Genomic DNA, 72,089 nt, shown 5'->3' on the forward strand with positions numbered 1-72,089 from the left:
AGTTTTTCTTTAGGTTTTATAGGATTTTGGGTAAATTTGTACAGGCCCCTTTTCTAAACAACCCCTGTTATATCTTCCCAAAGGGTACATTTTCAACATCTTTTGATAATTATTGAGCAAAACATTAGCAAAAGTAGGTTAGGTTTTTTGTTTACATCTTTTCAATCATTTGACAAACAATTTGACTGACAGCAGTGGTCCTAGAGGTGAAGTTGATATGATATGAATATTGCATTTATGTGCAAAAACAAAATAAAAAAAATGCACAATGTACAATCTTTTACACCCTTGGGAAATGCGATATTGCCCATCAGTGGCTGATTTCTTTCAAATTTCGTTCTGCAGTGAGTTTCGTTCTGATCAGCCTCTGTTAACCTTGTCTAATAGGTGCTCAAAATTCATCAACCAATGGTGACCATGTTTTTTGGAGATATGCGAATGTACGTATAGACACTTGTGGCACTTTGGACCAAGACCGTGCACAACGATTTTCATGTTGATAGGACAAATGGTTGTGTAGGTATAGCCATTTTACTGTTTTTCCCTCTTATAGTGCCACCAAGTGATTGAGCTCTTACATACCTGTTATGAGGTCGGCGAAGATATATCATTCCATTCAGGAGTTACAGGAATTTTACTACAAAATAGCCCTGCCCCTTTCGAATGTTTTGGCGTTCTTTTGTGACGAAGTGTCAAAGTTAAACTTTTTTTTTTTTTTTTTTTTGATAATTATTGATATTGACTCTCCGGAGAATCGTTCTGGGTCCAATCTGGCAAAAAACCTAGGACTAGTTTTAAAGGTATGTTCTTAATCCTTTAGCAAATGATTTGATTGACAGCTGTGGTTCTATAGGCAAAGTTGTCCAGAATGAGAAGTCTAATAATAGGTGCTCAAACTTCATTCGATGCTTCTGTAACTCTATGTTTTTTTCTAGGACAAGGTAGTTAACCCTGTGCCGAACCCCAACCTGGAGGACCAGGGACCACTCTTTGTCTGGCCTCTACCCTTCGTCCTTTCTGGCATGGGAGGCTCTATACCAGGAGCATTGAAGCTCCAGCCAGCATAGCTCTTTGGGTCACCGAGACACACAAGCCCCCCAACCACAGCAAGGTGGTGATACACAGCTAGGACAGGGCTCGAGATAAACAGGAGGAAAACAGAACTCATGAAGATCAACACCACTGTCAATACACCAGTCACAGTAGGTGGAGAGCCAATTCAGGAGGTTGAGTCCTTTGTGTATCTGGGGAGCATTGTTGACACGCAGGGGGGAACAGATCGAGATGTCACAGCCAGAATTGGCAAAGCGCGAGCAGCCTTTGTCATGTTAAAAAACATCTGGGCTTCAAGAGAGATCACTACGGCCACGAAACTGCGCATCTTCAATTCCTATGTCAAATCGGTCTTACTCTATGGCTCAATATAAAGGATGCAATTCCATAGCGTAACATATTTTGTTTTTGTGTGAAACTGTATCTGAATTTTAAATCATGCCATTTTATGGCTTAATATTCTACTTTACATTGTCCAATCCCATTACTGTTTATCTTACTTTTGCAGATCTTAAAAATGGTTATGAATTGCTTTAAATTAATATTTAAAAATTCTGCAGATACACTAAATGAAATAAATATAATGAAATAAAATTACTTCCTTGATATTTGTTTATATTTGTGTATTAAAAACATTTTTGATTAGACTCGTATCTGATTTTCTATATTAAAAAAGAAAAGGTCTTTTTTTATTTGGGCTAGTTAAATTAATTTTCGGGCTACCAAAATCTGAAGAGTACTTGCCCAAAGGGCTACCAGAAATTTTGCGAGCCCTGTATGTATGTATATATATATATATATATATATATATATATATATATATATATATATATATATATATAAACACCTTATTTCAGTCTTTGTTTTCAAGGAGAGGTGTGTGGAAGCTTTCCAAACAGTTTGAAATTCAGGGTTTTGACTTCATATTAATCAGATCAGAAGTAACTAGTAACTAGCTACTTGAGTACTTTTTCCATCGGATACTTTTTTACTCTTACTCAAGTAACTATTAAGATTGTTACTTTTACTCTTACTTGAGTAAATATTTCCATAAGTACTTGTACTTTTGCTTGAGTACAGATTTTGGGTACTCTACCCACCTCTGGCTGGAGGCAGATGAGACCTTAAGCCACACCCATAAAATTTACACATGGCCGCGCCCACTCTTACAGCAAAAAAGCAGTGTTTGGTGTTTGATAAATACATCACGTGCAGTGGCCAAAAGTGCTGCTATTTTGTATCAAACAAATGATAAATGTGACCCTGGACCACAAAACCAGTCTTAAGTCGCTGGGGTATATTTGTAGCAATAGCCAAAAATACATTGTATGGGTCAAAATGATTGATTTTACTTTTATGTCAAAAATCATTAGGAAATTAAGTAAAGATCATGTTCAATGAAGATTTTTTGTCTAATTCCTACTGTAAACCTATCAAAATGTAATTTTTGATTAGTAATATGCATTGTTAAGAACTTAATTTGGACAACTTTAAAGGTGATTTTCTCAGTATTTTGATTTTTTTGCACCCTTAGATTCCAGATTTTCCAATATTGCCAAATATTGTCCTATCCTAACAAACCATATATCAATAGAAAGCTTATTTATTGAGCTTTCATATGATGTATATATCTCAGTTTTGTAAAATTTTACCTTATGACTGGTTTTGTGGTCCAGGGTCACAAATGATGCTCACACACATAAAAAGACCAAAATATCCAAAAATAACATGCGTAATAATATACTATAAACAACAAAATGCCTCATATTATAATAAAAACGCCCCAAATGTCTTGAGACGCAGCCTGTGTGTTTATGTGAGGGAGGAGCGAGAGGAGGAGACAGTTAAACATCCCGGAGACAGAGAGGATGACATGAATGAACAACACTGAGAGAGAACAAGAGAGAGAGAGAGAGAGAGAGAGAGAGAGAGAGAGAGGTTGATGCTAAAAGGAGCCGACGCGCTCGCAGCGAGTCATTCGTGTTGATCTCGCGCACGTTCCTTTATGACGTCACGGGCGTGCGCTCCTGCGTTCAGCGTTCGGACTTTTAACGGGATGCGAGCGACTCGAAACCTCGTCCTGCCTCTCGGATGCTAGATATGAGCCGGATTACGATGAGCTGGAAGCCCGTGGCGTTCGGATGAAGGAGTCCCTATGGTTTCGAGCAAATTGAGCTTTTCTGCTCAATGAGCGTCCACTGATCCGCACAGCAGCAGCAGCATCTCCTCTACCGGACACGACATGGATGATTCGGGAATAATCAGACGCAGACGGCTGCAGGTCAGAGATACATCCCTTTGACACCATTACCATGTTTTCAGGACACGTACCATGTTAATATTATGGTTTGGGCCATGTATAGGGTAGATACCATGGTATTGTTTGAAGTGCCTTGAAGTAACATTGTATTTTAATATGGTAAACAATACCAGAGATAAAAAAATACCATGGTATTACGATCTGATTGGGCCACATAAGGACAGTATATCCAGTGGGGAGTGGTAATCTATGGAATACCATGGTAAATTAATATAATATTAATTCAGTACTATGGTATTAATGTATTTTTTAAACATGTACTACAATAATACCATGTTTTCAGGGCATGAACCATGGTAATACTATGGTTTGGGCCCCACACAGTGGAGTGGTAAACATTCAGTAACATTCAGTAACATTCAGTACTATGGTAAACATTCAGTACTATGATATCAAGAATACTGTGGTATTACTATCTGATACTCCTATTACTACATAAGGACAGTGTAACCAATGGAAAGTGGTATTCTTTGGAATATCATGGTAAATTAATATAGTATTCATTCAGTACTGTGGTATTAATGTATTTTTAGACACGTACTACAGTAATACCACATTTTCGGGACATGTACCATGGTAAAACAATGGTTTTCCAAGATGTATAGTGGAGATACAGTACCATAATATTCTTTGAAGTACCTTGAAGTAATGGTATTTTAATAAGGTAAACATTTAGTACTATGGTAATACCATGGTATTATGATCTGATTGGACCACATAAGGACAGTGTAACCAATGGGAAGTGGTATTCAGTACTATGGTATCAATGTATTTTATATTATCATCTGCTACAGTAATACTACATTTTCTGAACATGTACCATGGTAGTACTACGGTTTTAGGCCACAAATATATTGGAGATACCATAGTATTCTTTTAAGTACCTTGAAGTAATGGTATTTTAATATGGTAAGCATTCAGTACATATATTAAAAATACCATGGTATTACGATCTGATTGAGCCACATAAGGACAGTATATCCAGTGGGGAGTAGTATTCTTTCGAATATCATGGTAAATTAATATAGTATTCATTCAGTATTATGGTATTAATGTATTTTTTTAAACATGTACTACAATAATACCATGTTTTCAGGACATGTACCATGGTAATACTATTGTTTGGGCCACGTATAGTGGATATACCATAGTATTCTTCACAGTACCTTGAAGTAACATTGCATTTGGTAAACATTCAGTACTATGATATCAAGAATACCATGGTATTACTATCTGATACTCCTATTACTACATAAGGACAGTGTAACCACTGGGGATACTATGGTAAATTAATATGGTAAGCATTCAGTACTATGGTATATATCAAGAATACCATGGTATTTCTATCCGGTACTCCCATTACTACATAAAGTCAATCTAACCAATGGGGAGTGGTATTACTTGGAATAGCATGGTAAAAGAATATAATATTCATTTAGTACTATGTATTTTTAAGCATGCACTACAGTAATACCACATTTTCTAGACATGAACCATGGTAATACTATGGCTTCCTGCCACGAATAGTGGAAATACCATAGTATTCTTCACAGTACCATGAAGTAACATGGTTTTTCTGTGTTTTTGGAGATGTATAGAGGTAGTACAATGGTATTCTTTTAAGTGTCTTGAAGTAACATGGTATAAGGGATATGGTAAACATTTAGCACTATCAAGAATACCATGGTATTACTATCTGATACTCTCATTAGTACATAATGATAGAAAATTGGTATTCTTTGGTATACCAAGGTAAATTCATTCAGTACTATGGTATTAATGTGTTTTTCAAAGCATGTACTACAGTAATGCCACATTTTCTAGACATGTGCCATGGTAATATAATTGTTTTCTTTGAAGTAGCAAGTAGTAGCATTTTTACATTATATATTCAATCTGAGGTTATTTGTAAGGTGAAAATAATTCAGCATCTCTGAGCTGTGATGATGAGATATTTGCTTGTGTGTGTGTTCCCTGGGGTTTATCTGAATCCACTGCTTTGTCGGGACGAGTGTGTGTGTGTGTGTGTGTGTGTGTGTGTGTGTGTGTGTGTGTGTGTGTGTGGACATCAGAAACTCCTGCTGTATCTAGAGTTTCACAAGGAGTAACGGTCTGATATGATATCACACACACAGTCATCAGTGGAGAGTCATTCATTAAGTCTCAGACATAATCAGAGAGACAGAGACGGACAGTCAGTGTGTTATCAGAGAGTATCAGTGAATCCTCAAACCGGGCAGTAATGTGTTTTTAGCATCATTAAGAAAGAAACCCACATTTCTTTCTTGAGAAAGCCAACTCACTGAAATGTTATTTAAAGGTGCCATAGAATGCATTTATACAATATTTTTTTTAAATTGTTCTCTGATATCTACATAGAAGGTATATGGCATAGGAAAGGGCAAAAAATCTCCAGAAATGGTTTTACAGGTCCATTTACAACCCTAGGATTTGTCCCTAGAATGAAATGCTCTGTTATTGCCTTATTTGGAAGCTTCATGAATATTAATGAGCTCTGCCCTGATTGGATGTTTCACAGAGCTGTTCAACACTATAGCTCGCACATGGATAAAAATATATATTTAATTAGGAGCTCTAGCCGCTTTTAATATGCGGTTTGTTGAATCTGCCGTTTTGAATCGCCGACATTTTAGTTTCACTACTGTGATCGCTCTGTGTAACGTTATAATGCAGCAACACAAGTACTTACCAATCAAGTTGAGCGGCTCGTCAGTGATTCTCAAGATCTGTAAATCATTCGCCTTCATCAGGCAGTTATTTCTCCATCATTCACCATCATCAGCGCACTCATCTCTCTGTTTATGTGGTAAGTGAAATCCTATGTATTGCAATGTAACAGGCTAGCGCTAGCATTAAGCTAACCGTGTCCCTTGAGTGACTCGCCTTGTTTAACTGAGGTGCTGACGTTACCGATGATTGGGCGATGCAAATGTTGGGGGCGTAACTATTAATGATCCCGGGAAAGTTTCATAACAATCGGTGTTATGTTGGAATTGACCTATTTTTCGGTGGTCTTTTGCAAACACTAGATTTCTATAAGGAGGAGGAAACGATGGTGTTTGAGACTCATGGTATGTCATGTCCATGTACTCAACTGTTATTATTTAACTATGCCAAGGTAAACACAGTTTTCCATTCTATGGGACCTTTAAACGTATTCTTCTCTTTATTATTCTTCTTAGACTAACATTTCTGACTGTAACTCTTCCTAGAGCTTTAACTCTACAAACTACAAACTCACTCTAAACTCAGCAACTTGCTAATCATGTTAGAAACATGCTGGCGACATGCTAATAATGGTAGAATCATGCTAGCAACTCTAATCATGCTAGAATCATGCTAGAAACAGGCTAACAACTCATTAATCATGCTAGCAACATGCTAGCAACTTGTTAATAATTAGAAACATGCTAGCAACATGTTAATCATGCTAGACACATGCTAACAACTTGAAATCATGTTAGAAACTTGCTAGCAACATGCAAATCATGCTAGCAACTCGTAAATCATGCTAAAACATGTTAACAACTTGCTAATCATGCTAAAAACATGCTAGCAACTCGCTAATCATGCTAGCAATATGCTAGAAACTTGCTGATCATGCCAAAAACATGCTAGCAACTCGCTAATCATGCTAAAAAATGATAGCAACTTGTTAATCATGCTAGAAACATGCTAACAACTTGCCAACCATTAGCAATATGCTAGCAACATGCTGATCATGATAGAAACATGCTAGCAACATGTTAATAATGCTAACAACTTGCTAATCATGCTAGAAACATGTTAGCAACATGCTAATCATGCTAGAAACATGTTAGCAACATGCTAATCATGCTAGAAACATGTTAATAATACTAACAACCTGCTAATAATGTTAGAACCATGCTAACAACATGGTAGTAACTTGCAAATTATGCTATTAACATGCTAAACATCTTAGAAACGTGCTAACAACATGCTAGTAACATGTGAATCATGCTGTTGTAACCCCTCACACCCGGGTCCTACTTGCACCCGCTCCGAGCTGGTCTCGAACCCGGGTCTCTGGCACGGGAGGCGGATGCACTAACAAGGAGGCTAAAGGTTGCAACCACTAGCTTGAGATCGGGAAGTGAGGTTTACCTGCACAGCACCTACTAGCTGGCCTCAGTTACGCTGTAAACATGTGAGTGGCATGTTAATCATGCTAGCAACATGCAAGTAACATGTTGACAATACTGTAAACATGTGAGTGGCATGTTAATCATGCTAGCAACATGCTAGTAACATGTTGACAATACTGTAAACATGTGAGTGGCATGTTAATCATGCTAGCAACGTGCTAGTAACATGTTAACCATACTGTAAACATGTGAGTGGCATGTTAATCATGCTAGCAACATGCTGGTAACATGTTATCCATACTGTAAACATGTGAGTGGCATGTTAATCATGCTAGCAACATGCTAGTAACATGTTATCCATACTGTAAACATGTGAGTGGCATGTTAATCATGCTAGCAACATGCTAGTAACATGTTATCCATAATGTAAACATGTGAGTGGCATGTTAATCATGCTAGCAACATGCTAGTAACATGTTATCCATACTGTAAACATGTGAGTGGCATGTTAATCATGCTAGCAACATGCTAGTAACATGTTATCCATACTGTAAACATGTGAGTGGCATGTTAATCATGCTAGCAACATGCTGGTAACATGTTATCCATACTGTAAACATGTGAGTGGCATGTTAATCATGCTAGCAACATGCTAGTAACATGTTATCCATACTGTAAACATGTGAGTGGCATGTTAATCATGCTAGCAACATGCTGGTAACATGTTGACAATACTGTAAGCATGTGAGTGGCATGTTAATCAGGCTAGCAACATGCCAGTAACATGTTAACCATACTGTAAACATGTGAGTGGCATGTTAATCAGGCTAGCAACATGCTAGTAACATGTTATCCATACTGTAAACATGTGAGTGGCATGTTAATCATGCTAGCAACATGCTAGTAACATGTTATCCATACTGTAAACATGTGAGTGGCATGTTAATCATGCTAGCAACATGCTGGTAACATGTTATCCATACTGTAAACATGTGAGTGGCATGTTAATCATGCTAGCAACATGCTAGTAACATGTTGACAATACTGTAAGCATGTGAGTGGCATGTTAATCATGCTAGCAACATGCTAGTAACATGTTAACCATACTGTAAACATGTGAGTGGCATGTTAATCATGCTAGCAACATGCTAGTAACATGCTAATCGTGATAAAATCATGCTAACAACATGCTGATCATCTATCAGTTCATCAAACTTTAAGCTTTTAAAACTACTTTAAACTCAAACTATTTCAAACTGAAAACTGTCAATCTTAAAACGTCAAAACTGGGCCGGCTTTCTCAAGTAAGTCTTGACAAACTTTATTATCTAGTTTAAATTTATTGTGTTAATTTTTGCACACATTCAATCACTTTATTGTCTTATTTTAATACTGTAAGGTTGCTTTGACACAACTTGTATTGTAAAAAGTGCTGTATAAATAATCTTGACTTTGACTATCATTGCTTTCAAAGGTTATTGGGCATTAATGGGAATTTGCAAAAAAATCTAAACAAAAAATAATTCATTTTGTCAAAAGTATAAATATAAACCATATTCCAGCACATGCACATACATTTTAGACAATGCAAACATTAATCTTTCCACAATTGGCCCCTGAATTTAGGCTGAAATGTGTTTCATTGTCAAAAAAACAGTCCCAGTGCAAAAAAGGCTCCAAAAATAGACTTCATTTATGCAAAATATAATTGCTTGTCATTGTGTCTGAGTGTGTTCCGAACATGTGACATATTATTCGCTCGATGTGAGAATAATTGCCTTCAACGTATTTCCCAGGTCCCTCGGGTCTGTCCCGTGCATCGCACACACGCTCATTGTGTTGGTTATTCAGTTAACACCCCTCCCCGCTCCACTGCACTGTAGCTGCCATATGGTGCAACACGCCGTCTCAAAGGTCAAAGGTCACTCACATCATGCAGCAGGGTGCCGCATACATATTAGGAGCTGATGAAGAAGTCTTCAGGTGCATGCATGCCGCTCTAAATTAGACTTAAATTGCATTTTTGGAGCTCAACAGTGTTCATTTATTTAATCAACCAACCCTCAAACCGTTGTGCAATGATTTCCGGAAAACTGCTGTTTGATTACCGAAGGCATCCAATGCACATTTTCTCCTGATGCGCAGAGCCATTAATAAAAATAGTTGGAGGAAATCCCGAAAATCCCAACGGAAGGCTCATGCGGCGATAACTCAGGGGCTGTTTTGCGGACGGCTGCGTTCTGCTGGCAACGGGACGCTCTTAGGTTAATGAGGCTCAGATTATGGGGTTGGCGCAGTAAATGATGGGTTTGCACCAAACAGTGGGCAGAAGGCCCAGATAGTGCCATTTCATTACAGCTCAGACTACTTTTTCAGCCCGTCATCATTCAGACGTATCATCTGGAATTAGATGCTGATCAGACTCTATTCAATCAAAGTTATAAACAGAAACATAATATGTTGAAGTAAATATTTATGTTTTTTGAAGAAAATTTTGTGCTTGTGCACAACCCATCAGCTCAGGGTTATTATAGTTTAGCTGTAACTAAAACCGTAAAAAACTTTTTTTGTTATTTGAAGTAAAATATATGTTATCTAAAATACATTTGTTAAGATAAAACTTAGACTTCTTATGATTTAATTTTTATTTTTTTTAATCACAATATATCAAATACATATCACTATACACTACCAATCAAAAGTTTTTGAACACTAAGATTTTGAATGTTTTTAAAGGGTCTCGTCTGCTCACCAAGCCTGCATTTATTTGATCCAAAGCACAGCAAAAGCCTTAAAATTGTGAAATATTTTTACTTTTCAAAATAACTGTTTTCTATTTGAATATATTTGAAAATGTAATTTATTCCTGTGATTTCAAACCTGAATTTTTTGCATCATAACTCCATTCACATGATCCTTCACAGCTCAGAAAACATTTATTATTATTATTATTATGTTGAAAACAGCTGACTAGAATTTTTTCCAGGTTTCTTTGATGAATAGAAAGCTCAGAAGAACAGCATTTATAAAACTTTAAGTCTTTATTAATCACTTTTGATCATTTTAAAGCATCCTTGCTAAATAAAAGTATTAATTTCTAAAAAAAAATAAAATAAAATAAAATAAAATACTGTAATAATATAAATGTATTATTTATTGTATTATTTAACAATATTTTAATAATATAAATATAATATAAATTATACATTTTGATTTCTGAAGGATCATGTGACACTGAAGACTGAACATTTAGCTTTGAAATCGCAAAAATAAATTATATTTTAAAATATATTCAAATAGAAAACAGTTATTTTAAATAGTAAAAATATTTCTAAATTTGGTAACACTTTAGCAGTTTTTTGCTATTGCAGAAGTTAGAGATTCATCCATGCTTGATATATATGGCCAGGTCGCTATATGCATTTAAAGATTAAAGAAGCCTTTCTTTAAAACTTTTCATCAGACTTTGATAAATCTGCTAATCTGCTAGTTAAGCACAATTTACAATGAGCAGAAAATATACTTCTCTGTGAGAGACTGACAAATGTCTTCAAATGACTAAAATTCACCCTTATTTTTTTCCAGTTAGGATGTTGTAATAATTAATTGTGCTAATTTGCTTTGACGTCCCGTCTCGTGACTCATAACTGTAATATCTGTGTTCAGTATGGCTGACGCTTCATTCCAGCAGCTGCGGCGCTTTGCTCGACTGATCTCCGCTCCGAGTTTGGCAGCTTATTCTCGATCGGCTCCATCTGTCCGCATGAGTTTGCTGGGCTGCTCTTCTCCGCAGGGTTTCTGGGAAGCTTTTACAGCATTTAGGGATGGAAAACTCAATTACTGTCTAAAATCAAACGCAGTGAGTCACGGCGAAACAAACAGACAGCGCGAGTGTCTTTCTTCAGAAAAACTAGAGATGATCTCCAGCCGTCTCCTGCATTACGCGGAAGACTCGTTTAATGAAGATAATGGCGTTCTGTGAATTCATTACCCTGAAAGTGAATACAGATTTTAAAATTTTTATTGCCAGATGTTTTGGTATCGTCATAAAACACTTATTCTAAACATCAAACCTCAGTTATTTTAATTGATCTTGAAAAAATGATTTATTGTGCAAAGGATGTTTGCATAGTTTGATGAAATTGCACACTGTAAACTTTTATGTCTTGATTTTCATTTAATTTTATTTAGTTGAACTGTAAGAAGAGCTTCAGTGTTTTATGTGTCTGGCAGCATTACCTGTTTAAAGAAACTGACAGTTATTTTATGCTATTACAACTAAGTGTTACAGCTAAGAAAATGTTTTAGTTATTACATCAAGTTAGACTAAATGAAAATAAGAAATGTCTCTAGCTAACTGATATACGTATGTAAATTTTTTTTTTTGACTTTTTATTGCAGTTTTATTTAAAGTTAAATTATATATTTTTTATTGTTGTTTTATTGTAGTTTTCGTTATAGCTATAATAAATATGGTCATTTGCACCCTTTTATTCAGATTAGATGCATTTAGTGTGTATTGGGTTTTAATACGAAAGAAAACGAGTAATTGCGTCCTGACGATAAGTATAGTAACTGTGGTATTTTAGAGAATACCATGGTAAATTTCCATATGGGTTAATATTGTGTGCGTTAAACTCAGCCCAGTGTTTTTCATATAATTGAGATAATATTGTAGTTTTTATACATTTTTCAAATTACATGTAATTTAATCACATTTTAATTTTAGTTTGAATATTTTTTTAATTTGTGTCATTTGTATAGATTTTCTATTTTATGTAGTTTTAGTTATTTTTGTTCTTGAAGTTAAACTAAAAATAAATGAGTAATATATATAAATATTTAATTTAATTTGATTTAATTTCATATTTATTTTATTTCAAGTGATGAAAATGTTTATTTATTGGTTTATGTAGTTTTAGTTATTAGTAGTACTTGAAGTTTTTTTTTTTTTTAGAAAATTTTAGAAATTGTGTTTATTTTTATATTTTGTTTTATGTCAGATAATGTTTATCAATAAATGCAAGTAAATGTTTTTTAAGATCTCGAAACAGTTTAAAAGTGCTGTTTTAATAGCACTAAGATACTGTCATAATGTTTATTAATATTTTAGTTTTTATATTTTTTGTTTTCCTTTTAATTTTATTTAAAGTTTTAATCTGTTATTATATGTTTTAGTCATTTTTATTTAATAAATCATTTATTTATTTATTTATTTATTTAAGTCTTAGTTATTACATGAAGTTAAAATAAATGAAAATTAGAAATGTTGCTAGCTAGCTGAAACAAGTTAATTTTTTTCTTATTTCTGTTAAAGATTATTTTATTTAAAGTTTTATTTGTATATTTATATTTGATAAAAAAATTAAATTAGCTTAAGTAATGAAGCAATCAAAAAACTTTTATTTTTATTTGTGAAATGTGGAAATACTAGGTAAAAGCCCTGCATGCTGCTCTTGTAGCTTGCAGTCTTTATTAAATGTGACCACAAAACCAAAGGCTCGATTTTTTGAGCTTTCCATTGATGTATGGTTTGTTAGAATAGGACAATATTTGGTCGAGATACAAATACTTGAAAATCTGTAATCTGAGGGTGAATACTGAGAAAATCGCTTTTAAAGTTGTCCAAATGAATATTTGGCTATTGCTACAAATATTAAGACTGGTTTTGTGGTCCAGGGTCACATATATGAATATCTCAGTGAAAGATCTTCTTTAGCCATCGTGCTTATGGGAAGTGGAATTGCTCTGACATTTTCACATTTTATACTTACTGTAGAATGAACTACAGTAGAACCTAAACTGAACAACGCATGAGAAAGCGTATGGCGCAGCTGCAGATCAGCCTTGTGTGAATGTACATGTGTGCTGTAATGCCCGTGAGGGTGGTGATCTCTCAGTTTATTTATAGTGTAATTGACCCGACGGCTCAGTCACAGAGAGTTTAACCTCAGTCGATAGAGACAGAGCCTGATCCTTAGGAGCGATTATTCGCCTAAACGTGTCAGCAGCATACTAACACTACAGCCGCTGTAGTCATGGAAACACACGCCTTTATTGACGATCAATAAGAGAGCCGAAAGGCAGGTGAGAGCGCAAAGATGCGGTGTTTGATTAGTCCGTCGATACGAAGTGAGCATCTTCAGCTGCTGAGTAATGATACAGCTAAAAATACAACACTTCTGATACAGACTTTGCCTTTCTTTATGGTCACTTTCAACCTGTCAAGCTTTAATATAATAAAACCTTCAGGCTGCTTTTGATTTTAAAACACCATCTTGGTATAGTCTTGGTTGGGTTTGATGTAGTTGCTCATAAAATCTGTTTGCTTCTAGAATGTTCTCGATCAGGTGACTCTCATGATAAAAGAGAAGTCACAATATCTCAATGGCCCTAAAATTAGGCTTCCATTTCTTTATGCAAATATGTGGTTCAATCAAAAACTGTTTTGACAGGTTTTGTCTCTAGATTGTATTTCACGTGTATCTGGTTTCCAGTGTGAATGTTGTAAAACGAGGCCCGGTGTTAATTCTGAAAGCATATAAACGTCCAAGGACATCTGAGCTTCTCCTATTGATTAGTGATGTCTGCCAATCAATGCTAATGATAAAACTGCTGCAAGTGAGCTTTTTGTTAAATAACATGCATGAAATGCCTTCTATAATATATGAGCCATAGCACACTCTTAGACATGAGAATGAGATATGGCTGTATATCGGCAAGGCTGTGCAGGCCAACGTCTACTCGTGTGATATTGTGTTTATACAACTGTTCAACAGCATGTGTGTAAATACTAGGGCTGGGTATTGTGACCAATTTGGCAATTCGATTCGATTCTTATTTTTTTGGTTTCGATTCGATTCGATTTCGATTCGATTCGATTCAATATCGATTAGCTATCAATATTTCATTTAAAATGTTAGTTTTGCAGACATGGGATCCATATTTTGATATAAATGCTGGTAACTGAAACTCTCCTACTTAAGTTTATTACTGAAATACACATCTACATTAATAATAGGGTGCACAATTGTTTATTTTAAACAACTTTTATTTTAAATGAACACTGTAACAAGAATTCAAAATTATGTGCATAAACAAACTGCAAAATGCACATTACTGTAAAAAAATAAAAAGACTGTAAATGTGCAACAGTGAAATCTATTAAGAACTTCAAACATGTTTAAGAAATAAAACATTTTTCTAAATTCAAAACGTTCAAAACAGGCCCATCATAAAGCCCTTGTCTGCGTATACAAAACATTCTAACTGTCCATAAAACTAACAGTTCTTAACTACAGCCTAAACATTTTTGATCACCAGATTTTTCTGCAAAAAAAAAAAAAAGCAGCTGATCAACATGTTCTGATCTGATCTAAGGCAGCTCCTTTGCGCTGTGATTAGATCACCAGCGGTTGAGAAAACTCTCAGCAGGAACACTAGTGACACCTTCTGGACGAGAGGGGAATAAATATCCTCTTACGTGAAGCACGTGCATTAAGAATCGATTCGGGGATTTCCCGAATCGATATCGTTGCGTTAAACTGAAGATCGATTAAAATCGGAGAATCGATATTTTTTACCCAGCCCTAGTAAATACATAAGAAACATTAGCGGAGTGTCTTTAAAAACCCTCTTTTGGCAAGAACTACTTTCTTCTGCCACGGATTCAAATCTTAGTTTAACAGCTGAGCTGTTACGAACGGATGTTGAGGTTCCTTTATTGAAAACATATTGTATTACTGTATTAAAATCAGTGTATTATGTGTAGTAGAGTATTATGAGAGAGAGATGGACGGAGCGAGTGTGATTACCTGAATCTGATGCAGCATTTATTCTTCAGCTCAATCTTATATTCACAATAGAACATTTGGTTTGAATTGGGGTTGCAAAAATTTGGAAAATTTCCTGTAAATTTCAGAAAAATTCCAGAAATTTTGGAAACTTTACAGAATTTGTTTTTAATCTTCCTGGGATTTTTGTGAAGTTTCTGGAAATTTACCAGAAATTTTCCACCCCTTTGCAACCCTAGTTTTAATGTCTACTGAGGAAAGCAATATCTTTGTCGTACTATCCTTTCATTTGCTGAGGGTGATTTCCGATGACAGTTAGCTGCGTTTTCAAGCTGTTGTTGAAAGTAAAATAACTTCCTTCAACAGCATCTCTTTAAATATACATTGCATTACACCAAATACACAAAAATATGTTTTTTTTAATCAACATCATATGACCCCTTTAACAGATGAAAGGATAGTACGATAAAGATATCGCTTTCCTTAGCAGACATTCAAACTGTTTTATTCTGTACATGAGATTAAGCTTAAGAATGAATGCTGAATCCAATGCTTTCTCTCATAATACTCTACTACACATAATACAGTGAGATTTTAATACAGTAATGCAATAAGCTTTCAGTGAAGCAACGTTCCTTTGTTACTAGTTCTAAAGTGACGTTTTCAAATTAGTAACAGAGGCTTGGGCTCAGCTGTCAACCGGTCAACTTTAGATTTGAATCCTTGATGAAAGGAAGTAATTCTGCACAAAAGAGGGCTATTAAAGACACTCCGTTGTTGTTTCTTATGTATTTTATGCACGCGTGCCATCAAACTGTTGTATAAACGCAATATCACATGAGTAGACAGTACGCTGTGATTACCTATGGCACTTACCAGCCAATCAGATTTGAGAAACAGAAAAAACTGTTGTATAAATGAGCAATATCACATGAGTAGACGTGAAATATGGCTGTATGTCGGCATGGCTGTAATTCGGCCGTAGGTAGTCACAGCGTGCTGTCTACTCATGTGATATTGCATTTATACAACAGTTCAACGAGACAAGGTTTTAAATACATAAGAAACAACAGCGGAGTGTCTTTAAAAACCCTCTTTTTGTGCAGAACTACTTCCTTCCGCCATGGATTCAAATCTCAGTTTGACAGTTCAACAGCTGAGCCCAAGCCTCAGTTACTAATTTCAAAACATCACTTTAGAACTAGTAATGAACAAACGTCATTGAAAGCTTATTGCATTACAGTATTAAAGGTTGTATCAGCGATTTCTTGCCTGAAACATAAAGTGTCAAATTCAGCAGACCTTTCATCACGATCCGCTCGCTGCCTGCCCCATAAATTGTCTGTGAAAAAACCGCGTCTCTCTGGTCAGCCTAGGGTCCGAGATATGCCAAAAAAACAATCGGCACTACCAACCTTTCCACACAAAAACAAACAGTGTTCCAACCAATCAGCGTCAGGGGTTTGGTGTTGTGGACTTTCGCACCGCCTCCCTCACATCCCTGCACCAGTAGGAAAGTCCACAACACCAAACCCCTGACGCTGATTGGTTGGAACACTGTTTGGTTATCTGTGGTGTGTTGATAGTGCCGATTGTTTTTTTGGCATATCTCGGACCCTAGGCTGACCAGAGAGACGCGGTTTTTTCACAGACAATTTATGGGGCAGGCAGCGAGCGGATCGTGATGAAAGGTGAGCTGAAATTGACACTTTATGTTTTAGGCTAGAAATCGCTGATACAACCTTTAAATAGGGCTGGGTAAAAAATATCGATTCTCCGATTTTAATCGATCTTCAGTTTAACCCTATTATTAATGTAGATGTGTATTTCAGTAATAAACTTAAGTAGGAGAGTTTCAGTTACCAGCATTTATATCAAAATATTGATCCCATGTCTGCAAAACTAACATTTTAAATGAAATATTGATAGCTAATCGATATCGAATCGAATCGAATCAAATCGAATCGAAATCTAATCGAAACCATAAAAATAAGAATCGAATCGAATTGCCAAATCGGTCACAATACCCAGCCCTAGTATTAAAATGTCAATGAGTGTTATGATAGAGAGAGATGGAGTGAACGAGTGTGATCTGCATCTGATACAGCATTCGTTCTTCAGCTCAATCTCATATTCATAATAAAACATAGTTTAATGTTCGCTAAGGAAAGCGTTATCTTTGTTGAACTATCCTTTCATCTGTTATGGGTGATTTCTGATGATGCCGTTCAGTGCATTTGTTCGCTGTGTCAAGCTGTTGTTGAAAGTAAAATAACTTCCTTCAGCAGTGTTTCAGTCTCTTTTAATATAAAAGTCTTTACTGCTGATACGTAAAAACAGCCTTTTGGCCACCTAATGGCAGAACAATGTAACTAACATCACCATCACAAACACACTGTTTCCCAATATTGTATACTACTATTATTTATGAGAAATGTTATTTATTGAATAATAATATTTAATAATCAAAAACAGCCATCATAAAAGTTGCTAGGCAATTCAGTCAAAAGTACAAAGGCAGCGCTCTGATACATAGCGTTCAAGTTACAAATATAACGTAACGTTGCCCTCAGTCAAAACTATTTGCTCTGGAACAAATAATAGATTAATGAGACCAAAGACTGTCCATTAGAACAAAATATATCTCATGTTTAACCTCTGCTGAGACATCAAAGCCGGCTGCAGATTTCTGAAGGTCTGGGCGAGGTGAGGCTGCTTTTGGTGGGTTGGTAATTTAATGACATATAAGTGTAACTGAGTTTATCCTATCTGATCTCTGTTTTCTCTCTCTTTGTGGAGCTCACATGTCCAAAAACGTTGAAGAAAATTTTCTTTATTAACAAACCGCATATTTGAAGATAAAACAAGTACATTATCACCAAAAAACTCACATACCATGAAAAAAAAAACACTGTTGTTTTTAAAATTATACTGGATTTGGCCGTCTCCCGTGAGATTTGCCGTGAGAAATTCTGCAAGCGGAGTGTTATCACTCGAATATCACACTCTTATCAGCCAATCAGATTTGAGGACCAGAAAGAACTGTTGTATAAATGAATATATTATGATGTTACGTTCAATTATAAGCTTCTTAAGCAACTTTTTAGCCAGGGAACATTTTGCTGACTTCAGATTGGCTGAGATGTCTCTGGGGGCGCGGCTTGGGACGTTTACTGATGGGTGGAAGCTTATCTAATTTCTTTATAATGACATGCACTGACAAATCATTTACTCTTAGAGCGTTAGGAATTAAGAAAGAATCGTTTTGATCTCACGTATGAGTGCTGGTTGACTCTGTTTAACATGTATGGCCTGTTTGTCTGCATCTGAATGAACATCTGCTGAAGTTCTGCTGGAGTCTCTCAGAGAGACAGAGAGTCTGTCAGTAAGACGAATGAGAGTGGATTATGTGTTCAATCACAGAGAGAAATGAAGGACGGGAGCGCTGCCAAAACAGCAGCAGCATCTCTCTGTGTTTTGTTTGTTTCATCCAAAGAAACACATTGCATCATGTCCAGTGCTACAATAATGTGCCAAACACAAACTCAGTGACATTCACACACTTTAAATTCATATTAAATAGTTTATTTTTTATTTTTATCATTTAAAATCATTCTTTATGTCGAACGTTTTGATTGTAAAGTGTGTTTGTGCCTCTTTCGTTACTATAAATGTCTAATCTAATTTAATGACATATAAGTGTAACTGAGTTTATCCTATCTGATCTCTGTTCTCTCTCTCTTTGTGTTTTTTCCTCTGTCCGGTTTTTGTCTCTGTGTCTTTGGCCTAGAAGGATCTTCCTCTGCCCCGTAAGAACAGCAGGTGAGTCTGTTTTTAGTCTTAATAAATTTTAAATAAATGCCTCACTGACAGTTTTGTATTCAGATTAGATGCATGTAGTGTGTATTGGGGTTCGATACGAAAGAAAATAAGTAGTTGCGTCTAGATTATAAGAGTAGTAACTGTAGTATTTTAGTGATTACTGTGGTAAATTTCCAAGATCATTCATACAAACTCAATCCAGTGTTTTTCATATCATCGAGATACTATTGTAGTTTAAATATGTTTTGTTTTCTCTTTAATTTTAGCTAAAGTTTTAGTATTTTGGGGGATGTTTTTGTAATTTGCATTAAGTTTTTATTAATTTTTATTTTTCAGTTTATTTAGTTTTAGTCACTTTAGTTAAACTAAACAAATGAGAAATATAAAATAAAATAAAAATGAAAACAAAATAAAGTTAGTTGAAGTTTTGTTATATATTTTATTTAATTTCAATTAACATTTACTTTATATCAGCTAATAAAAATGTTTATTTATGGTTTATTTAATTTGAGTTGTTTTAGTACTTTAAATTAAACATAAATGTTGTCTTTGCAACAAGTTAAAATAAAATACGTTTATTTGTAATATTTACTGTTTTATTTCAGTAAATGTTTTTGTTATTGCAAGTAACATGAATGTTTTTAAGGTTTATTTAATTTTAGTTATTTAAGTACTTAAATGTAAAATTGAGAAAAATGAGAAATGTTGTCTTTGCAGCTAGAAATAAAATAAGTTTTATTTCAGTTAACATTGTTTTTAAGGATTATTTTGGTTTTTATTTATTTTATTTCAAGTAATGAACTTATTTATTAATGGTTTATTTAATTGTAGTTATTTTAGTGCTTCAAATTAAAATAAGTTTTAGTATTTTGTTTTATTTCAGTAAATGTTTTTTTGTAATTGTAAGTAACAAATGTTTCTTAAGATTTATTTATTTTAGTGCTTTAAGTAAAAAAAAGTGATATGTTTGCAGCTAGGAGAAATAAAATAAATATAATAAAATACTTTTTCTACTAGATTTTATTTCAGTTAACATTGTTTTTAAGTTTTAGTTATTTTAGTAAGTTAAGCTAAATTAAAATAAAAAACATTGCCTTATTTTTTAGTCTATTTAATTTGAGTAACTTTAGTAATTTAAGTAAAATATAAGAAAAATGTGAAATGTTATCTTTGCAGCTTATAATAAAATAATAAAATATTTTTTCTACTAGATTTTATTTCAGTTAACATTGTTTTTAAGGTTTATTTAGTTGTAGTTATTTTAGTTTTTAGTAGTTAAGCTAAATTAAAATGAGAAATGTTGCCTTATTTAGTTGAACTTATTTTAGTTCTTAAAGAAATAAAAAAAAAACGAAAATAATAATAAATATAAAATTATTATTATTAGAAATAATAAAAATAAAATTAGTTAAAGTTTTGTTATATTTCATTTATATAACAAATAACATTTATTTTATTAAGTAATGCAAATGTTTTAATAATAGTTTATTTAATTTCAGTGCTTCAAACTAAAATCAAAAATGTTGTCTTTGCAACTAGCTTTACATTTTTCTAATATATTTTAATTTAACAATATTTTTTGTTAAAGATTTATTTAGTTTTAGTTATTTTAGAAAGTTAAACTAAATGAAAACGACACATTTTTGCTCTAGCAACTAGTTGAAATCAATGGGTTTTTTATTTTATTTCATTATTTCAGTAAACGTTACTTTTATTGCAAGTTACGAAAATGCTTTTATGCTTTTAGTTTAAGTATTAGAGTTAACTATAATAACCCTGGCTCAACCTGTCTCTCTTCGTCAGGGTTATTTATCTTTCTCTGTCTCTCTGTCCATTTCTCTAAAAGCTTTCTTCTTTCACTCTCATTTTTCCGTGATTCTCAGTTATATCACCGTGACCTCTGGGAAAAAGCATATTGCACTTAAATTTAGAAACACACACACATACGCACACACACACACACACACACACACACACACACACACACACACACACTCACTCAGTAGCATCTTGTGAACGGATGAGCCGCACCTGCTCCCCCCTTTTAATGCTCATCTTGGTATCATCCGCTGCCCTCGAGATTTTACCCAGAATTCCCCCCTGCACTCTATTTTCCAGTGTGCAGGCAAAGGCAGATGGTCTAAACGCTTTCCATTTGATGATCTTTATGATGCACGCTGCTTGTTTCTGAGGTTTCAGCTGCCTTCTGCTTCTTTATCATGCAGGCCGGTGTGTTTCGGCGCACTAAAAGGTGAAATAGCTTTAAAATCTGTTTTAAATGCAATGTTATTACACAAGAGGATGTGGCTGAGGTCACTGTTTACCTTCATCTGGTGACACACTGACTGAGTGACTGCTTTAGTGAATGTTGTGATGAATGCATCTGGTTTAATATGATATTTTATGCGAGTAGTGTATATAATGGAGTTTAACTCAATTTTAATTGTTCATCTTGTGTATTTGAGGCAAAAAACATGACTCAGAATGAACAACATTTACTTTTCGTTGAGTCTTATGAGTGTTTTTACTAAAAAAGTCCTGCAAAAAAATGAATTATGAATTACTTGTTGATCATTTGAATGCATTGGTGAATAATTTATCTGTGAGCTTGTACTTTCTTAAGTTTTTGTCTTGAATTCTACATAATGATGCTGAAAGTCTCAATACATGTTGTTTTGAAATTATGATATTATATTATGAGACACTGTCTCTTTAAGAAAGACACTGCATTTTAAACTCTGACATAAAAATAGTCATAAAAAACTTTTTTTTATATTTAAATGGAACAGTTTATTGAAGCTTTTGACAAAATGTTGAGCAAATCTTTCAAAAGTGCTATTTTCGTATTTTGTATTTGATATTTTTTGTTATTAAGCCTTTTTCATTATATATCTTAATTGTTTGTTTTATTTTTATTTATTTATTCATTTTTAAAGTTTCTTTTTTAATGTTTTTAAAAGCTTTTAGAGAAAGATAAATAACGCTGACAAAGAGTATTATAGTTAACTAACACTAAAGCTAAAAGCAAAAAAGCATTTTTGCAATAAAATTAATGTTTACTGAAATAATAAAATAAAAAAGCATTGATTTCAAATAGTTGCTAAGGCAAAAATGTGTCGTTTTCATTTAGTTTAACTTTCTAAAATATCTAAAACTAAATAAATGTTTAAAAAAAGCAATATTAACTGAATTAAAATATATTACAACTGCAAAGACAACATTTAATTTTTTTTTTGTTTAGTTAAACTTGAAGTACTAAAATAACTCAAATTAAATAAACCCAACATTCTTGTTACTTGAAATAACACAAAAACATTTACTGAAATAAAACTAAAATATTAAAAATAAACTTTTGTTTTAGCTAGTTGCAAAAACGTTTTCATTACTTGAAATAAAATAAATGTTAATTAAAATTAAATGAAATATGTAACAAAACAAATTTTATTTAGTTTTTTTCTTATTTCTCATTTGTTTAGTTTAACTTTAAGAACTAAAATAAGTTAGACTAAATAATTCAAATTTTCATTTTGCTTAACTTAAAAATAACTGACTAAATAAACCTTAAAAACAATGTTAACTGAAATAAAATTCATTCATTTAAATATTTTTAATACATTAAATTGTTTATTTTTTATATGTATTTACACTACCAGTCAAACGTTTTTGAACTGTAAGATTACAGTAAGAAATAAGAAGACAGCACAGCAAAACAGTCAAATTTTTTACTATTTTTACTATTTAAAGTAACTGTTTTCAATATGAATATATTTTAAAATGTAATTTATTCCTGTGATTTCAAAGCTGATTTTTTTGCATCATTACTCCACTCTTCAGTGCCACATGATCCTTCAGAAATCATTCTAATATTCTGATTTGCTGCTAAAAAAACATTATTAAAACATCATTATTATGTTGAAAACAGCTGAGTTTTCTGGTTTCTTTAATAAGTAGAAAGCTCAGAAGAACAGCATTTATCTTAAAATAGAAACCTTTTGTAACATTATAAATGTGTTTATCATCACTTGTGATCAATTTAGAGCATTGTTGCTAAATAAAAGTATTAATTTCTGTAATTTATTGTTATTTATGCTGCATATCAAATCTAAAACATCAGGCTTTTATGGCTCATATAGTCTGACATAGTGAGAATATGGAGGAAAAAACAGCTTAATTTTATTCAGAGACTCAAACTGCAGATTCGGATATTCATATGATAAAATTCTGATGCTTGTAATGTCTGTGTCTTTAAGAGATACTTTTTTTTAAAAGGACACTGTCTCTTTAAGAGATACTAATATAAAGTAAGGACTTTGTCTCTTTAAGAGCATTACTGTGTATTTAATAAAGCACTGTCTCTTTAAGAGATACTGTTATTTTAATAAGGACACTGTCTCTTTAAGAGAAACTGTTTTGTTATTAAGGACTCTATTTAATACACAGTATTGTTCTTAAAGAGATAAAGTGCTGTCACTTTATAAGCATACTGAGTATAAGTATAAGAGAGCACTGTAATAAAAACATTTATTTTAATAAGGACACTGTCTCTTTAAGAGATGCTGTTATTTTAATAAGGGCGCTGTCTCTTTAAGAGCATTACTGTGTTTTTTAAAAAGCGCTGTCTCTTTAAGAGATACTGTTACATTAATAAGGACACAATCGCTTTAAGAACATTACTGTGCATTTAATAAAGCGCTGTCACTTTATAACCATACTGAGTTCTCTTAAAGAGACAGTGCTTTATTAAATATAGTTATTTTAATAGGGACACTGTATCTTTAAGAGATACTATTATTTTAATAAGGACGCTGTCTCTTTAAGAGCATTACTGTTTATTTAATAAAGCGCTGTCGCTTTATAACCATACTGAGTTCTCTTAAAGAGACAGTGCTTTATTAAATACAGTTATTTTAATAGAGACACTGTCTCTTTAAGAGATACTGTTATGTTATTAAGGACTGTATCTCTTTAAGAACATTAATGTGTATTTAATAAAGCGCTGTCGCTTTATAAGCATACTGAGTATCTCTTAAAGAAACAGCGCTTTATTAAATAGTTATTTTAATAAGGACACTGTCTCTTTAAGAGATACTATTATTTTAATAAGGACGCTGTCTCTTTAAGAGCATTACTGTTTATTTAATAAAGCGCTGTCGCTTTATAAGCATACTGAGTGTCTCTTAAAGAGACAGCGCTTTATTAAATAGTTATTTTAATAAGGACACTGTATCTTTAAGAGATACTATTATTTTAATAAGGACGCTGTCTCTTTAAGAGCATTACTGTATATTTAATAAAGCGCTGTCGCTTTATAAGCATACTAAGTGTAAGTATAAGAGAGCACTGTATTAAAAACATTTATTTTAATAAGGACACTGTCACTTTAAGAGATACTGTTATTTTAATAAGGACACTGTCTCTTTAAGAGCATTACTGTGTTTTTTAAAAAGTGCTGTTTCTTTAAGAGATACTGTTACATTAATAAGGACACTATCGCTTTAAGAGCATTACTGTGTATTTAATAAAGCGCTGTCTCTTTAAGAGAGGGACAGGGTCTCGGATTGCTCTGTTCAGGATGATCCCTTAAGACCGTTAACTAACCGTCTGTCTACACCTGTGTCTGTGTGTGTTTACTAGTGCTTTATTAGCAACTCAACATGTCCTCTGTTATGATGTCTGTAATCAAATTACAAAGATTAAGTGTTTATTTTTTGGATTTTGATTTATAAATGAAATCTATAAGACTTCAGCTGATTTCAGCTTTTAGCTTTTTTTTAGGGACATTCGCTGCTCACAATGTAGATAAAGCCTGACACACACACTTCTACTGTAATGGTGTGTAATGGCTCTCAAGGCATTTCAGGTATCTCTCTTTTACTCTTTCCTCCATTAGCTCTCTCTCTCTTTCTCTTTATCTGTTTATCTGTATCTCTCTCGTCCAAAGTGTCTCTCAGTTTCTTCAGAGCGCCGGTTCACGCCGACTCAGATTGATGACTGTAGAAATGGAATTTTCTGTATCGCTCTTGTTCTACCGCAGGGCACAAATACACACACACACACACACACACACACACACACACACACACACACACACACACACACACACACACACACACACACACACACACACACACACACACAGCAGTTTCTCTGTTCTCGGCTCTGATGTGATTTTGTTTGAACAATTTGATCTCATCAAGACATTTGATGATGGAAAACAAGTCTAAAAGCAATTTGTACTTAAAATGAAAGATTGCTTTTAATCATTAGAGTTAGGGATTGGCTGCGATGGGCACTTGGTTATATTTGTTGTTTAGTGGGCTGATCAGTGTTTTGCTGTTACCGTTTTATTGGTATTACTTTTATGTATTTATTTTTCTTTCTTTCTTTCTTTCTTTCTTTAGATTCTTTTAAACTTCAATTTTATTGATGTTTTTCATTTATTTATTTTGTTTGTTTTAAAACTTTCTTTTACTGTCTTATGCTTTTTTCATTTTTTATTAGTATTTTATTAATTGTATTATTGACATTTCTTTCATTATTTTATTTGTATTTTTTATTATCTGTATTGTTTTACTTTGTATTGTTTTGTATTCATTCATTCATTATTTAAATTATTTATTTATTACATTTTCATATGTATTTATTTATTTAGTTTCTCAGTCTCATTCATTTATTTTTATTTTTATTTATTTATTTCTTTTTAAAGTTTTTTTTTTTAATATATTTATTTATTTTCTTTTATAATGTTTTTTTGTTTTAATTTCATTCATTTACTAATTAATTTTTTTATTTATCACATTATTTTAAAGTTTATTTACTTATTCTTCTCAATTTGTATTTTATTTTATTATTGAGGTTTCTTTTATTATTTCTTTTATTTATTTATTTATTGTTATTATTTATTCGTTTTCAATTTTTTATCATTTATCATTTTCAATTACTTTTATTTATTTATTTTGAAGTTTCTTTATTCTATTTATTTTTATTTATTTGTTTCTTTTTTAAAGTTTCTTTTACTCTCTTATTCTTTTTCATTTTTATTTGTAATTTATTTATTTTTTATTATTGAAGTGCATTTCATTATTTATTTTATTTAGGTAAGTATTTGTATTTATTTATTCATTTTTTAAATTCTTTTATTTATTTTTTCATTTATATTGATTTACTTTGTATTTTATTGTGCTCATTCATTATTTATTTATTTCTTTATTTAATTTTTTTATTTATTACATTACATTTTTTGTATGTATTTATTTTATTTATTTATTTTCACATTCTTTTGATTTATTTATTTTTTCATTTTTAAAGTTTCTTTTTTAAAAGTTACATTTTTTCTTTTATTTATTTATTTTTTATATTGTTTTATTTTTATTCATTTATTTATTTATTTATTTATTTAAATTATTTCTTTAGTAATTAGTTTTTATGTGTATTTATTTATTTTATAGGTTTCTTTGATATTTTGTTTTTATTTTATTAATTAATTCATTTATTTAAATTGTTTATTTATTAAATTAAATTGTTCATTTTTATATGTATTTATTTATTTTATTCATTTATTTGCGATTAATTAATTTAAACTTAATTTCCTCTAATTGCCTCATATTTGATCTTCTTTAAATGTGTTGAATTAATTTTTATTAAAATTGAATTAACCCATTGCATTCTGTGTTTGTGTGTGCAGTTGCCGCAGTAACCGGAAGAGTTTGATTCTCACCTCCACCTCCCCGACTCTGCCCCGCCCACATTCTCCATTGCCGGGACACATTGGTGAGTGGCCACGCCCCCTACAGGACAAAACTCTTGTACAAAGACTGATGTGTTCACAGACTAACTGAAATGCTTTTCTTACTTCATTGAGTTTTTGGAGTTCTTAACTGAGCTTGATTTGTTGTTCCTGTCCACACAGGAAGTAGTCCCCTGGACAGCCCTCGAAACTTCTCTCCCAGCACTCCGGCACATTTCTCCTTCGCTTCCTCGAGACGGTAAACAAACACCTCACACTGAAACTGAACACAAACACTTACTGGCCGTTAATGCACCTTCTGTCCTGTTGTGTGTGTAGAGATGGGCGCCGCTGGTCTCTGGCGTCTCTTCCATCTTCTGGATATGGAACAAACACTCCCAGCTCAACGGTATCTGACCTTATCATTTTTAATAAGAATTTAAATTAGAATTTATTCATTTAAACAATTATTTTTATATCTTCAGTTTTCATTTTTACATTTCAGTTCAAGTTAATTTATATATTTTTTTCTAAATATGTCTAAATAATTAAATTAAGCTTAATCTACCATTTAATCTTCTTCTTCGTCGTCTGGATCTGGCTTATGGTTTTCGTAAACCAGACTATCAAAACCACCAAAAATCCCAGTCTTTCATTGAGGGGGTGAAAACTTTTGTACAATGAGTCTTATAGTGTATTTAAACTGTGTATTGCTTAAGCAAAGCTTATAACAACTCCCTACTTAAAAAAATAAAAAATAAAAAATAAAAACAAAACCAGCCTAAGCTTAAAGTGGTTTAAAGTGGTTTGGCCAATTTTTAGCTGGTCAGGCTAGTCTTAGCTGGTCAAGGTGAGAGACCTGTTAAAAGACCAGCTATGCTTAAACCAGCTATTTTCAGCTTAAACCGGCTAAGACTAGACAACCAGCCTAGGCTGGTTTTAGCTGTTTTCTAGCTGAATCAACTGGTTTTAGCTGGTTTTAACATGCTAATCATGCTAATTAGGCTAGAAACAGACTAGCAACATGCTAGTAACTATATAATCATGTTAGCAATATACAAGTAACTTGCTAATCATGCTAGAAACATACTAGCAACATTGTAGTAACATGCTAATCATGTTAACAACATGCTAATAACATGCTAATCAGACTAGCAACATGCTAGTAACTAGCTAATCATGCTAGCAATATGCAAGTAACTTGCTAATCATGCTAGAAACATGCTAGAAATAAGCTAGTAACTCACTAATAATGCCAGAAACATGCTAGCAACATGGAAGTAACATGCTAATCATGTTAGTAATATGCTAATAACATGTTAATCAGGCTAGAAACAGACTATCAAAATGCTAATAACATGTTAATCAGGCTAGAAACAGACTATCAAAATGCTAGTAACTAGCTAATCATGCTAGCAATATGCTTGTAACTCGCTGACCAAGCTATAAACATGCTAGTAACATGCTAATATTGTTAGCAACATGCTAATAAAATGGTAATCATGCTAGAAACAGGCTTGCAACATGTTAATAAAATGCTAATTGTGCTAGCAAAATGTTAGTAACTAGCTAATCATGCAATCAACGTGAATCATGCTAGCAACATGCTAATAACATGCTATTCATGCTAGAAACATGCTAGCAACTTGATAATCATGCTAACAAAATGCTAATAACTAGCTAATCATGCTAGCAACATGCAAGAAACTTGTTAATAATGCTAGAAACATGGGAGTATGCTAGTAATTTGCTGATCATGCTAGAAACATGTTAGCAACATGCCAATAACTAGCTAATCATGCTAGCAACATTCTAATAAAATGGTAATCATGCTAGAAACAGGCTTGCAACATTTTAGTAAAATGCTAATTATGCTCGCAAAATGTTAGTAACTAGCTAATCATGCTATCAACGTGAATCATGCTAGCAAGATGCTAATAACATGCTATTCATGCTAGAAACATGCTAGAAACTTGATAATCATGCTAACAAAGTAGTAACTAGCTAATCATGCTAGCAACATGCAAGAAACTTGTTAATCATGCTAGAAACATGGGAGTATGCTAATAACTCGCTGATAATGCTAGAAACATGCTAGCAACATGGTAGTAACTAGCTAATTATGCTAGCAACATGCTAGTAACATGCTAATCATGTTAACAGCATGTTGATAACATGTTAGTAACTAGCCAGTCATGCTAACAAAAAATACTAATTATACTATTAACATGCAAATCATGCTAGAAACATACTAATAACATGCTATTCATGTTAGAAAAATGTTAACAACTTGGTAATTATGCTAATCATGCTAGCAACATGCTAGTAACTTGCTGATCATGCTAGAAACATGCTAGCAACATGTTAGTAACTAGCAATATGCTAGTAACTCAGTAGGCTAATCATGCTGGAAGCATGCTAGCAACATGGTAATAGTTAGCTAATCATGCTAGCAACATGCTAATCATGTTATCAACATGCTAATAACGTTATTTGTTATGCTAGTAATGTGCTAATTATGCTAGTAACTTGCTGATCATGCTAGAAACATGTTAGCAACATGCTAGTAACTTGTTAATCATGCTAGAAACATGTTAGCAACATGCCAATAACTAGCTAATCATGCTAGCAACATACTAGTAACTTGCTAATGATGTTAACATGTTAGTAACACCGTAGCAACCAGCCTGAGTACCACCTATAGTACCCTAGCAACTTTATTTGACTAGGCTTTCTGAAGCCAACCTTAAAGTTAGTCTGCAAACTTTACTTTCTAGTTATTATATTATATTATATTATATTATATCATATTATATTATATTATATCATATTATATGCTCACTATGCACTAGAGATAATGGTTCCAGATACTTCATAGCCTGTTCATGTCTTCATTCTGTCACAGTTCAGATGTATTGAGATGTAAACGTCTGAGTGTTTATCTCCAGTCTTCCAGCTCGTCTCAGGAGCGTCTGCACCAGCTGCCGTCTCAACCCACCATGGACGAGCTGCACTTCCTGTCCAAACACTTCGGCAGCACAGAGAGCATCACTGACGATGACGGGGGGCGCTGTTCACCCCACATAAGACCTCGCTCACGCAGCCTGAGGTCTGCAACACTTACACACACTTACACACTCATGCTCAGGTGTGTGTGTTGCAGTAGTTGTGTTTAACACTCTGTCTTTCTCTTGGTTGTGTGTTCAGTCCGGGTCGCTCTCACTCCTGCTACGACAATGAGATCATCATGATGAATCATGTTTACAGGGAACGTTTCCCTAAGGTAACACACACACACATACCCGTCTCACACCACAGCATCTGTCTACCTGTTTCTCACACCTGTCCACCTTCACCAGTGTCTTCTCTGAAGTTCTGTGAGCACACAAACATATTAAACAGATGCTAGAATCTATTCTAGCATCTAAATTATATATTAATATTATCATTTCTATATTTATATTTGGTAAAACTTGACATTTGTTAGCATTGGTTTACTGTGTTAGTTAACAAGAACAACACTTATAAAGCATTTATTGATCTTAGTTAATGTTATGTTACTGTAATCTGACTTACTGTAAATCAGCAGCATCTGAGCAGTAACACTTTGCTGTGAGTGTCATGAAGTGCTGACCTCGTCACATGAGGCTGTCTTATGGGAGACTGTATTGATTTTTACAAACACACACACATGCACAGAGGCTCTCACTGGTGTCTGATGTCTGTCTCTCAGTTTGCTGTAACACAAACACATTTATAAGATCAGAGCAGCAGGAGGTTAACTGAGGGCGAATGGAGTATTCAAAAGAATTTAAAATGAGTATTTAATAAATATTATAGAAATTATTATTATTGTTACTTTAATTATTAATATTAGGTATTTTAATATACTATTACCAATAATAATAGTATATATACTATTGCAAAATATATATTTAAATATTATCAAATATGGATTATTATTAATAAGTATTTTGTTACAATATAGATAAGCAATATCACACAAGTAGATGTGAGATATGGCTTTATATTGGCCGGACCTGCATCTTAGACAGCATTCTTACTTCAGATTGGTCTCATACTCACAATAAACATTAGTTTGAATATCTGCTGAGGAAAGCGTTATCTTTGTCGTAACATTAATATTCTTTCATCTGTTATTTGTTTGTTGCGTCAAGCTGTTGAAACTAAAAATAACTTACATTTATGGCATTAACTTTTTAATGTAAAAGGTTTTACTGCAGACTCATAAAAACAGTCTCTTGTCGCCATCTAATGGCACAACAATGTAGCTAAAATCACCGTCATGAACACACACACACCGTTTCTCTACACTATTATTAAATACTATTATTTACATTAAGTATTATTTATTGAACAATAATATTTAAAAAACAACAACAGCCATCATAAAAGTGTCACGGTGAGATAGAGGAGGTCAGGGTCCAAATGCAGGGAAGGGAAATTTATTAACAAAAACACAAATAAACAAACAAAAACCAAACCAAAAGGCCAACACGGCACAACACGACTTGAACAATAAAAACATAAACTTCGGGAACGAGAATCACTGAAAACAAACCACACAGAAGACAGGTTACAGGAAACAATGCAGACTCACAAGAGTGGTGGGAGAGTGGAGATTATAAAGTCTGTGGTGATAGTGAACAGCTGTGGAGGAAACGAGTGTCATAATCAAAGACAACAAGACAGGTGTAGACAATCAGGGAAGTGCAGTGCAAGATGAAGGGAAACAGCGACCTCAGGTGGCTGAGGGAAAACCCGCAGCCCAGAGTCATGACAAAAAGTTGCTAGGCAATTCAGTCAAAAGTACAAAGGCAGCGCTCTGATATACAGCATTTAATTTACATTAACATGAGATTTTGACAAAACTATCTTCGCTGGAACAAATAATAAATTGATGAGACCAAAGACTACCATTAAATTTACCCATAGCAAGTTATATTTTATGTGTAACCACTACAGAGACATCAGAGCCAGCTATGAACAAGTACAAGTACATAAACAAGTACATTCTCGCCTGAAAACCTCTTAAAAATACATTCTGTGACACAAAAAGTGTAATATTTATAAAATGATGCTGGATTTGGGTGTCCGCCATGACTCTTGCTGTAAGAAGTACCGTGAGTGGACTGATATCGCACTCTTTCAGATTCGAGGACCAGAAAGAACTGTTATATAAAAATACTTAACAATAACAACATTTTTTTCTAGAATATTTATTATAAAATACTCTTTGTTACTATTATTATTAAGTATTTTGTAACAATACAGAAATACTAAAAGTAGTTTCTACAATATTTATTCATTATAAAATATTTATTATTATTTTTATTACATATTTTGTAACAATATAGAAATACTTAACAACAACAAAAATAGTTTCTGGAATATTTATTTATTATAAAATGCTCACTATTATTATTATCATCTCTAGTTTTAGCTTCATTAATAATCTCTGTATTTGTTTCTGTCAGGCGACGGCGCAGATGGAGGGCAGGCTTCATTAATAATCTCTGTATTTGTTTCTGTCAGGCGACGGCGCAGATGGAAGGCAGGTTGTGTGATTTTATCCACTCGTATTGTCCTGAGAGTGCTCTGCCGCTGGCCGACGGCATCTTGAGCTTTATCCACCACCAGATCATCGAGCTGTCCAGAGACTGTCTGACCAAATCTAAGGAGAGTGTTATCACGTCTGTCTACTTCTTTGAGCTGCAGGAGAACCTGGAAAAACTTCTGGACGATGTTAGTTTATTGCATCAAACCTGTGATTTTATAGTAGATTTATATTAGATTTTATATTAGTAATAAACAGTCTAGAAAAGGTCTAGATATTATCAGCTTAAATGCCTGTTTCTCTCTGTCTGTGTATTTCTCAGGCTTATAAGCGGTCGGAGAGTTCAGAGTTGACCTTCGTCACTGAGTTGGTGAAGAAACTCCTCTTCATCATCGCTCGACCTGCTCGACTCTTGGAGTGTTTGGTGAGATTTTTTTTTTTTCTTGTTCTTTTATCCATTCATCATCATATAACATGATGCTCCAAACCCCTCTGGACACAAACAACACAAGCTTGACGCTTTCCAATTTTCATTTCGACTTTGGAAAAGTATTTTGAACCAGAATCACTGTAAAACGCACAAAAGAGCGAGTTGAACCTGTGCCCGCATTAGCATTTAGATTGGGAGCTGTGAGCGTGTTGCTGTTATCGTTGACCTTCTGTGATTCACTGTCTGAAAAACTCATTTGGAAATGTTTCTGTGCTGCTCCAGGATTAAACCACATGAACCGTTCATTATCCCAGTTAAACAAAATGCTCCCAAAATGAGAGTGTGTTCATGTACTTCAGAAAATTACAAATGTTCAGTTTAATTCAACATTATTTTTTAGAATGTCACAGAAACTGAACCCTAGCGCTGATCCTCAACCAAACAATATCCCCACCTGAACCCAACTGAAATTGCATGTATGACTTAATTCAGAGTAAAAAAGCATGTAGCATGTAACATGCAGAAAGTTATTCCAAACACCCTAGTAACCTTTATTGTAATGTAAAAACATATCCTGATGAAAACTTCTCCAAATGCCTTAGCAACCACATAGCAACACTTTGAACACTATTTCAAACACCTCAGCAACACTAAAAACTATTCTAAACACTTCAGCAACTGCATAGCAACAAGCTGAAAACTTATCCAAATGCCTCAGCAACCGCATAGCAACACATAGAACACTATTTCAAACACCTCAGCAACCGCATAACAACACAGTGAACCCTATTCCGAACACCTCGGCAACCGCATAGCAAGACATTGAACACTATTCCAAACACCTCAGAAACACTAAAAACTATTCCAAACACCTCAGCAACTGCATAGCAACTAACTAAAAACTTATCAAAATGCCTCAGCAACTGCATAGCAACACATTGCACATTATTCCAAACACCTCAGCAACTGCATAGCAACATTCTAAAAATTAATGCAAAGCCTCAGCAACTGAATAGCAACACAATGAACACTATTCCGAACACCTCGGCAACCGCATAGCAATACATTGAACACTATTCCAAACACCTTGGCAACTGCATAGCAACACATTAAACACTATTCCAAACACCTCAGCAACCCTAAAAACTATTCCAAACACCTCAGCAACCACATAGCAACACATGGAACAGTATTCTTAACACCTCAGCAACTGCATAGCAACATTCTAAAAATTAATGCAAACCACAGCAACCACATAGCAACACAATGAACACTATTCCGAACACCTCTGCAACCGCATAGCAACACATTGAACACTATTCCAAACACTTTGGCAACACTTAAAATGATTCCAAACACCTTAGCAACCGCATAGCAACATACTGAAAACTTATCCAAATGTCTCAGCAACTGCATAGCAACACATTGAATAGTATTCCAAACACTTCAGCAACCGCATAGCAACATTTTAAAAATTAATGCAACCGCATACTAACACATAGAACACTATTCTAAACACCTCAGCAACTGCATAGCAACATTCTAAAAATTAATGCAAACCTTCAGCAACTGCATAGCAACACAATGAACACTATTCCGAACACCTCTGCAACCGCATAGCAACACATTGAACACTATTCCAAACACTTTGGCAACCGCATAACAACGCATTGAACACTATTCCAAACAACTCAGCAACACTTAAAATGATTCTAAACACCTCAGCAACCGCATAGCAACATACTGAAAACTTATCCAAATGTCTCAGCAACCACATAGCAACACAGTTAACACTATTCCAAACACCTCAGCAATGGCATAGTAACATACTAAAAACTAAACCAAACAACTCAGCAACCGCATAGCAACACATTGAACTATATTTCAAACACCTCAGCAACCGCATAGTAACATTGTAAAAACTAATTCAAATGCCTCAGCAACTGTATAGCAACACTAATCAATGTCACTCTGACACGTTTGCAGGAGTTTAACCCTGAAGAGTTCTATCATCTGCTGGAGGCGGCTGAAGATCACGCTAAAGAAGGACACCTAATGAAGACCGATATCCCGCGATACATCATCAGTCAGCTGGGCCTAACCAGAGACCCTTTGGAGGGTGAGAGACTGTAGTCACATGACAATCACGCAACACTGATTCCAGTACAGTGAACCGTTTCTTCAATATCTAAACAACTGTCACGTCTGTGTTTCAGAAATGGTCAGTCGAGAACATTATGACAGCGAGGGGCCCGTGACACCGGAGACAGATGACTCTGCAGAGGTGTGAACACACACATACACACAGCCCCGGGAAATCTGAAAATGATTGTTTGTCAGTAAAGCATCTGTTACAAGATGATAATGAGATCCTGTGCAAGAGCTGAGGGCATTTTCTTCTTTTCCAGGGAAAGATGAAACCCATGAAGCCACCTGGAGAGGCAGATTTCCAGACCATCAAACTGATCAGCAATGGAGCCTACGGGTAAACCAGCACACACACACACACACACACACACACACATTTAGAAACAGCATTTTTTTCTAACTCAAATCATTGTAACATTATAAATGTCAGTACTGTCACTGTGGATACAAACACATTTACTAAATAACCAAACACACTGAGAGACACTGACAGAAGTTGCTGTATGTTTCTTAGTGCGGTTTATCTGGTCCGCCATCTGGAGACACGACAGCGATTCGCCATGAAGAAAATCAACAAACAAAACCTGATTCTGAGGAACCAGATTCAGCAGGCGTTCGTGGAGCGTGACATCCTGACCTTCGCCGAGAACCCGTTTGTGGTCAGCATGTTCTGTTCCTTTGAGACTAAACGACACCTGTGTATGGTCATGGAGTATGTGGAAGGTGAGACACGCACACACTTTTATTGCTCTTTTAAAGCTTTATTGACTTTATTAAAGTCTCAAGTACGTTTTGTTTACGTATAAACTCTCAGATGTTTCTCTTAAAGTGCCTGAGAAATAAAGCAGACACGGATGAGTCACTAGTCATCATCCAGGAAGAGTTTAGGGATGTGAAATAAATGGAAAACAGCTCAGATTTGTGTTGGGGATCGCGAACAAATCCAAGCACAGTTTGAAATCTCTTCAAATCCAAGCACAGTTTAAAATCTCTTCTGAAACTTCGTCTTTTTCTCAGGGGAAACATCTGAGAAGCAGGAGGCTTCTGTATTGTTGTCTTATGAGAAACAACTGAGATGTTAACAAGATCTCATATGTGTGTTTCATTTTAGGAGGCGACTGCGCAACACTGCTAAAGAATATCGGAGCGTTGCCTGTGGAAATGGCACGCATGTACTTTGCTGAAACCGTCCTGGCTCTCGAATACATACATAACTATGGAATTGTGCACCGAGATCTCAAACCTGACAAGTAATACGCCAATAACAGTTAAAACTGTTTTGAATTATATGTTATGATGATGGCAGGGAGCAAGCTCATTTAATTAAATGATTACTGGGATTCATTTGCCATCTGTTGGGCGATGACATACAGCATTTCCTGTGTGAGATTAATGAAATCGTTTAATTTGGACAGATTGTGTTATATAATTAAACACATGTCAGAAGTGCCACTCAGCTTGAGTGTGTGCTACTGTAGAGACTGTTTCACATCATCTCCGTCTGTCTCTTTCTCTCCGTCAGTCTGCTGATCACGTCAATGGGTCACATTAAACTCACTGATTTCGGTTTGTCTAAAATGGGTCTCATGAGTCTTACTACAAACCTGTACGAGGGACACATCGAGAAGGACACCAGGGAATTCTTAGATAAACAGGTATCAGAAAATACTTACAATATTCTATACTGTAATGGCGTTTCAACATTTCATTGTGCATCTGTTTAATTTAGTATCATAATCATAACAAATGTAATTAAAACATTCAAGTTTATGATAAAATGTCACTGATGACAACATTTAAGCAATTGGATAGCAACATGCTAAAAATGATTTCAAACACTTTAGCAACTGCATAGCAACATTCAAAAAATAATTCCAAACACCACCGTGCTAGAAACAATTCCAAACACCTTAGCAACCACATAACAATGCACTGAAAACTATTCCAAGCACCTCAGCAACTGCATAGCAACGTGCTGAAGACTACACAAACACCTCAGCAACTATATAGCAACGCCTCAGCAACCACATAGTAATACACTGAAAATACCTAAATAACAGCATTGCAATATGCTAAAAACTAGTCTGAACACCTCAGCAACTGCATAGCAACACACTAAGAAACTATTTTGAATGCCTCAGCAGCCGCATAGCAACACGCTGAAAACTATTCTGAATGCCTCAGCAAACGCATAACGCACTTAAAACTATTTCAAACGCCTTAGAAAACGCATAGCAACTCACTAAAAAAAACAATCCGTACACCTCAGCAACTGCATAGTAATGTGCTAAAAACTACTCTGAACTCGCCAGCAACCGCATAGCAATGCACTAAAAACAATTCTGAACACCCCAGAAACTGTGCTGAAAACGATTCCTAACACCTTAGCAACTGCATAGCAAAGGCTTAAAACTAATCTAAACACCTCAGCAACCGCATAGCAACATGCTAAAAGCTACTCCGAATGCCTCAGCAACAGCATAGCAACATGCTTAAAACGACTTATAACACCTTAGCAACCGCATAGCAACACATTGAAATTTATTCCGAACATATCAGCAACTGTAGAGCAACATTCCAAAATACATTCTAAAAACACTGAAAACTACTCCGAATGCCTCAGCAACTGCATAGCGACACACTGAAAACTACTCCGAATGCCTCAGCAACAGCATAGCAACACGCTAAAAACTACTCCGAATGCCTCAGCAACCGCATAGGAACATGCTGAAAACTACTCAGAATGCCTCAGCAACAGCATAGCAACACGCTTAAAACTACTCTGAATGCCTCAGCAACAGCATAGCAACACGCTTAAAACTACTCTGAATGCCTCAGCAACAGCATAGCAACATGCTTAAAACGACTTAGAACACCTTAGCAACCGCATAGCAACACATTGAAATTTATTCCAAACATATCAGCAACTGTAGAGCAACATTCCAAAATACATTCTAAAAACACTGAAAACTACTCCGAATGCCTCAGCAACAGCATAGCAACATGCTTAAAACGACTTAGAACACCTTAGCAACCGCATAGCAACACGTTGAAATCTATTCTGAACATATCAGCAACTGTAGAGCAACATTCCAAAAAACATTCTAAAAACACTGAAAACTACTCGGAATGCCTCAGCAACTGCATAGCAACACATTGAAAACTACTACAAATGCCTCAGCAACCGCAAAGGAACATGCTTAAAACTACTCAGAATGCCTCAGCAACAGCATAGCAAGAAGCTGAAAGCTACTTAGAACACCTTAGCAACCGCATAGCAACACGTTGAAATCTATTCCGAACATATCAGCAACTGTGCAATTTTAAACTTGTAATTAATGGAAATGTAATGTAGCTCAATTTGTAATTCAAGTTGATGATAAAGTGTCACTCATGGAGTCATGTTAAGAGGCTTGACTATCGTTCTTTGACCTTTGACCCCAGGTTTGTGGCACCCCAGAGTACATCGCCCCGGAGGTGATCCTGCGGCAGGGTTATGGCAAGCCGGTGGACTGGTGGGCCATGGGCATCATCCTCTACGAGTTCCTGGTGGGCTGCGTGCCATTCTTCGGGGATACACCGGAGGAGCTGTTTGGCCAGGTGATCACAGGTAAACACACCTACAATACAAACCTCAAATATTTTACATAGTGAAACTTTCTAATAAATTTAAAAAAGACTTACATAATGTCAAATATGCATATGTGTAGATGACATTGTGTGGCCAGACGATGATGACGCTCTCCCCGCTGACGCGCAGCACCTGATCTCATCTCTCCTGCAGACCAACCCACTGCTCAGACTGGGCACAGGTGATTTGCTGTCACTAAACGCACACTGATGTACTATAACTGTTATTAAGAGTGTGTTATTAAAACACCAGAACGCACTTAGCAACCACTGAGACTATTCTAGCATTTACATTCTAAAGAAAAATATAAATGTCTGTTTTTAATATTATTATTAGTAGCTCATTTGATTATTAATTGGACATTGATTGTTTTTTTACCATATTGCTGTTGGTTTATTGCTGTGTTAGAGTCACGTTCTGCATGTGCTGATTGAAGTCATGTGTTTGGGCGCAGGTGGAGCGTTCGAGGTGAAGCAGCATCCGTTCTTCTGTGATCTGGACTGGAGCAGTTTGCTACGACAGAAAGCCGAGTTCATCCCTCACCTGGAGTCAGAGGAAGACACCAGCTACTTCGACAGTAAGTGATGGACAGACAGATGGATGAATGGTGTGTGTGTTTGTGTCTGATGGTGGGCATTACTGAGTAACTCGTCTGTCTGTTTCAGCGCGATCAGAGCGATATCATCACGTTCACTCATACGATGAAGACGACACTAATGACGACGAGCCCGTGGAGATTCACCGCTTCTCCTCCTGCTCTCCACGCTTCAGCAAGGTTAGACCTAGACTCTGCTGTTTACACAATAGCGAGGATTATGCCCATTCAGGGATTGATCTAGTGCATCTAAATCACAGGTGTACAGCAGCATGGAGCATCTGTCCCAGCTGGAGCACAAACCTGTAGTGACTCGCCGAGAGCCCAAAGCTCACAGAGAAGATCGCAGCAAAAGAGAAAGTCTGGGCAGCCTGACCCTCCGAGACAAGACCTGGAGAACCGGATCCCCTGAGATGTAAGACAGACAGAGAGCAACAACATAACAACCTCCCAGAATAGCCTAGAAATCACCTAACAACAGCAGTAGCACATTTAAAACCACCCTGTATTGCACTAAATCTATTAAAAGCGGCTACTCAGAAAAACTAGCACCTCACAATGTCTCAAGAACATAAAAACATCTTAATTTTGATTATTATTAGAACATTTAACACTAACTGATGCATGATCTTCAGTAAACCCTTACGTTTTTCCTGTCTCTGTAGGAAGCGTTTGTCGTGTTCAGAGTCATCCTTTACTGAATCAGACTCCAGTCCTCCGGGAGCGCGTCGGCGTTTCTCAGCGCTGATGGACACGCACCGCTTCGCTTCTCCACTAGAGGGAGATGGTGAAGTGCACACGCGCCAAACACCCATCAAAACCAGGGGCTTATCACTAGAGGGCACCAGCATGCCTGTCAACTCTGGACTGGTGGAGTCCAGCTCTACGGTGTCAGTGGGACATCTTGGAGGTGATTTGGTTTTCAAAGAAACTGGGTGACAATTACCCAAAGTGCCGCCCAGTGATGTCTTACTTTCATATTAATTTGTTTCTCAGACAAACTCTTGCGGCCTGCCGATGCCACTCCCGCAGTTCCTCTACACATGTCAGACTCGTTTGGGCCTCGTGTAGGAAGTGACCTCGTCTTACGAAGAGCACGGCATCATCAGATTCCAACTGATAGTGAGAAACGCACTGCGACTCGCTCTGGAACCAAAGTCATAAAGTCGGCCTCCGCCACAGCCCTGTCTGTTATCATACCTGCAGGTAGGACCTCAGACTCCATTACATTATTATTATTATTAATTATTATAATTAACCGTAAGTAATAAAATCACAGAGCTTCAACATTTAAATAATTTAAACTAATACAAACACCTCAGCAACCGCATAGCAACATGCTGAAAACTATCCTGGACGCCTCAGCAACTGCATAGCAACATTCTAAAAACTATTCTGAATGCCTCAGCAACCGCATAGCAACATGCTTAAAACTAATCTAAACACCTCAGTAACTGCATAGCAACACACTGATAACTATTCCAAATGCCTCAGCGATCAGCATAGCAACACCCTGAAAACTATTCCAAATGCCTAGCAACTGCATAGCAACACGCTGAAAACTATTCTGAACGCCTCAGCAAACGCATAGCAACACACTTAAAACTAATCTAAACACCTCAGTAACTGCATAGCAACACACTGATAACTATTCCAAATGCTTCAGAGATCAGCATAGCAACACCCTGAAAACTGTTCCAAATGCCTAGCAACTGCATAGCAACACGCTGAAAACTATTCTGAACGCCTCAGCAACCACATAGCAACACTCTGAATACTATTCTGAACACTTCAGCAACTGCATAGCAACATGCTAAAAACTATTCCGAATGCCCCAGCAACCGCATAGCAACAACCTGAATACTATTCTGAACGCTTTAGGAACCGCATAGCAACATGCTGAAAACTATCATGGATGTCTCAGCAACTGCATAGCAACATTTTAAAAACTATTCCGAATGCCTCTGCAACTGCATAGCAACATTCTAAAAACTAATCCAAGCTCCTCAGCAACTGCATAGCAACACGCTGAAAACTGTTCCGAATGTGTCAACAACTAATAAAATATAAATAAAATATTTTGATAAATTGAAATAAAATTAAGAAATACATCAAATTACGTTTGTTTAATGTATAATAAAAATATATTAATAATAAACATTTTTGTGGGTCACATTTATGAAACATTCAGATTTATGTATAAATTGTTCAAAAAACTCTACTGAAGTAAATTGTTTCATTCACAAATTTTGTGTAAAAAAATTGCATGATACAAAATTTTCATTCTTTTGTTTAATGAATAAGTATTGTTTAGATTAGAAATGTCAACGGCAACATTACACCATATGTACACTAACATTTGTACATTAATTTAATAATTTTTTCAGGTCAAGTATTATCAAGCATTTCAATATTCATGACATTCACATTTGGCTTTTGATGTTTGGTTTTGTAGTTGAGCAGCATGGTACGTCTCCATTGGCCAGTCCAATGTCTCCTCGCTCCATCTCGTCCAATCCCTCATCTCGTGACTCGTCTCCAAGTCGTGACTACTCACCTACAGTCAATGTCCTGCGCTCACCAATCACCATCCATCGCTCTGGGAAGAAGTACGGCTTCACCTTGCGTGCCATCAGAGTCTACATGGGCGACAGTAACGTCTACAGTGTGCATCATATGGTCTGGGTACGAACACATTCTAAAACATTCTTCTCATTTATAGCTAAAGTATGCATTACATGTGATGACTGACATTGTTTTCATCCAATCACAGCACGTCGAGTGTGGTGGGCCGGCCCAGGATGCGGGACTTTGTGCTGGCGACCTTATCACCCATGTGAACGGGGAGTCTGTGCACGGATTGGTGCACACAGAGGTGGTTGAGCTCATTCTAAAGGTACGGGCCTCACAAACACATCTAACTCTTACTTTCAAAAGATGTTACTCAATAAATTTAACACGATGCATTGAATTTTTAGAGTGGCAGCAAAGTAACAGTAACGACCACTCCATTTGAAAACACATCCATAAAGATTGGACCAGCGAGGAAGCTGAGCTACAAAGCCAAGATGGCCAGACGCAACAAGAAGTCAGCCACAAAAGATGGACAAGAAAGGTCAATAAAGAGTGAATTCTTTCACAGAAATATACATTTTATCCATATGAATGGTTTGTTCAATTGCTTTGTTTTTTGTCTATTTTGCAGTAAGAAGCGCAGCTCTCTCCTTCGTAAGATCACTAAACAGTCCAACCTGCTTCACACCAGTCGTAGTCTATCCTCTCTGAATCGCTCACTGTCGTCTGGAGACAGTCTGCCTGGATCACCAACACACAACATGTCGGCTCGCTCACCCACGCAGACTTACCGCTCTCCCCCAGACTCCACCTACCTCGGTCAGAGCTCCTTCCACTGCTTTATGATCTATTAAAAATGCCGTCTTTTTACTAGCCTCTCTTACAAAATGTCAATATGTGTCCCTGGACCACAAAACCAGTAATAAGGGTCAGTTTGAAATTGAGATTTATACATCAATGGAAAGCTTATTTGTTCAGCTTTCAGCTTTGATGTATGATTTGTTAGGATAGGACCATATTTGGCCTAGATACAGCTTTTTGAAAATCTGGAATCTGAGGGTTCCAAAAAAAAAAAAATCTAAATATGGAAGGTTTTCTAAATGAAGTTCTTAGCAATGCATATTACTAATCAAAAATTAAATTTCGATATATTTACGGTAGGAAATTTGCACAATATCTTCATGGAATGTGATCTTTACTTAATATGTTAATATATAATAAATTATCTTTTTTATATACTTAAAATGGATTATAGCAGTACAGTGCCAGTAATAGTACTCTAGGTGGTGACAGAGTGCTGAGAATGCCAACTGTAAATTAATATCACTTATTATGTGCCTCACAGAATCCAATGTCTCTAAAGACCACGTTTGTTGCTAGAAGCATTTTTCCATGTATATATTCATATACATGTAATGCATTACACAAAAGTAAGATACAGGCCTAAGTTAAGTAGTTGAGCAATTTGAATAGTATTATCTATGCACAAATGTCTGGTTCAAAAATAACTCTCTTCTATAGAACAAAAGGAGAGTTTTAATTAAAACTTGTCGCCTCATAGTATGTACTTGAGTGACATTTGACCTACTGAAGATGGCATTTCTGTCACATGTGGTCCCTCTTTGCTTTACTGCAGATGTGCATTGAAATGACCTAAATTATCCTTTAATATTTAGCTTCAGTCAGTGTTAGGTATTTTGACTGAATGTGTGTCCTTTTCATGTTTCTTTGAGGTTTTGACCCATTCTGTCCTTGTTCTCTCAGGCACGTCATCTCAGAGCAGCTCACCCGCATCCAGCACGCCAAACTCGCCTGCGACGTCTCAACACATGCGACCAAGCTCTCTTTACGGTCTCTCTCCCAAACTCCACCGGCAGTACCGCTCCGCTCGCTGCAAATCTGCCGGGAACATTCCTCTGTCCCCGCTTGCTCACACTCCATCCCCTACTTCGTCTTCCCCGCCGCCCATCGCTGGACACACCATCGGCAGCTCCAACACCACCCAGGCCTTCCCCGCCAAGCTCCACGCCTCTCCTCCAATCACACGCCCTCGGCCCAAAAGCGCAGAACCACCCCGATCTCCTCTTCTCCAACGGGTGCAGTCGGCTGAGAAGCTCGGCCCACCCCCTCCACCTTCATTTCCATCCTCCTCGTCTTCCGTCGGCTCAGATAGAAAGGGAGGTCTTTGTGTGTCCATGCGGAAGCATGGTTTGGAGGTTGTGCATGCCGATTACCGCCGGGATTCGTTCCACTGCGAACACGCCCTCCAGAGCCTGATGGAGATCGAGGGCGAGAACACGCCAGGAGCTCCGTCCTCTCCGCCTGACCAGACACCAACGCACACGCCCGGCCAACTCATGATGAGTCCAGTGAGGCAGCTCGGAAGGCAGGACTCAATTTCGGTTCGAGAGTCTGAGGGAAAAGCGAGGCAGTCTGACTCAAGTGAAGTCGTTTTAAGGACTGTGTCGAAAACCCAACCAGTAGCAGCCACCTTGGATTCCAAATCAACCCAGTCTAGTGAGCCACTTCAGAAGGAGAAAGTGGCCTCTAAGTCTGAGTCTTCCCAAGTATCACTCGTCTCAACTGGGAAGGAGGCACCCAGGGATGCAGGAAAGAGCGAATCTCTAAATGCAACAGAACCCAGCCCCAAGATTTCAGAGCGGACACCAGTTGTCCAGAGCTCTGGAGCACAGGAACTCAAACCTCACAGCCTGGAAAATGGCAAAGACATGGTAAAGATCCCAGTGAAGGAGAAAACTGCACAGACAATGGCTCCAGAAGCAAACAAGTCAGGTAAAGGATCTCTAAACATTCAGGGGACTGGACCAAGTTCTCTTGGTGCACCTAAAGTCAAAGAAGCAGTTCCTGCCCAGTCTAAAACCATTGAAGAACGGGTTCAAACCCCACCGGGGTCAACCAGAGGCTCTCAAGAAGAAAGATGTCGCCTGGAAGCGGCCGAAGTTTCCCCAGCCTCTCCGTCTCCAACTGCCAGGTCGCCTTGCACAAGCAAATCACCTGGCGACAGGACCAGCTTCGTGACGCAGCTCACCAGTGTGGCTAAAACCGTCCTTGGGCCAATGAAGTTGGGTTCTCAGGATGGTGGGAAGGCCAAGGACAGCTCCAAATCCAATGAGGACAAACGAGCCGCAACGTTGGGAAAGTCCGAAGCCTCGTCTGGGAGTCGCAGAGGGTTGACGGGAACGTGGCCCGGGCCTGGCTCGTCAAAAAATGAAAAGGCATCGAAGAGCTCTTCCAAGCATTCGTAATATTCTAAAAAGTTTTGAACTTTAAATGGGAAACGTTCCCAGTATTTGTCTAAATGCAGACTGTTCAAAAACTCACAGCCATCAAACCAAGATATAAACAAAAAAATCATTAACAAGTAAAGGTGCTTCAAAATGACCATTGTCAAATATGTTTGTTTGTGCATATGCTGTAAGAATAAATGCACCATCATATGTGGATGTAGAACAAACCAGTACGTCTCTCTAGATGCATGTTACATGTATATTGTGAATAGAAGAGTCAAAAAAAAAAAAATAATAAGATATGAAAAATGAAACAAAGACCTAATGCTAGTGATCACTGCACATCCAATCATTCCTGCCCCGGTCTGTAGAGGGCATGACCTGTCATTCATCACCATATCTACCAATCAGTTTGTCAGATTTAGAAACGAGAGGTAGTCAAAGTGTTTACCTAGTGACCGACACCATAGATCTAAATGATCTCAGTCCAGTACCTTTAGTCTATACTGTTAAACTGCCAACAGTAGCGCTATACTAGAGGCAACGGAATGCCTAACCAGAGGTTTGGGAGGGTTGAACTGGTGAAAAAAGGGAAATGATTGTTGCACAAGGACAGAACTATATGTATAAGTGCTTGATTCTGCTGTCTTAATTACATTTGCACTGGAAAAAGTCAGCATGAAATCAAAATTTACCATATTTACTTTCGTAATGAATTGCAAAGTTGTTTAATCTGCATATTAAATGTCATTTCTGCAGTCAAATAGCTACTTTATAGGAAATGCAGCCTTTTAACCAACTAGTAATTTAATGCATAAACATAGAAACATGACCGTTATGGAAGTAAATTGGGTTGCAGATGTCGATTCATGTTGACTTTTATGTGGATGATTTAAATGTCTTCGGAAAGAAGTAAGGAGAGTCTATATAGTTTTAATTTGCCATTCTGAGACTGAAGGAGAAACCTCAAGGATGGCATTGCTGAGAAATGATATTGAGATTATTAGATGAACTCTATGAAGAAAGTAGGTCACTATGATGTCCTCCTGTTAGATTATCTATCTATATATTATAGGCCAGTAAATGCACTGTGGATTATACACTTGAATTCTTACAAATCTGACGAAGCCTGAATTATTCTTTAGTATATGCAGAAGAGTTTGTGAAGTATGAGGTGGTATGTGTGTAGATGTGTTTAGTTTTACTCCATTCAGGGCTTTTAATTCACTTTTGCTACATTGCGTCCAACTTTTATAAGAGTTTACTTTACATAGTAGGTTGACATGTAAACATCTAGTGGTTTGCGAGAGATGAAACGATGTTCTGGAAGTGGCTTCATTTTACGTGTGGAACTGATCCAATCTGTTTACACTTTAAATCACACGGTCACTCTCACGTTTGTGTGAACTTTGTGTGTAGTGAATCTAGCGATGTCTTAGGAGTGTTTGGTGCCACGTTGATGCAATGATTTTCTTCCAAATCAGCCGATCCTTGATTCTTGATCGACTGTCGTTTGCCAATAGAGGACTTTACACTTTACCCAAATATATTAAATTGAATATGTTCTGTGGTATTATCATGGTTTTTCAGACAGTGTACCAAGATAATACCATTTTTATCTGGAGATCCGCCTTTAATATACATGGATTCAGTGGTATCTAGGATCCATGGTATATATCAGGTAAACTCATTGTACCTTGAGAATAATGTCATCTTTTATAGGTTTAATAATATTTGGGTAGGGTGTATATGCCTTTATTATGTTTTCAGATTGATTTGTGCTGTAAAGTGTGTGTATGTAGGATGTAGGATCGATGGTGTCAGTTTTCTGTCCGTGTGTTTAGATTCTGTAGGCATAGCGTTTGCCTGAGACACCGTTACTCACACAATGATTACAAGCAATGTTACAGAATGCACTTTATTGATTTATCTCTTTGTATTTATTTATAACTTTATTCTGAATGATTTTCGCCCTGTTTGATTATTAAAAACTGTGCTGCTTTGCATAAATCTTCCTCAAACTGTTTTACCTGTGATTTTTTTGTACGCTTCTTGTATCATTGTTTATTTACAGTTTTTTATGATTTCTCACCTCAGGCAATGTTATAAACTAATGCAATTTTAAAAAATGTCAATAATAAAGTGGAGTAATAATAAATAATGCTTGTTTTGTGTTGTTTGTCCTCTTGCATGTGTTTGTAGATAAATGTTCAAATGATAAATTAAATATTGGTTAGTTATAGCAGGATTTACGACAAGCGATGTGCACATCAAGCTTATTAGTTTAAAATATGTATAAGCAGTGTTGCCAACAAAATTCACAGCGAATGAATTACATATGTTTACTGTGAACATAAGGTAACTTGCTAAGCATGCTAGCAACATGCTAGTGACATGCTAGTCATGCTAGAAGCATGTTGGTAACTTGCTAATTATGCTAGTAACATGCTAACAACATGCTAATCATGTTAAAACATGTTAACAATATGCCAATCATGCTAGAAGCATGCTAATAACTTGCTGATCATGCTAGTGACATGTCAAAAACATGTTAGTAACATGCTAATCATGCTAGTAGCTTGTTAATCATGCTAGAATCATGCTTGCAACACGCAATTGATGTTAAAACATGCTAGTAACATACAAAATTTGACTCTGTAGACAAGGAAAAAGTAAAAGTAATCCTGTACAGTTAAATGTTCCATGATGCCTGCATATAACGTTCTATAACAGCATCTGTTTCATTTAGTAAGAAACTGTGCTCTTTGGCCTCATCTCATGCACACAAGCAAGTACTTTAATCATTTTAAACCGGTCGCAGAGGCTCTCTTCATTCCTGTGAAAAAAACAAACATATTTCTTTCATTAATGATAATTATTTTTAATTAGTAAAAATATTTTTCACATTATATTTGAATTAAATTTATGTACAATGGCAACGTGAAATCCACATTATTTCCTTCATATTGTCCTTAAAATATGACAGTTTTTTCTGTCACAGTATATAATATAATAGAATATAATTTTTTTTGGAAAGAGTCTTACTATACTATAGAGGGAGCTATGTGAAGTGTAACGTAATATCCAGCAGTCCCGCCCCCTTTTTAAAATAGCCAATAACGTTTTGTTTATAACACAGTTTATATCGTTCCCTATCCCCTGTATCAGGGCAGGGGTCCTCAACTCTGGCCCGCGAGATCCATTTTCCATTTTCCTAGAGTTCAGCTCTAACCCTAATTAAACACACTTGAACAAGTTAATTAAGGTCTTAAGGATCACTTGAAAGGTGAGTTTGGTCAAGGTTGGAGCTAAAATGGAGCAGGAAAATGGATCTCTGCCCTATACAGTGCAATACGTGCCATTCACAGTGAAGTGGAGTTTTGGAGCGCACAAGCTTACAGATAACCTTAAGGTGAGACACTGCAGGTGAATAAGGTAAAAAAAAAATTACTAATAGCTATCACCTTACTTACTCAGTTGATTGATTGCAATGATAATTGCAAACATTTTTTGTATTACATTTTTCTAAAATGTTAGGTTTTAATATGCAAATAAGGCATTATTTAATGAAATATGTGCTAATTTGCATACATTTCTAATACAAAAATCTAAACACTGGATGAAGTCTGTTTCAAAATTCTTGTTTACTTTTTTTTTTTTTACATATTAGAATCAAATGTTTTTACAGAAGGAATATTGGGAAAAATCTCATTTTGTCACTCCATTATAGGTAGAAAACTCATTTTGAGAGGTAAGGAATATTACAAATATGTATTGTAATTGAAATCTAATGACACAAATTTTACAAATCACAAATAGACATAGATGTTTAGTTCGATGTAAATGTAAAAAGAGAAGTGTAAATGTGTCACTGTCAAAGCCTCTGCTTATTTTCTGTTTCACTTCTTCTGTTAGGCTTCATCCCAATTCATGCTTGTTACTTGATATGTTAACAGCATGTTCTTGACCACTTAATGCTGTCTTGGTTAGCACTGCATTGTGAAGAAGACTGATAAACAGCCATGAACTGAAGAGCTCCTCTGCCTCGGATACGTGAGATTCCAGAGCGGGAGGAAGAATCTGCTGAAGAGTCAGTATTCGGCACAACACTGAAGTGCCGATGAAATAACATCCACAATGGGTAGGCCATAAATCAAAATAGAATTAGGCTATAGGCTGAAATTCACTTTATTACAGGCATGTTTTAGTTTAGTTTTGTGTTTAGTATTTTGAGGTGTTTATTTTGTGTTCTGCTGGGTTTTATCTAGATGCATTCATACCTTATGCAGTGAAAGAGTTTGACCTATGTAAGTTTCAAATACTGAAAAAAAACCAGACACCTTATGGACACATACTTACTCACTCACTTGTTTGTTTGTTTATTGACTGATTATTTGTAAATTAATAATTGTGAGATTTTGTCCAAATCACAATGTTCTGTTGTTGATCTGTTTATCAACTTATAATAGACAACCGTCCAGACATGATAAGTAAATGTTCAATTGTTAAATGCAATATGTTAAATGCTATATGGATGATTTTATTTTTAGACAGGCAAAAGCGGCGAAGTTCAAGTGATGAACGCCCTTTCAGTAAGTAAATTAAATTACAGATTTACAATTACAAATTATAGCTACTATGTAAATATGGCTGCATATTTTGTTTTTACATTCAGTAAACTGTTGAGGATTCACATTGTAATGTGAAATGTGATTGTGAATTACTTTACACAACCAAACCATTTCTCAAACCATTTTTTATACTAAGAAGTGTCAATATGAAGTCAGAATACTTAGAAATGTTTAAAATGCTCAGTATTGCGGTATTGCTGCAGATTTTTTTAATTGATTAAGAATGTTTTAGTGTTTTTAACTTTGCGGTATGTATTTTGTGTGTCCCAGTGAGTAATCTGAGGATTGTTCTTCTGGGGAAGAATATATCAGAAAACAGCAGAGTCAGAAACCTTATTCTGGGAATAGATCTGTGTGAGACTGAAGAACCTACAGCATTGGAGGAGCACAATGTGACGAAAATCAGTGGAATGGTGAAGGACAGACACGTCACAGTCATTAACTCCCTTCATCTTCTGAATCTAAACCTCTCAGACCATCAGATCACGGAGACAGTGAGAGAGTGTGTGAATCTGTCCGATCCAGGACCTCATGCATTCATAATTATCCTGCAGAATAATGACTTCATGGAAGTAGACATGAGAAGAGCAAAACACGTGCTGAACGAATTCAGTGAGGATGCGATTAAACGCACCATTGTTATCATGACTGAAAAATCCATAATTAGCTCTATGATCAGCCTTCCTGAACAGCTGATTGTAGGCAATGCTCTGGTGCCAACTATTCAACAGTTAATAAAGCAATGTGGCGGAGGACATCTTCAGCTGGATGAAAGAAAGCTAGATTTGCAATCAGATTTATTTAAAAGGGTTGAAAAGATACTCAAAGAAATCAAGGAGGAGTATCTCACATGTGACATATTTCATGATGTTATAGGAACATCTGTGGATGAAGAGCAGCTCAGTTCAGAGGAAGAAAACAAGAGCTCTCACCACAGTGATGATGGAAAACCCAAAGAGAGACAGAAAAGGAGAAGTGATGAACGAAGTCTGTTTTGTAAGTTTTCAGAATTGCTTTCTTGAAGTTGTGAAAATTAACTCCGATTATATATTGTTAAATCAAACATTAGGCGACAGGGGTTGGACAAAATAATGTGAAATTTGATATACAAGTTATATAATAAAGACAATGAAAAGATAAAAGATAAAGGCAAGTTTATTTTTTTCACTGTAGTCTAAACAAATTATGTGAACCTATATATTTATTTTGTACAACCACTGTATAACTTTTACTCTGTTGACAGCGTTACGCAAAATTCTGCGTTGTTAAAAAATAATAATTTGTTACCGAAATTGTAAGTTTAATAAAAACGGTCATCTTTAATATTTATTAAACTTAAACTTATAGAATTCAAAGACATCATGTGATAAAGAGCTAGGAGACAAAGATTAAAGGGGAAATTGGAACAGTTGTTAACCCTTTTTGGACAAAAAGAAGAACAGAAAATAAAAGCAGCATAGTGAAGTGCAAAGAAACTAAAAATCCTTAGTGGCCTCAACCGTTAACGCTTGTGTTGTCGGAATGTCAGGATACAACATGAGTGTAAACACTGTTTTATGTTGCTTAGACTTTTGTTTATTTATTTATGTATTATTTACTTTTCCCCAGCCAATATAAGAAAGAAAAATTCAGATATTCATATTCGTCCCAACAGTAAGTTGATTAAACCACAGCAAGCTACATACAATATAACTTAAAGGGATAGTTCACCCAAAAATGAAAATAATAATGCCAGTCAGTGGGATCCACAGCTTTGAGAGTTAAAAAACATACACAGACAAAACCAAATTAAACCCTTTGGCTCGTGACGATATATTGAGGTGTTTGACTCTAAAAGTTGTGGATCCCATTGACTGCCATTATATGACTGACAGACTGCAACGGTTTGAGTTAAAAATCTTTGTTTGTGTTCTGCTAAAGAAACAAAGTCACCTACATCTTGGATGCCCTGGGGGTAAGCAGATAAACATCAAATTTAAATTTTGGGTGATCTATCCCTTCAACTATCCACAAGAATTGTTAAATGGTTTCTACACACCACAATGAAAATGTTGTCATAAATCACTTATCCCCATGTTGTTCCAAACCTGTAAAAGCTTTGTTCTGCTCCTGGTTTTCACCCAAAATATATTAAATTGTGTTCCGAAGACGAACAAATCTTTTACAGGTTTAGAACGACATGGGGGTGTGTGATTAATGACAAAATTTTAATTTTGGGGTGGAGTTACCCTTTAATAAATAGTGTACTATACCAAAGCTTGAACTGTTTCTAATGTTTCTTCCTTTGTTTTTCAGTCTCAGCTAATTTATCTAAAAAACAGAAGCTGAACTTGAACATTGTGCTGTGTGGAAGTAATCCAACACTTAAAGTCTCTGTGTCCAAACTTTTACGAGGGAAGAAGATAAAATCTCCAGATCTGAAAGCAAGCAGTGACGAGTTTGTGAAGAAAGAGGAGAAGATTCATGGTCGTCAGATCAGTGTGGTGGAGCTTCCTGCTCTCGTTCACCTCTCAGAGGAGGAAGTGATGCGTCAGACTCTTAAGTGTGTTTCTCTCTGTGATCCTGGAGTTCACGTGTTCATCATCATTATTCCTGTTGCTCCACTGACCGATGAAGACAAGGCAGAAATAGAGAAGATCCAGAAGACATTTTACTCCAAACAGCATTTCATGCTGCTTTTCACATCAGAGCTCAGTGTTGAAGGTCCGGTGTTAGATTTTGCCGAATCCAGCACAGATTTTCAGAGGTTAATCAGTCGCTGTGAAGGTCAGTACAAAGTAATGGGGTTAAATGAAACTGAAAACTCCAGAAAGATCCTAGAACTACTGGATTGCATAGAGAACATGAAGACTGAACCATATTCACTACAGATGTATGTGAAAGCTCAAGAGAACAGAGTCAGACATGAAGTAGATGAAGAACTGAGTGAAATGAAGAGCAAAATCAAAGAGTTAGAGCAAAAAGTTCAGTTAGAAGGTGAGTAAAAAGAATTAAGTAATTACTCTCATTTATGATCATTTTATTTATCTAAGAAAAGAGCAAACAATTTGAAAATAATTCCGCATGCAGTGAATATGCAACTGATTAGGAGTGTTCATTTTACATAAAATGTTGTTTTAATGCATCTATATTGTTTTGGAGCAGGTATCTTAGATAAAACATTTTATAAATCCTAGATTTTTAATTTTTAATTTCCATTTTACATTTTATATTTATTTTTTATTTTTTCACACTTTAATGTTTTAGATCATCAAACAACATGCAGTTTTTAAATGAAGGGTTTTTTTTATGAAGGGAAAATAAAAAATAACCCCCCCCCCCCCCCCCTTTAAAACATAACTGTGGTTCATCACACCTGAGTTCAGTTTCTCTAGCCACAGCCAGGCCTCATTACTGCAACAGCTGTTCGAAATCAAGAAATCACTTAAATAAGACCTGCCTGACAAAGTGAAGTAGACCAAAATATCCTCAAAAGCTACACATCATGTTGAGATCCAAAGAAATTCAGGAACAAATGAGAAAGAAAGTAATTGAGAGATCTATCAGTCTGGAAAAGGTTATAAAGCCATTTTTTTTAAAGCTTTGGGACCATTATCCCCAAATGGATACATGGAACAGTGGTGAACCCTCCCAGGAGATGCTGGCCAACCAATATCACCTCAAGAGTTCTGCGACGACTCATCCAAGAGGTCACAAAAGACCCCACAGCAACATCTAAAGAACTGCAGGCCTCTCTTGCCTCAGTTAAGGTCAGTGTTCGTGACTCCACCATAAGAAAGAGACTGGGCAAAAATGGCCTGCATGGCAGAGTTCCAAGATGGAAAACGCTGCTGAGCAAAAAGAACATAAAGGCTCGTCTCAGTTTTGCCAGAACACATCTTGATGATCCCCAAGACTTTTAGGAAAATACTTTGTGTACTGATGAGACAAAAGTAACACAGCATTTCAGAAAAAGAACCTCATTCCAACAGTAAAATATGGTGGTGGGAGTGTGATGGTCTGGGGCTGTTTTGCTGCTTCTGGACCTGGAAGACTGGCTGTGATAAATGGAACCATGAATTCTGCTGTCTACCAAAAAATCCTGAAAGACAATGTCTGGCCATTTGTTTGTGACCTCAAGCTGAAGCAAACTTAGGTTCTGGAGCAGGACAATGATCCAAAACACACCAGCAAATCCACCTCTGAATGGCTGAAGAAAAACAAAATGGAGACTTTGGAGTGGCCTAGACAAAGTCCTGACCTGAATCCTATTGAGATGCTGTGGCATGACCTTAAAAATGCGGTTCATGTTCGAAAACCCTCCAATGTGGCTGAATTACAACAATTCTGCCAAGATGAGTGGGCCAAATTCCTGCACAGCGCTGTAACAGACTCATTGCAAGTTATCGCAAACACTTGATTGCAGTTGTTGCTGCCAAGGGTGGCCCAACCAGTTATTAAGTTTAGGGGGCAAACACTTTTACACACAGGGCCATGTGGGTTTGGATTTTGTTTTCCCTTCATTATAAAAAACTTCATTCAAAAACTGCATGTTGTGTTTACTTTTGTTATCTTTGATTAATATTTAAATTTGTTTGATGATCTGAAACATTAAAGTGGGACAAACATATATATAAAAAAATAAAACATCAGGAAGGGGGCCAACAATTTTCACACCACTTTATGTATTTAATTCCACAAACTTCAATTTTTTCAGGTGCTGAAGGTAAAGCAGACGATCAGGAGTGTTTGAGGATTGTGCTGATTGGAAGGACAGGAAGTGGAAAGAGTGCAACGGGAAACACTATTCTGGGAAGAATTGAGTTTCAAAGCCAGTTAAGGCCAGATTCAGTGACAACAGTTTGTAAGAAGGGGTTTGGTCAGATTGATGGTGGATCAGTAGCTGTTGTTGATACTCCGGGCCTCTTTGACACAACACTGTCAAATGATCAAGTGGTGGAAGAAATAGTGAAATGTATTTCAATGTCGTCACCTGGACCTCATGTGTTTGTCATTGTGTTGAGTTTGGGAAGATTCACCAAAGAGTCAGTAGATGCTATGGATCTGATAAAGCAGATCTTTGGTCATAAAGCTGCTCAGTTCAGCATTGTACTGTTCACTAGAGGAGACGAACTAGATGAATCCATACAAGATTATGTGAGCAATTATAATTGTGCTGAACTCCAGAAACTGATCAGAGATTGTGGAAACAGATTCCTGGTTTTCAATAATAGAGAACAACGAGACAAAACTCAAGTGATTCAACTATTAACCATGATAAAAGAGGTGAAAAATACTAATCAGGGTCGATACTTCACTAACAGCATGTTTGAGGATGCAGAAATGTCCATTAAAAAGAGAATGGAGGAAATAATGAAAGAAAGAGAAAGAGAGATTCAGGCACAAAATGAGGCATTAAGGGCCAAGTATGCGATGGAAAAGAAAAACCTGATGAAGAGACTCGAGGAAGAGAAACAAAGAGCAGATGAGGAGAGAATGAAAATGGAGAATCAATTAAGAGAAAAAGAGGAAAAACTCAGAAAAGAGTTTGAAGAAAAAGAGAAAACAGAACAGAGGAAACGAGAGATGGAAAAGCAGAAACAGTCAGAAGAGGAAAAACAGCAAAGAGCTGAATATCTTAAAAAAATAGAAGAAATAAAGAGAGAGACTGAAAATCAGATATCACAGTATGAAAAACAGCAAAAAGAGAGAGAAGAAGAAGATAAAAAGAGAGAAGAGAAATACAGATTAGATCAGGAAAAAATGAAAAATGAACAAGAACGTATCATGGCAGAATTACAGATAAAACGAGAAGAAGAAACAAAAAAGAGAAACCTGGAGGAGAAACGGAGGAATGAAGAAGAAGAGGAGGAGAGACAGAGATGGAAAAGGAAAATAAAAGAGGCTGAAAATGACAAAAAAGAGATTCAAGAAGAAATTAAACGACAGCAAAGAGAATGGGAGGATGAAAAGAAACAACAGATGAGAGAACGAGAGAACGAGGAAAGAAAGCAAAAACAGAAACACGAGGAACAGCTGAGAGAAAAGCAAGAAGAACTGGAAAAAATGAGAAAGAAATTCGAAAGAGAGAGAGAAGAAGAACAACAGAAGGCAGAGGAGGAGAGAAAGAAACAGAGGAGAGAAAGAGAAGAAAAAGAGAGAGAATATAAAGACAAGAAAACTGAAATGGAAAGACATTATGAACAACTGGAACGAGAGAGAAAAGAGGAGTGGGAGAGAAGAAAACGAGAAGATGATGAGAGACGAGAGGAGAAGAGAAAGACATGGGAGAAAATGCATGAGGACCTGAAACGAGAGCAGGAAGAAGAGATCAGGAGAAGAGAAAAGGAGGAGAAGGCAAGAAAAGAAAGAGAAGAGAAAGATCGAGATGAAATTAAAAAGGAATATGAAGAGAAAATAAAAGTCATAAAAAAGAAACATGAGGATGAAGCCAGAAAACAAGCAGAAGAAATGAATGATTTCAGAGAGAGAAAGGAGCAACACATTCAGGAGCTCCAACAAATGCTGGAAGAACGCCAGAAACAACAGGGATTACTGGAAAGACTCTACAAACACTTGCAGGAGCAGAAAGGAGCTGAAATAAAGGAGCTGCAACAAGAAGTTGAAAAACTAAAAAATAAAACGAGCGGCTGTGTCATTTTGTAATAACAGTATTAATGCTTTATGTTTTATTATCAATTTCCTGTATACTTCTCTATCAATATGTAATCATATCTGATATTACAACATTATCCCATTTATGCTTTACTTAAAAAAAAAAATGCATCTAGACAATATCTTTCCTCCAGACCTGCTTGTGCTAAATTGAATTTTTAGACTTAATAAAAATATTAAGAAATATTAAGAGAATCATGATTTTTCAGGACTTAGTGACCACTTTGAAAAGTTAAACAAATCAGAATGGTAAAGTTAAAGACTCATGAAAGGGTTAACTAACCGAAACTGTACTGTAAAGCCTTTCATAAATGAGAATAGCAGAGTCAAGCACTTAGAAAATCACAAATCAGAATAGCGAGGGTCAGGAAAGGGATAACTGACCAAATCTGTACTATGAAACATTTCACAAATTAGATTAGTGATGTTAAGGACTCAAGAAAGGGTAAAATTAAAACTACTGTTAAATGTTTCATAAATCACAACAGAGCACTGAAAAATTATGAAACGCAATAAAATGTGATTGTTCACAAATCAGACTTCATCAAAAAAGTGATTTAGTATCTTATGGTCCCACTTCATATTTATTGGGCATAGCCATTAATCATGAAGAACGTCTATTTTTCACATTTCTGACTAGCGGACTTACTGAGGGTTTGATGGACAAGAGCTGTACTGTGAAAAAAAAAAAAATCACAAATCACGGATGTCAAGATTTTCAGCTAAACATATTTTAAAATTAAGAGTGACATAAAAAAAACCACCAATTTCGGACTGAAGCGACCATGTCTCCTGAATTCACAAATCATGATTACGCTGAAAAAAGCAATAGAAACCATCACAGAACTTGTAATGGTAACTGTATTGGTTTTAATGAAAACCAATGGCCCCTATGTTTCTCTACTGGGAATTTGTCACCTTCTATTGGTGGCATGTTAAAGCTACTAAATCCTAATGGAAAATGTCTCAAAACACACTAAAGGAAACCATTTTTTAATGGTTTTAATAGTTAATAGTTGATGGTTTGTAATGTTTATAATGGTATTTGTAGTGCAAGAGTTGTAAATGTATTCATATTAATGTACATTCTCACTAGTTCTTTATGAAGTTATTCTGTTTTTGATAACACCTATTCATTATTCCAATAGTGACCAGTTTCTTTTTAAATATTACTGGTAAGTATTCATTAGATATTAGTACTTATTTATTAAATTCTATTACATTTTTTTACATTTATTTAATAGATACTATTTATTTATTTATTTGATAATAATACTAATAGGCACTAGTATCTTTTGTAATTGTTATGAGTAACAATTCTTATCTTACTAGTCACTACTGCTTCTTTACTAGTTTTATGTGATTAGTCAGAATGGCCACAGTAGAGTTCAATTAAAAATCTTACTTATTTGGAATAAGTTCTAGTATCTAATCAATAAGTATCTAATGAATAAGCAATATTATCTAATAAATAAGAACTAATGAATAAATAATAATCTAATATCTATAAATAAATACTTGTATCTATTAATAGGTACGAGTGCCTACTGAATAAGTAGTGTCTTTTAAAAAGGTACTAGTACCTAAAAATAAACACTAGCATCTAAAGAAAAAGCACCATCTAACAAATAAGTACTAGTACCTAATAAAATAAATACTAATATCTAAAAAGATAGTAGCATTAAAAAATACTAGTATGTTTTAAACATTGGTTCAACAGACAGGGTTTAAGACTAAAGCCAGGATTAGGCCATAGTTCGATCAGGACAAGTATTTTTAATAAACTAGTGTGTCCCCGTTTTCCGGGGACAGTCCTGGTTTTTGGTGTCCTGTCCCCAACTGGAGCTGTTCCTGGAAATGTCCCCATGTTCAAAACATATTTTGAGCCTAAAATACAAAAACATAAGCCTGATTAGGGATAGAAAAGATCCATTTTCAAATGCATTAACATAAAATTTGGAATTCCAAAAGTTGTAATTATTGTACTCGCAGTTGTGAAAATGTTAAATAACATATTTGCTAAACAGAGTTTTATTTATCATATGCTCTCAATAGATATTTACTATTGTAATAAAAAACTATGTTAAGTTTGATACTTAAACTACACTGTAGTTATCAATTATGATATAAAATTATTACCCACAACAAATAAAAAACAAAAACATTTGTCCCTGCTTTTTTAATTCGTAGATAATCACAAGTGAGATTTCAGTGATATTTGACCACTAGGAAATGTCCCCGGTTTTCATTTCAGAAATCTGGTCAGCTTATTATAAACATGTCTTTGAAAACAACATTACTGGTGTGCATCTTGAGACAAAACAAACACTGCTATTTAAGGCGAGACACTGCAGGTGAACAGGGTAAAAAACAAAAAACTAATAGTTATCACCTTACTTACTCAGTTGATTGATTACATTGATAATTGCAAACATTTTTTGTATTACAATTTTTATAAAATGTTAGGTTTAAATATACAAATGAGGCATTATTTAATTAAATGTGTGCTCATTTGCATACATTTCTAGTACAAAAATCTAAACACTGGATGAAGTCATTTTCAAAATTCTTGTTTAATTTTTTTTGAGAGTCAAAAGTTTTTAAAGAGAACCAATCCTTCTGTAAAAACCTTCAGGATATAGACAGGAATAGACATGTTAAGTTTGGTGTGTGTAAGTTCTACTGAAGTGGAGATTTTTGGCTCATTTTGAGAATATGTATTGTAATTGAAATCTATTGACACAAATAGATATAGTGCTATAAAAGAAACACTTTAACAGTGTTTTTTGGATGTTTTCTTTCCACTAGTCTGAAAAAAAAAAACACTTTATGAAAAATCAAAAAGCCCAAAATCTCAAACTTGACAAGTGCATGAAAAAGCCTGCAGTGCCCCTTAAGGTCGGTCAGTACAAGTTTCTTTAATTTGACAAAGCTCAGATTTATATTTTAGTCTGGGACTAGGTTTAAGCCTTGTCTGTGAAACCAGGGGTAAAAGTTATAAAAAAAGCTTGCCTTACTTATTCAGGACATTCTCAGATCTGCCCCTAGCCGCTCAGTTGACCAATCAGAGAGCACTGAGGAGCCTGTCATCCAATCAGAAGACAGATACGAGTTTCGTTGTCGAGTAAAGGAGGGAAGGGGCGGAGTTATAGTCAGGCAGTGAAACCAAGGCAGTTCCGTTGCGGTATGTTTGTAGTGTGGAAAGTTTCCAGCTGAAATCCTGCGATTATCACAATGACATGACAGTTAAAACAGCTTTTAAGGTAAGTATTTTACTACGTTATAAGTATAAAGTAGCCTTCGTGGCTAAAAGTGACTCGTCTGTTTATCCGAGAGTCGAATCTTTAAATATAAACATGATTTCCGCATCAACAAACTTACATTATGTAGTCAATCTCAAAGCTTAAATCCACTGTAAACCGTCCAAATAGTGATGAGATATTGTACATTTGGACATGGTACCACCACAGTATGACCAAGAGTAACCGTTTCCATTAAAGAGTACGTTAAATCTCAGAGTAACGTTACCATAATACCCCATTAGTTTAGTGTAGTAGTGTCACAATGTCGCATTTAAAGGGAAGATAAACTGGAGTCGTGTATTTAATGCATATACACCTAAAATATGTCTAAACACCAGTGTTGGGGAAAGTTACTTTTAAAAGTAATGCATTACAATATTGAGTTACTCTCTAAAAAGTAACGAAGAACGTTACTTAGTTACTTTTTATTGAAAGTAATGATTTACATTACTTTTGCGTTACTTTTTAAATCTGGGCAGGGCTTGCTTGTTTGTTTTTAATATGCAAATGTAAAAGCTTTTTTATACCAAAAGCCTCAGACTTAGAGAAAAGTAAATTCATGTCTGTACAGTAGACCACAGAAGAAAAATGTCAACTGTTCAGCAATGAAAAAAAAAAAGGAAAACAAATGTTAGATTATCTTGAGTAATTTTTGCTTATTAGTATGGATGAATTGGATCATCGAAGGCCGGCAGCAAAGAAATTGGTTGTTAAAATGGGATTAAATACATAAATGATATTTGTATTATTTAACATATTTAATTATTGCAGGTTTGCATTGAATATCACTGTTTTTATCCATTTTGAGGAATAATGTATCTGTTTTTTTTTAGTGAGTGAGATGAATTAATGCATGTTCACATTTATTCTACAACTAAAGTAACATCTTAAAGTAACACAATTCCTCTCAACATGGGGACAGGAGAGCTTTTAATCAATAAATGGGTGAAAAAAGTAACTCAGACATTTTCTTGTCAATTTAAAGTAATGTGTTACTTTACTAGTTACTTGGAAAAATAATATTATTATGTAACAAAACTCTATTATTGTAGGACCTTTGATGGGAGTTTAGTGATAATATGGTTTTACATTTGCTTTGACACATTTTTAAGATTCCTTCAGTCACATGGTTGTCACATGGCTCAGTATTTCGCTTCAAAGAGCTGTTTGCCAACCTCTAGCAACATATTAACCTTTATTTCACTGTTCAACAGCTTCACTGCTACCTAACATCCAGAAGAGCCTGAGCGGCTCGCATCCCTATTCTGATTGGACAGCAGGGATTATGGCAACAATATCCCGTGGGTCATGGATGTGAGTGATGAGTTTGACGATGGGATGGAGCCCATAGATGACCTTGCGTCATTTGAGGTGGTCAACCTGTCGAACCCAGGCTTGCTGGATCTCAGCGCAGATGACGACGGACAGGTCCAGGAGACAAAAGACAAGGCCAAACTCAAAACCAAACTCATTTCAGCATGGAATAACGTCAGATATAGAGGTATGGGGAGCAGTTTTTAAGTGCAGTATTTATCTTCTGTCATTTTTTATTTATTTTAGCGCTGTTCAAACAATTAATCACGATTAATTGCAACCAGAACAAAAGTATTTGTTTATTTAAGGTGAGACACTGCAGTCACCTCACTTACTGAGTTAATTGATTACAGTGATATTGCAAACATTTTTTGTATTACAAGTTTTATAACATGTTGGGTTTAAATATGCAAATGAGGCATTATTTAATTAAATATGCACTCATTTGCATAAATTTCTAGTACAAAAATCTAAACACTGGATGAAGTCAGATTCAAAATTCTTGTTTATTTGTCTTTTGACATATTGGAGTCAAATGTTTTTACAGAGGGGATTTTTGGTATCTCATTTCATCACGACAAAAAAAAACTGTATTCACGACATAATTCAGAAAAAAACTTTTTTTTTTTTTTTTTTTACCATTTTTGGGGGAATAAAATGTATAAAATCAAGGAAATTCTAAACGAACAAATCGCTCTATTAAAACCTTCAGGATTTACACAGGAATAAAAATTAAAAGTTTGGTGTGTGTAAGTGCTACTGAAGTGTAGGAGAAAAAACTCATTTTAAGAAAACGGCCTTTAAAAATATGCATTGTAATTGAAATCTGTCGACACAAATAGATAAAGGGCTATACAAGAAACACTTAACAGTGTCTTTTGGATGTTTTCTCTCTGAAAAAACACTTTATGAAAACCCAAAAAGCCCAAAATCTCAAAAAAAGAGTTTTTGCCTGCAGTGTCTCCCCTTAATATGTGTTTGTGCTATACAGTACATATTTAGAAAATATTTACATGTATATATTTATATTCATGTGACTTATATATAAATATATTGAATATATAAACCTAACTTTTTTAATATATACATGCATATGTAAATATATAAATAATAAATATTAACAGTGCACACACAAAAACTTTTATTCTGGATGTGATTAATCATGATTAATCGATTTTACAGCACAAATTTCTTTTAATTTAATTAATTCTTTTATTTTTTTTTTAGGATACTTTGAATAATAGAAATGTCAAGCGAACAGCATTTATTTAAAATAGAAATATTTTGTAACATTATTTATGTATTTACAGTCGCTTTTTATCAATGCAGTGCATCCTTGTTCTTGCTGAATGTAACAATATTTTTGCACATACACTGTTGATCCAAAGTTTAGGAACTGTAAGAGTATCAAATGTTAGTTTTATAGATAATTTTAGTGTTGAAAGAAGAAAAAAGTCTCTTCTGCTCATCAGGGCTGCATTTATTTGATCAAAAATACAGTAAAAACAGTGAAATATTATTGCAATTTGGAACATTTTTCTATTGTGAATATATTGTAAAATGGAATTAATTTCTGTGATGCAAAGCTGAATTTTTAGCATCATTACTTCAGTCTTCAGTGTCACATGATCCTTCAGATATCATTCCAATATAGAAATAATTTCCTGCTCAAGGAAAATTTGATTATTGTCAATGTTGGAAACAGTTGTGCTGCTTCATATTTTTGTGGAAACTGATTATTTTTCATGATTATTTGATGAATATTCAGCATTAATTTGAAATCTTTATAACATTATACATGTCTTTACTGTCACTTTTGATTGATTTAATGTGTCCTTGAAGAACTAAATTATTAATTTTGAACTGTAGTGTATCTGTTTCTGTAGTTTTTTTTTTTTTTTTAGCTTTTGATAGTTTTGACCTTTACCTTCCTCCCTCACTCAACGACCTATTTCACTAAACCCAGATTTTGAAGTCAGACTCCAATTCATTCATGCATGATTCCATATGAGTCTGTCATCTGCAAGCATCTTTGTTTCTCCTCAGGTTGGTCTCTAAAGAGCAAGCCGCGTCTCAGTAAGAGCTGTCCTGTGTGTCTACTGGGACAGTCCTATCAGTTGAGTTACAGTGGTAAGCAGGACAGGACGCTTATGTCTCTGTGTGTGTGTGTTTGTGTGTGTCGTGTTTTTACTTAAGCGTGTTTTCTCTCAGGAGAGCGGGAGAGTTTCCGGCGGGCGTTCTCCTCTCTGATGTGGATGACCTATAGGAAGGGTTTCCAGTCGTTGGACGGCTCTAGTCTCACGTCTGACGCAGGATGGGGCTGCATGCTCCGCAGCGCACAGATGCTGTTAGCTCAGGGACTGATGTTGCACATGATGCCCACAGGTACAAACACACTGCATGATGCACTGAATAAACCTTAAAATTCATTCAGACATTTTTGAGCTGGAAGGCGTTCTAAATATAGTTTTTAGTAAGGGATTAATCAATATTGGCCTGAATAAACTTTGAAAATGCGTTAAGGCTGTGAAATTATGCATCATTTATTTTTTTAATCATTTCATTATTATTACTTTTTAATACAAATGTTAAAAAAAAATTAAGAGACCTAACCATTTTGGATATTAAAATGTTAAACGTTTCTGAAAAGTGCAGAAATATTTTTTCAGAAGTTTTTAATATGCAATTAATAATTGTTAATCTGACCAAACTATGAAAACATTCATATTTTATTTTATTTTATTTTTGGTGTCATTTTGTTTTTGATTTTTACATATTTAAAAAAATATATGTTTTTTAAAAGATATAATCATTTGTGATTTATTGGATGAATTAATACTTGTTTGACCAAACTTTAAAAATGTGTTAGGACTGTGAAAATTCACATCATTTATTTATTTATGTAAATTGATTTTATTTATTTATTTATTTATTTTGGTGTTTTGTTTTGTTTTTTTGTAAAAAAGTTTCTACAAGGGATTAATTAATATTAATCTGACCAAAAGTTAAAAATGTGTTACACATCATTTAATTTTTAAGGTTGCAATATTATTTATCGGATTAATTAATAGTGGTCTATTTGAACATTTAAAAATGTGCTAAGACTCTAAAAATTCACAGAATTTATTTAAATTAATTTTTATTTATTTATTTATTTATTTATTTTGGTGTGTTTTTGTTTTTTTAAAAAGACATTTTCACATGGGATTAATTAATATTAATCTGACCAGATTTTTTTGTTTGTTTATTTTTAGATGTTTAAAATGTATATTTTAAGCAATATAACCATTTTTGATCTGGAAGACAATTTTGTAAAAAAAAAATTCCATCATATATTTTAAGTATATGCATATATTTTTAAGTATCGGATTAATTAAAATTAATCTATCCAAACTTTGTTTGGGTCTGCTGTTTTTTTTGTTTGTTTTTTTTTTACTTTTTTTTTTTTAATTATTTTATTTAAATTAAACAGAAAACATGAGATAAATAATAATCTGAAATTTTTTTTAGATTTTTAAGATTGCAAATATTATTTAGTATTGGATTAATTAATATTAATCAGTCTGAAATTTAAAAATTTGTTGAGACTGTAAAAATTCACATTTATTTAATTAAATTTATTTTTATTTCATTTATTATTTATTTTGGTGTGTTTTGTTTTAAAGAGACATTTTCTCACCTCCTAAAAAAAAGAGTTTCTACATGGGATTAAGTAATATTAATCTGACCAAACGTTACAAATGTGTTACACGTCATTTACTTCTTTTTTGCTATTGCTGTTTGTTTGTTAGGTTTTAGATGTTTAAAATATGTTTTACGCGATATAACCATTTTTGATCTGTATTTTGTTTTTAAAGTTGCAAAAAGTGCATCATATATTTTTAGTATATGCATATATTTTTAAGTATTGGGTTACATTTTGTATAATTTCTATTTTAAGTTTAGTTAAATTGTAGAATTGTATTGAATTGAGTTAAATTGTTTTCCATTTTATTTATTTATATATATTTTTTAAAGAAACATTTTTTCACCTCCTTTGTTAAATGTTGCAAAAATCGCATCATTTTTTAAGTATATGCATATATATTTTTTAGTATTGGATTAATAAAAAATCATCAACTTTTTTTTAGGTTTTTAAAAAAGATATATTTTTAAGCGATATTACAATTTTTGATCTGAAATAATTTTCATATGTTTTTGTATCAGATTAATTAATATTAGTCTATCCGAACTTTAAAAATATTTTAAGCCTGTGAATTTTTAAAAGGGTTTTTTTTTACCAAATGTTTTTTTTTTTCTTGTATCTTGTATTTTTCTTAGTATTATTTGAAATTCTGAATAAAAATGATATGCATGCTAAAAATTCAGCTTTGATCGCAGGAATAAATTACACTTGACAATATATTCACATAGAAAACAGTTATTTAAAATTGTAATATACTTTCACAGTATACTAAATACATATTATATACAAAAATAATCATGTCATTCCTCAGTTCTGTATTGACTCTCTTCAGGCTGGACGTGGCCTGCGACACATCATCAGACCAAAGATGACCTGGAGGTGCTGGACACGCACATGCTGGACGACTCCCTCAGAGAGAGCCGGCGAGACTCGGGAAAACCTCGCAGACGCAGTCTAGGAAACACATTAGACAGCGAGACTAACGAGGAAAGGACTCACCGGAGGATCGTGTCCTGGTTCGGCGATCTGCCCTCCGCTCCGTTCGGCCTGCACCGGCTGGTGGAGTTGGGTAGGGCCTCTGGGAAGCGAGCGGGCGACTGGTACGGACCGGCCATCGCTGCTCACATACTGCAGTAAGTGAATAAAACACTGGGATAAAGCACTGGGAATGTATCAACTGATCTGGAAACACATCAGCCATAAGGGTAAACTGAGGAAATATGAAGGTGCCCTGTAAAAAAATGCTTTTTCTTTCTTAGATTTTTTTGTCGTTTCCAGCTAAAACTATTCAAAATTAAATGCATTTTTGCGTAAAACAAGCAAAATAATCTGCCAATAAGGTAAGAAAAATAATATTGTTTTCTGTTTTGCTTACCCCACTGGCAGATTATTTTGCTTTTTTTTTTACATACATACACACAAAAATATTTCAAAATGAGGCGCTTGGGGATTATTTATGTAAAACCTTGTCAGTTATGTCTTAAATGATCATAAACGGTTGAGAATGAAATGATGTGTAACAGTATATTGGATCTGTGTGCCACTTTAACCGGCAACACATAATATTTCTTCTGCCATTTGTGTGCATAATATTAATAAAACGTAAAAATACAAAAAGAAGAATCACTCACTACTCTTGAATGAAGGACATTTGTAGTTTATTTTAATAAGAAACAAAGCATGTTTAACTATTACAGTGAAGACGCTGTTTTATTTTACATTCAAATAACTGCATTCAATTTCTGTAGTATTGTTAGACTACTTTAGACTGGCATAAAAGTATTCAGTATTTTTTTTTTTTAAATCACTTTTTTTGTATCTATTTTTCTACTGTATTGCTGTCTTTAAGTTAATCACTAAAGTAAAGTTTTGGACCCTGTTTTGGTCATTTTTATTATTATTTTTTCTTTAGTTTTTATTTATTTTTGCATCATTTATATTTTTTTTTATTTTCCATTTTAATTTTAGTTAAAGTTTTAGCAATTTGTTTTACTCATTTTTATTTTATTTTTTATATTCCATTTAATTTTATGTCTATTTTGTTTTCATAATTATTTTTTTTTTTTTCTATTTTAGTTTTAGTAAAAGTTTGTTTTATTTCGTTGGGACTGATTAAAACCGTTTTTATTTTATTTATTTTGCTAATGCTAATATAATATTTTATTACTGTTAAGGTTTATATTTGTCAGCAGTAGCGTGTTTACCCACCACGCGAGCTGGGGGGGGGGGCGCGATTTTTCCCAAGATTTTATTTTGACGGGTTGCCAGCAAGTACATAATGCAAACGGTCTGCGGATGCGGACGCCGGACGGCCTTCAGTATTCGTGCTCCGGATTAAAGTGTGTGAATCAAATGTCACGTTTTTGCATTGTGCTTTGAAAACGGCAGCAAATAACCTATAATTATGCTTTCAGTTCGAATACAAATCTTATGCAGTATTACAGTTTGTCGATCTAAAATGGTAATTGTACATTAACAGCTGCAACCATGTCAGTACACAAACTTATTTACCCAGCGCATTTGCTTATTTTGTTCGTGTATGTGAACCTGCGGACCACTTATGTGCACCCCTGAATATATTAATTTTCAAATTGTATATTAAATTGCATGTAAATAATGAATCCTTTCAGTGATAGTTGAGGGTAAGCATTTGTTGGTGTGTTTCAGGAAGGCGGTGGCAGCGTCTGAAGTGTCCGATCTGGCGGTGTATGTGGCTCAGGACTGTACAGGTCAGTTAGTCAGTCATTAATTACCAATCAATCCTAGTGTGTTTTAGAGATCCCTGTTCTTTTCTTATCTGGACACAGTCTTTTTTTTTTTGTTTTTTTCAGAAAATTCCCAGCAGTGTGTCTCATTACCTGTAGTTTGCCAGAAAAGATGGTACTTTTGTGTACATGCTGTAACACCCCAAGTCTAAATGTCTGTGTTTCTCTGTAGTGTATGTTGGAGATGTGTTAAACCTGTGCGGGACGTCCCATACGAATCTCTCAGTGAGGTGCAGGTCTGGCTGGAAACCACTGGTTCTGCTGGTGCCTGTGCGTTTGGGGTCAGATATGTTGAATCCTGCTTACACTCGTTGTGTCAAGGTGTGTTACGACATATAAACACACGCACATACATACATACAGTCAAGCCTGAAATGATTCATACCCCTGGCAAATTCTGACTTAGTTACTTTTATTCAACCAGCAAGTTTTTTTTTTTTTTGATTAGAAATGACACTGGCTTCTCCCAAAAGATAGTAAGACGATGTACAAGAGGCATCATTGTGGAAAAAAGTGTCATGTCCAAAATTATTCATACCCTTTTCAATCAATAGAAAAGCCTTTATTGGCTATTACAGCAGTCAAACACTTCCTATAATTGCTGATTAGCTGTCTGCATGTCTCCACTGGTATTTTTGCCCATTCATCTTTAGCGATGAGCTCCAACTCTTTCAGGTTGGAGGGTCTCCTTGCCGTCACCCTGATCTTTAGCTCACATCAAAGATTCTCAATTGGATTTAAGTCAGGACTCTGGCTGGGCCACTGCAAAACATTAACGTTTTTGTCTGCTAACCATTTCTTCACCACTTTTGCTGTGTGTTTTGGGTCGTTGTCATGCTGAAATGTCCACTGGTGCCCAAGGCCAAGTTTCTCTGCAGACTGCCTGATGTTGTTATTGAGAATTTTGATGCATTGCTCCTTTTTCATGGTGCCGTTTACTGTGATTAGGTTCCCTGGTCCACCGGCTGAAAAACACTCCCAAAACATTAGGTTCCCTCGTTTGACAGTGGGGATGATGTTGAAGGCTTCTCCTTTTTTCGCCAAATGAAGGCTACATCATTGTGGCCAAACAGTTACATTTTTTTATTCATCTGATCATAAAACAGAAGACCAGAAGTCTTCTTCTTTTCCAGATGAGCATTTGCAAAGGCCAAGCAGGCTTTTGTGTGCCTTATCTGGAGAAGTGGTGTCCTCCTTGGTCTGCGTCTGTGGAACCCAGTGGTGTTCAGTGTCCGTTGGACTGTCTGCCTTGAGATGTTGCCACCAGCAGAGCCCAGATTCATCAGGATGGCCTTGGTGGTGATCCTTGAATTCTTTTCTACCTCTCTCACTATCCTCCTGGCCAGCACAGGTTTCACTTTTGGCTTCTAAACCATGTCCTCTGAGATTTTTCACAGTGCGAAACGTCTTGTATTTTTCAATAATACTTTGCACTGTAGCCACTGGAACTTCAAAACATTTAGATATGGTCTTATAGTCCTTTCCTGACTTGTGAGCAGCCACAATGCGCAGCCGCAGGTCCTCAGTGAGCTCCTTTGTCTTAGCCATGACTGTCCACAAACCAACAGCAAAGAGCTTCTGTTTTTCACCTGTTGAGTTGATTAAAACAGCTGTTGCCAATGAATCAGGGTAATTAGGATGCTTTAGAACAGCTTGGACTATTTGGAATGGTATAGAACTTTGGATTTTCCCATAGTCTGTGACAGTTTGCAAAGGGTATGAATAATTCTGGACATGCCGCTTTTTGTTCAAATGTAAATAAATGTAAAAAATATTTTTTTCCCACAATGATGCCTCTTACATAAATACGTACATCATCTTATTATCTTTTGGGAGAAGCCTTTGTCATTTCCGGTCAAAAAAAAAACTTGCTGGTTGAATAAAAGTAACTTTAAGTCAGAATTTGCCAGGGGTATGAATAATTTCGGGCTTGACTGTATGAAGGGACTTTGCTGTGATGATCTGAGCTCATGTTTTCTCTCTCTGTGTCTGCAGAGGTTGCTGGAGCTGCGGTGCTGCATGGGAATCATCGGAGGGAAACCCAAACACTCGCTGTTCTTTGTGGGATTCCAGGGTGAGTCACGTGATGTGCGTTTGTGTATGAATGTGTAATGAATTGCTCAACATCTGTGTGTTGTTTGTCATGCAGATGATCAGCTGATCTATTTGGATCCTCATTACTGTCAGACTTCTGTAGATGTCCGACAAGACAACTTCCCTTTAGCGGTGAGCTCATATTTAAAGGGATCGTTCGCCTGGAAATTAGTTTAGTCGCCCTTAATATTACTATGCAGCAACCACCAAAGTGCATCAGTCAGAATCAGAAAGAGCTTTATTGCCAAGTGTGTTCACACACATAAGGAATTTATTTTGGTGTAAAAGTCCAAATGGAGGACTAAAAACTACTTTATATTATTATATATATTTTTTATCTTTTTGGATAATTTTGTCCTTTTTGGAGCTTGACAGCCATTGGACACAGTCTGCTTTCATTGTATGAAAAAAAGCAGATGAACATCCTGATAAACGCCTCCATTTCTGTTTTACAGGGTTATTATAGTTAACTAAAAAAAAAAATCTAATAGAAAAAAAAAATGTATTTAACTAAAATAAAATATAAAAAAATGCATTTCAGTTTTTCTAAAATTACTAAAACAAAAACTGAACTAATAATTACTAAAAATACATATTTGAATTTTTTTTTATAAAATTGCAATAACAGTACAAAATTTAAATGAAATCTAAAATTAATATAAAAACAGAAAATAAAAAATATAAACAAAGTAAAACTGTAGTTGTATTTTAATGGTTCTGTTTGTTGTCTATATGGTTCTTTAAAATTTTGTTTATTTAAAAAATGTTAACGGAGAAAGATTTTAAAACTTGTTTTATTTCAGATAGTTGCCATGTGTACATATTTTGATTTTAGTTTAAAGTACTAAAATAACTAAACAAAAACTAAAATTAAAATAGACTACATACCATGCATTTTAAAAATAATAATAATAATAACTGATTAAACTGATTAAACATTTTGAAACATTATTGAATAATATTATTGTTAAAATCTTTTTATTTATTTAAAAAATGAAAGTACATAAATTATTTTCATTTAAATTAATTTGCTGAAATAAAATGTAAAAAATGCTATACATACAAAAAATGACACTAATAAAAATGACAAAATGACAGGACAAAATTGCTGAAATAAATTATTTTAAAAAAAATTATAATTTTAGTATTTTTTTTGTAAGTTGATGTACTAAAATTACTAAAACAAAAATTAAACGAATAATTAATAAAACTATTCATTTTTAAAAAGTAATAAAAATACAATTCCAAAAACAGTACAAAACAGTAAATATGAAATCAGAGTTTGAAAATTGTATTTTAATGCTTCTGTTTGTTGCCTATATGGTAATAATTTTTTTATTTACAATTAATTTTAAATAAATTTAAATAAAATAAAATATTAATAATTTCAACTGATAAAAGGGTCTTATTTCAGCTGCCAAGTCAACATTTTTTATTTTTGTTTAAAGTACTAAAACAAAAACTACATAGTATGTATATATGCTAATATCAAAGACAAAACACAGAACAAAATTACTTACAACTTTAACCAAAATTAAAAAATATTTGTAAAAAATCTCATTCAAAATATTAATAAAATCTCTAAATGCATATCAATGCCTCCAGTTTTTTAATACAGGGTTATAGTTAACTAAAATAAGTTTTCTTAATCATTTTATTAATTAATGTAAAAACACTTATTTTTGATTGTAGCAACATTTATCGTTTTAATTTTTTTTAAATGCTGAAATAAGATTTCATTAAAACTGTACATACACATTTATTTAAAAAAACCGACACTAATAAAAATGACAAAACGCCTGATAAAATCACTAAAACTTCAACACAATTTAAAAATAAAACAAAATATAAAAATAAAAACTGATTGAAAATATAAATATAAAACAGTAATAGCATATATTATAGTTTTACATTATTATAGAATACTTATTATAACATTCAAAGACATTTCTCTGAAAAAGTTGTAAAAAGTGCTATACAAATAAACTAAAGGGAATATGTTCATGTCTATGTGTTTGTTTTTTTTTCTCTCTGTGCAGTCGTTTCACTGTAAAACTGTCAGGAAGATGCCATTTAGCCGCATGGACCCGAGCTGTACGGTGGGTTTCTACGCCGGCAGCAGATCGGATTTCCAGACTCTGTGCAAAGACGTCACTAAGGTACATAGCTTATCGCCCTTTCGTATTATATGTCTGAAATCAATGTCAAACTGTCCCTTCATTTTTCCTTTGATGGACAGGCTCTGACGTCGTCCGAGGAGAAGTACCCCATCTTCACATTTGTGGAGGGTCGTAATGATGAGGAGATGAGCTGTACGTCAGACTCAGTCACTTATATAAAAACCAAAGACAGACCGGGCCGAATCAAGAAGAAGAGCAGTATGGACGAATTTGTGCTCCTGTGATGCACAGACTTCCAATTGTCCAGTTTGACAAATTTGATGTCAAGAAGAGCTGGACTGTTTTTTTGTGTTCAAAACGTGGGTCAATATAGGTTGGTTCTGCTGTTTAGTATTTAAACGTGAGTTTTTACAGACTGCTGCTATTATTTTCTTGTTTTTCCTGTATTTGTCATGTGTAAACACACCATAAAGGAGGAT

General features: G+C 34.9%; 3 protein-coding genes across 3 annotated transcripts in view; all 3 read left to right on the forward strand.

Annotated features, from left to right (window-relative positions):
* Positions 1–11,167: 11,167 nt before the first annotated feature.
* On the forward strand, positions 11,168–47,206 carry mast1b (microtubule associated serine/threonine kinase 1b). The gene is made up of 26 exons (XM_073824947.1): positions 11,168–11,478; positions 26,800–26,885; positions 27,025–27,100; positions 27,181–27,250; positions 29,790–29,950; positions 30,049–30,124; positions 32,398–32,607; positions 32,742–32,843; positions 34,836–34,968; positions 35,066–35,133; positions 35,258–35,334; positions 35,512–35,720; positions 36,109–36,247; positions 36,520–36,652; positions 38,442–38,607; positions 38,708–38,809; positions 39,083–39,205; positions 39,294–39,403; positions 39,484–39,638; positions 39,889–40,133; positions 40,220–40,429; positions 41,679–41,908; positions 41,997–42,119; positions 42,202–42,338; positions 42,429–42,616; positions 43,562–47,206. Exons 1-26 carry the CDS (start codon positions 11,168–11,170, stop codon positions 45,061–45,063), a joined length of 5,142 nt encoding a protein of 1,713 aa, XP_073681048.1. The 3' UTR covers positions 45,064–47,206.
* Positions 47,207–48,358: 1,152 nt separating this feature from the next.
* LOC141292964 (GTPase IMAP family member 8-like) lies at positions 48,359–56,401 on the forward strand. Its single transcript, XM_073825049.1, has 5 exons — positions 48,359–48,457; positions 49,271–49,352; positions 49,947–50,651; positions 51,978–52,652; positions 54,373–56,401. The coding sequence occupies exons 1-5, from the start codon at positions 48,359–48,361 to the stop codon at positions 56,319–56,321; spliced, it is 3,510 nt and encodes a 1,169-aa protein (XP_073681150.1). The 3' UTR covers positions 56,322–56,401.
* A 3,088-nt stretch (positions 56,402–59,489) lies between these two features.
* The window catches only part of LOC141331760 (cysteine protease atg4da-like), a 13,193-nt gene continuing 593 nt past the window's right edge, over positions 59,490–72,089 (forward strand). Inside the window, exons 1-11 of the mRNA XM_073836793.1 lie at positions 59,490–59,593; positions 60,847–61,133; positions 62,993–63,076; positions 63,158–63,331; positions 65,464–65,764; positions 67,299–67,360; positions 67,569–67,717; positions 69,392–69,470; positions 69,546–69,622; positions 71,530–71,649; positions 71,730–72,089. The exon at positions 71,730–72,089 is cut by the window's right edge and continues 593 nt beyond it. Of these exons, the coding sequence (XP_073692894.1) occupies positions 60,941–61,133; positions 62,993–63,076; positions 63,158–63,331; positions 65,464–65,764; positions 67,299–67,360; positions 67,569–67,717; positions 69,392–69,470; positions 69,546–69,622; positions 71,530–71,649; positions 71,730–71,894 (1,404 nt within the window). The 5' untranslated portion in view covers positions 59,490–59,593; positions 60,847–60,940 and the 3' untranslated portion in view covers positions 71,895–72,089. The remainder of the gene's footprint in view (positions 59,594–60,846; positions 61,134–62,992; positions 63,077–63,157; positions 63,332–65,463; positions 65,765–67,298; positions 67,361–67,568; positions 67,718–69,391; positions 69,471–69,545; positions 69,623–71,529; positions 71,650–71,729) is intronic.

The sequence above is a fragment of the Garra rufa genome, chromosome 1 (assembly GCF_049309525.1).
Source record: "Garra rufa chromosome 1, GarRuf1.0, whole genome shotgun sequence".
Lineage (NCBI taxonomy): Eukaryota > Metazoa > Chordata > Actinopteri > Cypriniformes > Cyprinidae > Garra > Garra rufa.

What these genes read in the sequence shown, in the direction of transcription:
- mast1b (XM_073824947.1), top strand. Translation starts at nt 11,168, where the DNA reads ATGGCTGACGCTTCATTCCAGCAGCTGCGGCGCTTTGCTCGACTGATC. An exon ending in TCCATTGCCGGGACACATTG is followed by an intron (nt 26,886 to 27,024) that starts GTGAGTGGCCAC and finishes CTGTCCACACAG; the next exon opens with GAAGTAGTCCCCTGGACAGC. An exon ending in ACTGCTCAGACTGGGCACAG is followed by an intron (nt 38,810 to 39,082) that starts GTGATTTGCTGT and finishes GTTTGGGCGCAG; the next exon opens with GTGGAGCGTTCGAGGTGAAG.
- LOC141292964 (XM_073825049.1), top strand. Translation starts at nt 48,359, where the DNA reads ATGGAGCAGGAAAATGGATCTCTGCCCTATACAGTGCAATACGTGCCA. An exon ending in AGCTTACAGATAACCTTAAG is followed by an intron (nt 48,458 to 49,270) that starts GTGAGACACTGC and finishes TTTTGTGTTTAG; the next exon opens with TATTTTGAGGTGTTTATTTT. An exon ending in AGAGAGACAGAAAAGGAGAA is followed by an intron (nt 50,652 to 51,977) that starts GTGATGAACGAA and finishes TTTCAGTCTCAG; the next exon opens with CTAATTTATCTAAAAAACAG.